Source organism: Miscanthus floridulus, chromosome 7 (genome assembly GCF_019320115.1).
Source record: "Miscanthus floridulus cultivar M001 chromosome 7, ASM1932011v1, whole genome shotgun sequence".
NCBI lineage: Eukaryota > Viridiplantae > Streptophyta > Magnoliopsida > Poales > Poaceae > Miscanthus > Miscanthus floridulus.
In genome coordinates, this window is record NC_089586.1 from 52750842 (window position 1) to 52822492 (window position 71651).

General features: G+C 46.5%; 2 protein-coding genes and 1 pseudogene across 4 annotated transcripts; all 3 read left to right on the forward strand.

Annotated features, from left to right (window-relative positions):
• Window positions 1-273: 273 nt before the first annotated feature.
• Window positions 274-24208, forward strand: LOC136466997 (phosphoglucan, water dikinase, chloroplastic-like; annotated as a pseudogene).
• A 5123-nt stretch (window positions 24209-29331) lies between these two features.
• On the forward strand, window positions 29332-33939 carry LOC136466998 (autophagy-related protein 101-like). Of its 2 annotated transcripts, none has more exons than XM_066465555.1 (7): window positions 29332-29581; window positions 29701-29737; window positions 30403-30488; window positions 32930-33025; window positions 33140-33299; window positions 33391-33544; window positions 33650-33939. In XM_066465555.1, exons 1-7 carry the CDS (start codon window positions 29549-29551, stop codon window positions 33651-33653), a joined length of 570 nt encoding a protein of 189 aa, XP_066321652.1. In that variant the 5' UTR covers window positions 29332-29548; the 3' UTR covers window positions 33654-33939. The 2 variants fall into 2 exon arrangements, with proteins under 2 accessions (XP_066321652.1, XP_066321651.1); XM_066465554.1 differs by having other exon boundaries at window positions 33680-33939.
• A 961-nt stretch (window positions 33940-34900) lies between these two features.
• On the forward strand, window positions 34901-58969 carry LOC136466999 (phosphoglucan, water dikinase, chloroplastic-like). Of its 2 annotated transcripts, none has more exons than XM_066465557.1 (19): window positions 34901-35292; window positions 35856-36507; window positions 36960-37046; window positions 37190-37321; window positions 39633-39758; window positions 39834-40012; window positions 41159-41243; window positions 47712-47879; window positions 47966-48018; window positions 48136-48341; window positions 48445-48563; window positions 52102-52172; window positions 52290-52407; window positions 53253-53339; window positions 53427-53513; window positions 53624-53700; window positions 56445-56598; window positions 56745-56877; window positions 57733-58969. In XM_066465557.1, the coding sequence occupies exons 1-19, from the start codon at window positions 35075-35077 to the stop codon at window positions 58632-58634; spliced, it is 3654 nt and encodes a 1217-aa protein (XP_066321654.1). In that variant the 5' UTR covers window positions 34901-35074; the 3' UTR covers window positions 58635-58969. The 2 variants fall into 2 exon arrangements, with proteins under 2 accessions (XP_066321654.1, XP_066321653.1); XM_066465556.1 differs by having other exon boundaries at window positions 34902-35292; window positions 56730-56877.
• The last annotated feature ends 12682 nt before the right edge of the window (window positions 58970-71651 follow it).

Here is a 71651-nt window from a genome sequence, read left to right on the forward strand (position 1 = left end):
TTCTAAAAGTAAATGGATTCTTGAACTCCTGCATAATTTGTTCTTCCATAAAAAAAATTATGATCTGTGATCTGTGGAGGCTGAAAATAGAAGAAGAGTTGAGGTTGTTGAAACATATGATTGTGTATTATGCTTACTCAAGATTTTTGCCGCTGGACACTCTTTGAGCGGGTTCCACGTTGCCCTGTGTCTGGTTCATCCCGAATCCGCGACACTTCCACCCCTAAAAAAGGCCACCGAAACCGCGTCCACACGTTCCGCTGCCATCACCGCCCTTCTCGCGCCGCGCCCCGCCCCGCCCCGCCCCGAGGCCACTGCCTCCTACTCTCTCAAAGTCGGCCCCCGTTGGGACAAGCGAGGCGACACCGTCGCTGCGAGGATTAGGAGGAAGACATGGCGTCGCTGCGACCGTTCGACCTCTCGCTGGCTGGCGGCAGAGGTGAACCGCGCGGCATGGCCGGCGCCGGAGCTCACCCGCCTGCGCCACCGCTCGCTGCCCCGCTTGCGTCCGCGCTCATCTTCCCCGTGCGCCCGCGAATCCCAGGGAGGACGACTCTGTCCGTCCAAAAAAGAGGGACCCTAGTCACGGCATCAACAACGCATATTCCCAGGTGGGACGGTCCTATCTCGTTCTTGCCTCTCAACCCAAACATCACAAAAGAGGGATCACCCCACCCCCATCCCACCAACCGAACACTACTAAAATAGTACTTGGAGTAAATTCCAAGTATTCAAACATCTGTAGTTAGATAACTTAATTGTAATGTCGCCAGAATATACTTATCGGAACTCATTTGATTTGATAAAAGTATTGTAATTCAATTCAATGCTGGTTCATTGTACATTTTGATCAGTTTTATATTTTTCAATTAATACAAATGACTCTAAATGAAATTCCATGTCTAGCTTTCCATTTACTACTTAATGTGATGTCTTCTGCCCATATGCATTGATGTATGACAAGTAGATCACCTTTTATGAACTAATCCATGGATCTTGTCACAGTTGTTTCTTTACAATATATTTTTCTTCTCTGGCCTATGATCATTATACAGCAGAAAAGATGAAGCAGTTACATGCAAATTCTGCTCTTACACACATGCAACTCTCTGAGTTCTGAAAGTCTGATTTCCAGCAGAGTTTGTTGGCTACACTCACTATTTTTATTCTACAGAACAAAGGAGAAAAAACAAATAGATCCTTCAAAGCAGGATATAGTGCGTCTTCATGTTTGTCTAGATCACCAGGTTATGTTTGGTGAGCATGTTGGCATTATTGGTTCGACAAAAGAGCTTGGCTCATGGAAGAGTCAGGTTGAGATGGATTGGACACCAAATGGTTGGGTCTGCCAGCTTGATCTCCCTGGAGAAACACTTCTGGAGTTCAAGTTTGTGATATTTTTCAATAAAGGCAAGGACAAAATATGGGAGGATGGTGACAACCGTGTAGTTAATTTGCCAAAAAATGGTTCATTTGATATGGCATGCCACTGGAATAAGACAAAAGAGCCTTTAGATCTTTTAGGAACATCAGAGATTAAGTTGTCTGGAGATACTGAGAAGGAGATAGATGAAGATGCTAAACTATCTGGAAATATTGCTCTAGAAGAGATGGGAAATATTGGTAATGCTGGGGATGGCGATCTAACACCAGAACTCGAGTCGAGCACACTTGGTGGCCTATGGCAAGGTAGTGATACAGTTTTTGTGCGGTCAAATGAGCATCGCAATAATGAGAGTGATAGGAAGTGGGACATGACTGGGCTTGATGCAGTATCGTTGAAATTGGTGGAGGGTGATAAAGCATCAAGAAACTGGTGGCGGAAGGTTAGTTGTATTAATTCCCTATTTTTTCTTGTGAAATTTCCATGTGGGTTCATTCTTTTGATCTTAACACCTGGCTGTTTACCTTTTGGTAGTAGTTGTTGTTAGATGTAATTCATAATAGTTGTTAACTGTGATAACTGGGATCTCTTGTGAAGCTATTATCTAGAAGTATAGTATTTATTGCCCAGATCTTTTTTTTTTTGAAGGGACTTAAAGCTAGTGTTATCATTTTTTTGGGTATTATCTAATATATACTGAAATTTCTAGGTAAGTCTGATTCCATTTGTAGAATTTGTAAAGCTTCCAATCGAGATTAATTTAAAGCTGAATGGACTTTCTTTACTAAGTAATGTAAAACCAGGGTATTGCTCAAACTTTTTGCACTTCTGGAGAAAGAAAACTAATTTTATCTACTGGACTATCTATGTGAATTCACTTTGCTATGTTTCTGCAGTTGGAGCTTGTCCGTGGTCTCTTGTCTGAATATGTTCATGGTCAGAGTCACTTGGAGGCTCTTACATATTCTGCTATATATCTAAAGGTCCCCCCTCTTGCACCTTACTGTGCTGTTAGTCAATAGGTGCCACAGATATTCAAATATTCCCCTTGAGCTTTGTTGTCTGGAGACAATGATATTGGTTAAATGGTTTTGGTAACATTCTCAATATCTTCTCTTGATCGCAGTGGATATATACTGGTCAAATACCATGCTTTGAGGATGGTGGTCACCATCGACCCAATAAACATGCTGAGATATCCAGGCAAATTTTTCATGAAATTGAAAGGATATACTATGGGGAAAACACATCAGCTCAGGTTGATTGCTTCATTCCTCATAGTAGTTGTGACATCAACATTGTCCTACAAGTATTTTATTTATATCACTACTTATTTCTATAAAAAAGAACGCCCCATGACTTTGCACTAAGAAGAAACCTCGGCGAAACTAGCTATGAAAACCCCAAATCCTGGCTTCACCGTACAGGGCCGCACTATAACCTGAGCCGGCGACCATTGTCGCTACCCCCGAGATAGTACTGCAACATTATCATAGGTTGGTGTCTTGCCACTATTTTTTTTGGGGAGCTTTTTTTTTATCTTTTTTTTTTCTCTCGAATACGCAAGAGAGCTGCGTATCATTGTATTAAGAGAGGAAAAAACGGTCCGGTACAATTATTCCCCCCTACTCCAGACCGAGCCGTAGGAGGGTCCTGAAACAAAGTTTTTCTAACCAATAAAAACACACACTCTGGGTGAGACCTGACCAACACTCTAACCGCCTACCTACCCTGTCGCTAGAGCTGGACCTAAGGCATCAAGCTTCCGTGCACCCGCAAGACACCACAAGTGGTGTTCATCGCTAAAGGCACGCAACGGGTTATTCATGTTGGGACTGGCACCCTCAAAAAATGCAGGCATTCCTGTGCTTCCAAATCAACCATGCACACATGACCACAAGTGAATGGAATCCTTTCCTCTTGTTCTTTGGGATGCGCTTACTTGCCTTTCTCCACCATTCTGCAAAATTCTGCTCGTTTAAGCTTGGCACCCCATGTTGGAGACCAAGTGGTGACAGGACCCGGAACCAAAACTCGCGTGCAAAGACACAAGAAGTCAGCAGGTGTTGGATGGTTTCATCCGCTTGATCACAAAGCGGGCATTGGTTGGGATGGGGCAAGTTCCGTTTCGCCAAACGGAGGAGGTGGCAGTGACCAGTGAGGATTTTCAATGGTGGGTGGTCGATCATCTCTTTGTCTTACTGTCTACATGTCATGCGCTGGTCTCGTTCCCTTCACGCCTTGGCGGAAAATCTCTCGTTCGCTGCTGACATTGAGTTGCGATGCATTCCCGCTCACGTCTAGGATCAAGACACGCGGAGGGTGGGTGGGTGGGTGGGTGCGGAAGGTGATGGTTAGGTCCTGGTCTTGTTTAGAACCACCCCCACCCTTTCCTTCTCGGTTAGGGTGGGTGGGTGTGGTGTTGTTTTGTTCCGCGAGCTGGGTTTCTTTCTAAATCCTTCTCATCTTGTATTCCTCTACCCCCTGCGTAGTTCGAGAAAAAAAAGTAGGTGACCAAAAGTTCAGAACTACCAAAACCAGGAAAACTATCCCCCAACAAACGTCCTAGCCTGCAACTCCTTGCGCATTTTTGCTTCAGCAGAACACAAGCTACATTCATTTGTGCCTGGCTACAACACCACAATGATATTCAGACTTGAGCTGTTAAAAACACAATCATTCTGATGTTTCCAGATTTCCCAGAACACGCTAATGATAACTGAATTAAGGCCTTCTCTGATCTCCTTCCACACTTCTTTGATTGCCTGGTACCACCATCTTGAGAATCTGCTGATAGAGGCCGGCGCAATGGAATTCAATCCCAATCTTTGGAAGATTCTGTACCATACCTGTCTGGCAAAGGCTGAATTGACTCTTCTGTTTGATCACACAGTGGGCAAGCAGCCAGATGGGGAAGTCCTCTCTTGGCAAGACGAGCGTCTGTCCAACAACGGTTGTTCATTGGAAGCCAAATGAATTTGCAGTGAGGAGGAGCCCATGACTTCCAGATTCTTCTCCAAGGAGCAAAGAAAGCATTTTCACTAGTTTTGCCGAATCTTTACTAGAATATATTGTAAGTTGGGAAAATATGTAGAATAGTAGATTGTATTAGAGCTCGAACAGGCTCAAATGTTCCATTGATGAATAGCAACCAGGATTACAGGGGATAATAGAAGCAGCGATAAAGAGAGAGAGAGAGAGTACAGAGGCGGTAGCCAGGGGTAGTTCCCAGGCAAACAGCCAGGGGAGAGACCAAGGCATCAGCTGACTGGTAATAAATATGCTAACAGATTGATATGTCGAGTACAAGGTACATGTATATATAGGCGTGGATAGGGGCGGCTTATGGATAGAACCATCCTCCGATATCCTTGCCGAATACAACTCAATATACAGCTGTGCCGGGCTTGGAGTCCAAGGCAACACAGCTAAATAGGATGGCGGCTGGGCTAGGGCTGCATGACCAGCCCAAGCCTATATTTGTCTAACATATATGCCTTAATGAAGACAAATATTATTCTATTTTGTAATTCTGACCATTTACATTTTGATTCATATTAATACAGGATTTGCTTGTGATACGCAAGATTCATCCTTGTTTACCTTCATTTAAATCAGAATTTACTGCCTCCGTTCCTCTAACACGAATTCGTGATATTGCTCATCGTAATGACATACCACATGATCTCAAGGTGATGATCACATTTCACAATTTGGGATAACTTCCTCTATGAAATTGTTGCTCAGTCATCTTCTATTATCAACAGCAAGAAATCAAGCATACTATACAAAACAAGCTTCATCGGAATGCTGGCCCTGAGGATCTTATTGCTACTGAAGCCATGCTTGCTAGGATTACTAAGACTCCTGGAGAGTACAATGAAGCTTTTGTTGAACAATTCAAGACGTTTTATAGTGAATTAAAAGATTTCTTTAATGCTGGCAGGTTGTCTAATTCCAAATTTGCCCACATTTTCTGCATTCAGAAATTTTCATTTCACTGTTTGCTATAATAAATTGCTCCTATTAAAGCTACTATTCTTTCAATCATGCTAATCCTGATATCCTATATCCTGCTTAAATTAGCCAGGTTGTCCTTGGTCTCTAGCCACGGTCCTGTGGCCCAGCCGCGCCTTCTGGCCGCGTGCAGCCCTCTTGCACCGCCTGTCTGTACATGCACCCTCACGTGACAAAGATAGTGACATCAGTTTTGAGTTTCTATTCATAACGACTTGTCACCAGAAGTACCAATACAGACATGCATTGGTGATGGTGATGAAGGCAAAAATATTGCACAGGTCATTGGAGTGGATCTGTGTTTTCGTAGAATAACTTGCCTAAAAGCCTAAAATTCTTGTACTAGAAATGGTTTATGTGCAAAACTGAGAAAGTTGAATCTAGAATAATTAAATACTAAGAGTAGTTAAGAGAATAAATCCACTGTATGCCACTAGAGAACTTCCTAACTGTGATTTCCATCAAATAACTCCATTTTCAGTCCATGCCAGCACGGTTTTCATTTTTTTTTCTTGAACACATAGGAGAGTTGCATATCACCATATTAAGCAGAAAAAAGGTAAGATCCCATACAACACACCCGCACACCCAACGCACAGGTCTTGACCCAAAGACCTAAGAAACTCCTTGAGCTGTGGCCAAGAAGTAAGAAATACCATGGGCACCGGCCAGACCCCAAAGGTGAATTTCCTCCCTAGCGAGCAGGAGTGCTTCAGCAATGTTGGGAAGATGGTTTTCAATTTGATTTTGATACTTTTCTCAGTCCATGATATCTGGCAATGACATGGAGTAAAGAAATTAGAATCTTATGGTATGGAATTAACTCTGACTTATTCCATGGAAAGTCATGAAACAAAGAAATATCCAATGGCAAATAATTAATGTCAATATAAATTACTGAATTCGCCCTTAAACCTTCAGACTAGAACGAAATAATTTTGTGAATCATATTTTATTCTCAACCATGCAGGCGAATAATATAAAAGAAGCTTTTATGCTGCATCATCTTTTCTTTGTACTCTGTGGTCAAATACTTCTTGAAATAATTATGTGATACTGTAATGTGGGCTTTGCAGCCTACTGGAGCAAGTGCAATCTATCGAGCAATCTTTGAATGAGTCTGGCTTAGAAGCTCTCTCATCCTTTCTGAAAACCAAAAAGGTTAGTTTTTTTTTTGTGAATTTGCTCTCCACTCCCTAATATAGACAAGTACAATAAGTTTGGAGTTGTTAATTTGTGCTACCATCACGTATTTGCTATTTCTATGTTTTGGCAACTCCATAGAAAACAGTAGCCTCATCTTTGCTGTGATGGGATAAGTCTTTGTGTTGGCTGGTCTTTGTGGGGCTGGTCTTTTGTGGGGCTGCAGCATATGGTCCTTGTGGCTGCATGGTGGTCTTGCTACTCAAGGACAGCATCAAGGACAACATACTTGACTGGCTAGGACAACACCTTAGCATCTAGGACAGCACCTTAGCATCTAGGACAACATCTTAGCATCTAGGACAGCATCTGTTTTAGCATTTTGGCATATGCTTGGCTGATTAGCAGCCTATAAATATGTATCCCCAACCCCTCAGGTTGGTATGACATTTGAAAATAAACTAGAAAATTGCACCAACTTCTAGTGTCATCCTCTCTCGATGAGAGTAAGAATTCTGCTACTACCAAGAGTAAGAATTCAACGACTAACAACTAGTATCAGAGCCGTACTATCCTGTAGCCTGAGCATCTCCTGCTCATCTCCTTTCCCAGCCGCGCAACAGCCCCAGCTGGGAGCAGCAGCAGGCTCCGGCCACTCCTGCTCACTCCTATCCCTCTGCGCAGCTCGTCTGAAGCAGCCCTCTCCCCACGCAGCAGCCCCATGGTAGCGCGTCATGTCCACAGGGCAGTCAGCGCTCGGTCGCCTCGAGCACGCGGCGTCGGCAGGAGGCCGAACTTGCCACGGCAGAGGAACGCGAGCGAGCGGCGGCAGAGACCGCTGCGGCGGCAAGCAGGGCGTCGAGGCTGGCAGCGGTGGGAGCTGGCAGCAGCCAGAGCGGAGGCGGAAGCAGCGGCGGCGGCGGCGGCGGATGCAGCGCGTGCGGCGGCAGCAGAGGTCGAGGCTCTGCGCGGTAGCATCAGCAGCTCCGTTTCTGCTGACGACAGCGCCGACGCGGACCTCGAGCTGCTGGGGAGGGAGGCAGCGCGAGCGCGGGCGGCGCAGTGGGCAGCCGCGTACGCCCACGAGCGCGGCGGTAGCCCAGACAGGCGCGGACGTGCCGGCGGCGCTCCTGGAGGAGGTGCGCACGGCGGTGACGCTCCTGGAGGAGGCGCGCACGGCAACGGTGGCGGATGGGTCGATGGAGAGCGCGGCCTTCACAGGTAGCGTGGCTCTCTCTCCCCGGATCGGTACCGTGGTTACCACGGGCTCCAGGCTGTTGTCAGGGACGTCGGCCCCGGCGGTGGGTGACCTACCCTCACTAAGACCAACTACGTCGAGTGGGCTGCGGTGATGAGGGTAAAGCTCCAGGTGCGGCACATGTGGGAGGCAGTCCGGTACGGCGACGTCGACTACGACCAGGATCGACGGGCGCTGGATGCCCTCATCGCTGCAGTCCCGTCCGAGATGCAGTTCTCGCTTACCAACAAGCGGACTGCCAAGGAGGCTTGGGACGCCATCGCTGCGGCACGCATCGGCAGCGACCGCGTCCGCAAGTCCACACTGCAGGCATTTCGCAAGGAGTGGGAGAACCTGGCCTTCAAGCCACGTGAGGACGTTGATGACTTTGCTCTCCGTCTCAACACTCTGTTGCAGAAGATGGTGCAGTTCGGCGATGACACCTACGGCGAGGAGAGGGCTGTCGAAAAGCTCTTCCGCTGTGTCCCCGAGAAGTACAAGCAGATGGCTCGCTCGATCGAGTCCATGCTGGATCTTTCCACGATGTCGATCGAGGAGGCGATAGGTCGCCTCAAGGTCATCGACAGCGATGAGCCACAGTCTCTCTCGGGGCCCATCACCACTAGCGGGAAGCTCCTTCTCACTCGGGAGCAGTGGGCTGCCTGCCAAGGTCACCGAAAGAAGGGGGAGCCTTCTTCCGCGACAGGCGGCCGCAAGCGTGGCAAGCCGCGCAATACGTGCAGAGACGCCCAGGCCGGGGCGCGAAGACGTGCCGAGGGTGATGCCCGCGGAGACGCCCAGGGCGGCGCCGCCGGCAAGCACAACCCGGCACGAGACGACACCTGCCGCAACTGCGGCCAGCTTGGCCATTGGGCCAAGGACTATCGACAAGCCACGACGCGGCCAGGCCCACATCGCACAGGCGGAGGAGAGCCGGCTCTGTTCATGGCACATGCAAGCATCGAGCTTCCTCCAGCGGCACCGGCCGCAGCGGCTCTCCACCTTGACGAGCCAAAAGCACACGCCCTCCTCGGCGACGGCTCCGGCAACGACAAGACTGACGGGTGGTGCCTCGACACCGACGCCACCCATCACATGACCGGTCGACGGGAGTTCTTCACCGAGCTTGACTCTAGCGTCCGAGGCTCCGTCAAGTTTGGGGATGCCTCCGGCGTGGAGATCAAGGGCGTTGGCTCCGTCATCTTCACCGCCGTGTCTGGTGAGCTTAGGCTGCTCACCGGAGTCTACTACATCCCTGCGTTGAGGAACTCCATCATCAGCTTGGGACAGCTGGAATGAGAACGGTTCGCGCGTGGTGGTTGAGGATGGAGTCATGAGGATTTGGGATCGCCGTCGCCGCCTTCTTGCCAAGGTATCCAGAAGCGCAAATCGACTCTACGTCCTTAACGTGTAGGTGGCACAACCCCTCTGTCTCGCTGCTCGTCGAGATGACGAGGCGTGGCAGTGGCACGAGCGCTTCGGGCACCTTCACTTCGAGGCCCTGAAGCGGCTCAGTGCCACGGAGATGGTGCGAGGCCTGCCGTGCCTCGACCATGTGGAGTAGCTCTGCGACGTCTGCGTGTTGACGAAGTAGAGGCGACTCCCCTTTCCCCAGCGGGCGAGCTTTCGAGCCAAGGAGAGGCTCGAGCTTGTGCACGGGGACTTGTGTGGCCCGGTGACACCGGCCACATCGGGAGGACGACGCTACTTCCTGCTGCTCGTCGACGACCTCTCCCACTACATGTGGGTGATGGTCCTCGGCAGCAAGGGAGAGGCTGCGGACGCCATCAGGCGCTCGCAGGCTGCTGCGGAGGCGGAGTGCGGCCGCAAGCTGCGCGTGCTGCGCACCGACAACGGCGGCTGAATTCACGGACGGCTGAATTTCGCGTCGTACTGCGCTGATGAGGGCATTCAGCGCCACTACTCTGCGCTGTACAACCCGCAGCAGAACGGCATCGTCGAGCGGCGCAACCAGACGGTTGTGGGGATGGCTCGGGCCCTTCTTCAAGCAGAGGGGGATGCCGGCTGTCTTCTGGGGAGAGGCGACGGTGTCGGCCGTCTACATCCTCAACCGCTCGCCTACCAAGGCGCTCGACTGGCAGGACTGCCGTACGAGGCTTGGCATGAGCGTCAAGCCGGCGGTCTCCCACTTGCGGGTCTTCGGATGCCTCGCGTTCGCCAAGGAGCTTGGCCACATCAGCAAGCTCGACGACAGGAGCACTCCAGGAGTGTTCATCGGCTACGCGGATGGGCTCGAAGGCCTACCGCATCCTCGACCCAAAGACAGCGTGTGCACACGGCGCGCGAACGTTGTGTTCAACGAAGGGCGAGGATGGGCGTGGGACAAGGCGGTGGACGACGGCTCGGCTCCGACGTACGACGACTTCACTGTCGAGTACGTTCACTTCGAGGGAGCTAGGGGAGTAGGTAGCTCTTCTTCGACGAGCGCGTCTACCCCAGTCCCCGAGCCTCCACCGACCCCGACGCCTACTACTCTGACAGCACCACGCTCTCCAGCCAGGACCTCGGCTGTGATGAGTTCTTCAGTCGGCTCCACCACAGCCGGCACCGCCACGCACTCCAGCACCGACAGGCACCTCTCCGGGCACGTCTACTCCAACACCAGCTCGTGTCGAGCACAGCCCGGTTGAGCTCGCTACTCCGCTCTCTCATGACAAGGAGCGCATCGACGCGTACCACGACGGCGAGCCGTTGCGGTACCATACGGTGGAGAACCTTCTCGGCGACCAGCCGGTGCCGGGACTGGTGCCTCACGACCTGGAGGCAGCAGTTGCACCTTGCATGTGACGACGGCGAGCCTCGGTCGTTTGCTGAGGCCGAGAAACACGCGGCATGGCACGCCGCGATGCAGTTGGAGATGGATGCGGTTGAGAAGAACCGCACCTGGGAGCTTGCTGACCTTCCTCGTGGTCACCGCGCGATCACCCTTAAGTGGGTGTACAAGCTGAAGAGGGATGAAACCGGCGCCATCGTCAAGCACAAGGCTCGCTTGGTGGCACGAGGTTTCGTGCAGCAGGAGGGGGTCGACTTCGACGACGCCTTTGCTCCCGTGGCACGGATGGAGTCTATGCGACTCCTTGCGCTAGCTGCCCAGGAGGGCTGGCGTGTTCATCACATGGACGTCAAGTCGGCGTTATTAACGGCGACTTGAAGGAGGAGGTCTACGTGAACCAGCCGCCGGGATTTGCGATCCCTGACAAGGAGGGCAAGGTGCTCCGCCTGCGCAAGGCCCTCTATAGCTTGCGGCAGGCACCGAGGGCGTGGAATGCCAAGCTGGATTCCACGCTAAAGGGGATGGGCTTCGAGCAAAGCCCGCACGAGGCGGCCATCTACCGACGGGGCAGTGGAGGAAATGCCCTGCTGGTGGGTGTCTACGTCGACGACTTGGTGATCACCGGCACCAAGGATGCGGAGGTGGCGGCATTCAAGGAAGAGATGAAGGCCACTTTCCATATGAGTGACCTGGGGCCTCTCTCCTTCTACCTGGGAATCGAGGTGCACCAGGATGACTCCGGGATCACGCTTCGACAGACTGCCTACGCCAAGCGCGTCATTGAGCTAGCTGGGCTCACCGACTGCAACCTAGCTCTCACTCCGATGGAGGAGAGGCTGAAGCTGAGCCACGACAGCACGACGGAGGAAGTGGACGCTACGCAGTACCGGCGTCTTGTGGGGAGCCTTCGCTACCTCGCCCACACACGGCCGGACTTGGCATTCTCCGTCGGCTACGTTAGTCGGTTCATGCAGCGACCGACGACGGAGCACCAGCAGGCTGTGAAGAGGATCATCCGCTACGTTGTGGGGACTCTCGACCACGGCGTCTACTACCCTAGGTGCCCTGGGGCGGCACACTTCGTCGGGTACAGCGACAGCGACCACGTCGGCGACATCGACACCAGCAAGAGCACGAGTGGGATCCTCTTCCTCCTCGGCAAGTGCCTCGTTAGCTGGCAGTCGGTCAAGCAGCAGGTGGTGGCCCTGTCCAGCTGCGAGGCCGAGTACATAGCGGCCTCCACCTCTTCGACTCAGGCGCTCTGGCTCGCTCGACTGCTTGGTGATCTCCTCGGCAGAGACACTAGAGCGGTGGAGCTCAGGATGGACAGCAAGTCCGCTCTAGCCCTGGCAAAGAACCGCGTTTTCCAATGAACGGAGTAAGCACATCCGGGTGAGGTACCTACTTCATCCGAGGCTGTTTGGAGGAAGGGAGCATCAAGGCAAGCTACATCAACACCAAGGATCAGCTTGCGGATCTGCTTACCAAGCCTCTTGGGAGGATCAAGTTCCTTGAGCTCTGCTCCAGGACCGGGATGTTTCAACTTTCCCACAAGACGACGCACAAGACTTAGGGGGAGAGTGATGGGATAAGTCTCTGTGTTGGCTAGTCTTTGTGGGGCTGGTCTTTTGTAGGGGCTGCAGCATATGGTCCTTATGGCTGCATTGGCTGCATGGTGGTCTTGCTGCTCAAGGACAGCATCAAGGATAATATCCTTGACTAGGCTAGGACAAGCACCTTAGCATCTAGGACAGCATCTTGATAAGCATATTAGCATCTAGGACAAGCATCTGTTTTAGCATCTTGGCATATGCTTGGACTGGCTAGCAGCCTATAAATATGTATCCCCAACCCTATCAGGTTGGTATGGACATTTGGAAATAAACCAGAAAATTTCCCCAACTCCTAGTGTCATCCTCTCTCGATGAGAGTAAGAATTCTGCTACTACCAAGAGTAAGAATTCAGCGACTAACATGCTGATGTACTTAAGTTCTGTTAGTATTCATGCCTTGCTGGGTTCGATGCTATGTCTAGTTGGATAATGTTATTGGCCCTGGTGTACGCCCTGCAACCCAGATTCAAGTCCCTTTAACTAACTTGAATTTGGGAGCCTATTCTTCTTAATATCTGACTAAGTTCCTCCTAGTGTGAGTTTTTCTAATAAGTAAACAGCTGTTACTGCTTATGTTTAACCAGTTTACTGAGTGATGGACCTGCGGCTCATCAGTGTAATGGCCATTTCATACGTGAATATGTGATTCTATTGATTTTCTCAGAATTTAGACCAACTGGAAGATGCAAAAGATTTGGATGAAAATGGTGGCGTTCAAGTTTTGCTGAAGACCTTGCTATCGTTATCTTATCTAAGATCAATTCTAATGAAGGGTCTGGAAAGTGGCCTTAGAAATGATGCTCCAGACAGTGCTATTGCAATGCGACAAAAGGTTATTTTGTCAAAACACAATTGAGAAAGTATGGGTTGAAATTGGATGCATGTATTTCAATTAAATTGATTGTTGAGGTTTTGCAGTGGCGTCTTTGTGAGATTGGGCTTGAGGATTATTCGTTTGTATTGTTAAGTAGGTAATGACATAGTTGAAATTAAATTTGTTTCTTTTTCAATTATGATGCTTCCATACATACTTTGTTTCTCATGGAAGCTAATGTGGTTTTATTTTCGTTGCTATGGTACCATAACAGATACATCAATGCTCTTGAAGCTTTAGGTGGATCAGCTTCACTTGCAGAGGATCTTCCTACAAATACAAGTCTATGGGATGATGCCCTTGATGCCCTTGTCATTGGCATAAATCAAGTTAGCTTTTCAGGTTGGAAACCAAATGAGTGTACTGCAATAGTGAATGAGCTTCTTTCTTGGAAGCAGAAAGGTCTATCTGAATTTGAAGGTACAATTTCTCCTTTAATATATGTCATGCATGAATGTGCATCCCTGCTTGTGTTCTCATTGTGGTGAGGAGTACCCTTCAACTACTGTTGTCATGTACATAGGCAGTGAGGATGGAAAGTGTATTTGGGCACTGAGACTCAAAGCCACTCTTGATAGATCACGAAGACTAACAGAAGAATACTCTGAAGCACTTCTTTCTATATTCCCTGAAAAAGTCAAGGTGAGTTTACTGAATGAAGAGTAGATGAGTCCTGTGATCATAAGTTTATCATATGCTATTCTGCGCTCCACCTATTTTTCCCCTTGAATATGTTATTAACCTTGGGGATCTGAGAAGTTTTTTTTAACACTTCAGTAGTAGTGGAGATGGCTGTTACTAACCTTGGAGATTTGAGAAGATGAGCACTCCAGTAGTGGAGATGACTATATATATAGGAGCCTCATGGACCATATAGGCCTATAGTAGATGGACCTTCATACACTTTAACACCCCGCTTCAAACTCAAGGTGGAAGTGGAGCATCTGAAGCATTGAGTTTGAGCAAGTGAAGCCGATGCTGCTCACGGGTTTGTGCTTTAGCGAAGAAATATGCCACTTGGTGAAGATCTCAACATATTGAGATGACGTTGGCACATGGAGAACGCGGGCACCACCAATGGGAACTCGCTCCCAAACAAAGTGAGATCGATCTCAATGTGTTTGGTGCTTTGATGCTGAACCGGGTTGGAGGACATGTAGACCACATTGATGTTGTAGACCAGGGTAGCACGGCAGGGCGGTGAGTGAAGCTCGCACAGAACAACATTAGCCACAACGCGGTACTCGGCTTCTGCATTGGACTGAGATACAGTGATCTGCTGTTTGGAGGGCTAGGACACAGGGTTGTCCCCGAGGAAGACCGCGTAGCCCGAGGTGGACCTGAGATGTAGAGTGCAGTGAATGTACCTCAAAACGCGCTTGAGAGCTGCATGATGAGATTTCCGAGGTCATGCATATGGAGACAGACTTGTTGAACAGCATAGGGGATATCCGGTCGTCGCTGACCGAGGCGCTATCCATGGCCGACAAGAATGTACCGGTTCTGTGAGAGAAACAAGCCGTCGGCATTGCGCTGAACTTGCATCCTAAGAAAGTGATGTAGCTCACCCAGGTCCTTCATCTAGAACTCCTGTTGCAAGGCATGGGTGGTGTGGCGAAGGAGAGCTGCTGATAATGCAGTGAGGACAATGTCGTCGACATAGAGAAGCAAGTAGATGACATCGTTTCCTCAGCGGAATACAAACAGCGACAAGTCTGACTTGGCTTCCACGAAGCCGAGTGAGAGCAGGTAGGCGGTGAATTGGCTTCAACACATAGCCTAGTATAAAAAGCAAACTAAACCCTAAACTAGATGTCTCTTGTAATATGAAATCCTGCTTGTTTAATTTATATTGTTTTGACACCATGGATTTGCTTTTACTCTCCAAATGTTGCATTTTGTGATGGGGGACCTGATGTGGCGTAGAGGAGTGCAATGTCTTGGCGGGGAAAATGTTAAGGAGCAGCGTGGTGGTACTAAGGCTTTCAACCCAATAACGAGGAGGGAGACTGGCCTGAAACAAGACGGAGTGGACGACATTGTTGAGGCTGTGAATGGGAAGGTGTACTAGGGCAACTTCCTCGAGGACAACTTCGTCGAGGACGTGGCAGGAGTACTTCTCGAGGATGAGAAGGATCTAATGGCTCCAACAGGTGCAATTGTCGGAGTCAGTGTCGAGGATGGCGGGGATGAGGTTGCGGATGTTCTACACGTTGACTGCCTGAGCGTGCAAATTGATGATGGCAACGACCTCATGGACCAACAGGGCATTGTGAAGGTGCTGGTGAGGGCCGTCCAGGGGTGGTTGACTTGAAGTCCTTGTCGGTTGCGATGGCCTGTTCGTGGGCTGCACGGGCTGAGGGTGCGCATGGCCGCTGTGACGGCCCTTTTGTGGGCCGCACGGTCGAGGGTGTTGCTGGCGCGCGCGACAGCCATGTCGCACGCCTGGGCGGCAGTGGAGGCTTCCCTCTCGGCAGCTTGGGCGTGAGCAAGGGAAGCAGTTCCTCTAGAGTTGGTGCTTCTTGGGCACGAGCATGGGATGCAGTTCGTCTGCAGTTGGTGCTTCTGCAGTTGGGTGACTGGCAGGTCAATCAGGGCCACCCTCCAGTCACACAACTGCAGGGGCACCAACTGGAGATCTCGTTCTTGAGCAAGGGCCGCCTCATGCGCGGCCTTGGCCTTGCGGTGGTGGGCGGCAGCACTATGCCTAGGGGTGTCCGCGTCAGTAGCAGTGTTCGCAACGGCGGCTGCTGCCGTAGCAGCCTTGGCCTCTGCATCAGCAGCTGCGGTTGCAGCGAGGTTGGCCTCCTCATCGTTCTCGGAAGGAAGGCGGCGCCGCAGCGGCGTTGGCCTCTGCATTGGTGGCTGCGGTTGCAGTGAGGTTGGCCTCATCGATCGCGAGACAGGTGGAGACTGCAGCAGCCAAGGGAAGAATAGGGGACTTCCGGATATGGTGGACGCAACATGAGGGGATCAAGCGTGGGAATTGTAGCGGGCGAGAGGCCAGCCCATGAAGAGGTGCAGCTGCGTGGGCGCGCTAGGGCAGTGGAAGGATTAGGGTTTAACATCAGTGTTATCCTAAATGCTAAACGCTAAACCGTAAACAGTCGGTCACTTACCGTTTAGCCATTATTCGGGCTAAACGGCCACTTAAATGGGCAAAACAGACGTTTAAACGGGATTAAACTGTCAATTAAATGGAAACGACGTACCAACATTTAGCATTTAAATGGTCTGTAAACGAGCTGAACGATCAGTTTAGGCGAACAATGTTTAACCTAGACTAGTGATACCATGAATGCAAAGGTATTGCACGGGAAAACAACAGATTGATTAGGGCTGTAGAGTACAGGCACATATATAGGCAAGGATGATCTAGGGTTGGTTTATAGAAGTATGGCCACCATCGGATATCATTGCCTATTATGTCTAATGATCAATCTATAGAAAACCATGACAGGCTCTAGGCCCAGATGCGTATTTGTCTAACAGTGACAGTGAGATAAACAAGGCTTCCCACAATATGACGATATCTAGAGGGATCCCCAAGTGGTGTTCCATCAGTAGGGAGAAGGTCCAAGTGAAGATCAATAGGTGTTGTAGTCGTTTGATTATCAGTAATGCCAGAACGGGCAATATGATCTTGGAATGAGAGAGATAGTATCCCTCAGCAGAATGCAACACCTCAATTCTGAGGAAATAACAGAGAGGCCCAAATCAGACATTTGAAATTGCTCACTGAGTTGCTTCCTCAGAAAATGTCCATTGCTTATTGCTTGACTGAGATAAAACATCATGATAATGTCCATTGCTTATTCCTCAGAAAGGGTTGTTCTATATGATCTTTGCTTATTTATTTGCATCATTTTTTTTTTGCTTCATTCATGGGTTAGGAAGCTAGGAAAGATCTGTAAATGTGGTTGGATTGCAAGTTACAAGAAGGTGGGAGCAGGACATATTTGTATGAGGTCCATGCTTAATCCAAAATAAAATTTGTTTCCTTATATGAGGAGTTGCTAAAAAATAAAGTACAAAAAATTAGAGACCAATTTCAACACTTTAAGCAAACATTTGTGCATGCTATGTTCAATAGAACATAAGCCAACATTTCCATTTATTCTCACACTTTAACTTTCTTGTGAATTGTGGGTAAATTTTCAGATTGATTGTCTACATATGTAGGTTCTTGGGAAAGCCCTTGGAATACCAGAGAACAGTGTGAGAACATACACTGAGGCTGAAATTCGTGCTGGGTAATGTTTTCTTTGGAGCAACAGAAGAGTACTGAGTGCTCCTGCACATCGTTTGGGCGATACTGATATTAATATCAATCTGATTGATGTGAATCTAACTATTTAGATTTGTTTTAGTGTTATTTTTCAGGTCTCGAAACTTTGCACTGTACTTTTAAAAGCAACTCGAGCAGTTCTTGGATCGTCTGTGTGGGATGTTCTTGTTCCTGGAGTGGCCCATGGAGCCTTGATACAGGTGTGGGCAACTTCCATTTGCTCCTTTTGCCCTGTTGTTGTGTTCTCACTGTAATCGATGTAAGTTTATTTCGTGAATCCCACACCATGACCACAAAAAAATTTGACAATTTGCTCTTTTTTTTTTTATCGAGATGTAATTTCGAACATGTTGCAGTATGAAAAGATCAAACATTTTATCATTCAAATGATCAGCTTATATACTGAACAATTGTCAGTCACATATGGTTTATGCACGACTTAAGCTTCATTGAATGATTAAAAAGAGCTAAAAGATAGATTTGATGATAATTCATATTTCATAATAAATCATCCATGTAAATTGTTGTAGAAAACTGAAGCATAGACCATAAGACAGGTTTCTGTCAGACCAGGATATTTGAGCTTAGCATTATTTCAGTTATGATTCATGAGTTGGGTTTGACCTTGGTTCATTAAAAATTCTGGCCTACCCTTGAGTCTTTAAAAATTAGACTGGTGGGAGGAGACATCTGCTGGGCATTTTAATTAAAACTGACCCTAGACTCTTACCCATCTAGAATGGCCACAAAGGTTGGTTTCACAATCGGCAATTACATCCTGTTGGTGGCAGCTATTTTAGGGTATAGAGTGTGAGCCAACGATGGGCCTTTATTAGCCCAGCCTGAAATTCGGTCACATGGGGAGTCGAATGTAGGACCTATGGTGCTACCTGTGAGCTCTTCTAACCAGTCAAGTTGCAGGCTCGTTCACCCCTTTAGTCTTTAAAACCATCCCAACCCATCCTTGCTTGCCATATTTAAGTTGAAAAATCATGTGTTTATTAGTTTATAGCATTATTTCTTTGGTTATAGTTCATTTTTTCAGGTTGAAAGAATAGCTCCTGGATCATTGCCATCATCCATCAAAGAACCTGTCGTGCTAGTTGTAAACAAGGCTGATGGAGATGAAGAGGTATCTATAAACAATTAAATCCTTGGTTTGTTGTTGTTGTCTTGACAACTTCCTGATATCGCAAAGGTTTGGCTCCTCATTTGACAGGTCAAAGCTGCTGGGGATAACATAGTGGGCGTTATTCTTCTACAAGAATTACCTCACCTATCACATCTTGGTGTTAGAGCTCGTCAAGTTAGTACCAAAAGCCTCATTTTATTTAATTATGGTTTCCCTTTTTAATGAATTCCACTGCACTTTTTCGAAAAAGAAAAAAAAAGAATGCTACTTACATATGTTTCCAGGAGAAAGTTGTATTTGTAACTTGTGAAGACGATGACACGATTACGAACACGAGGTTACTTGAGGGAAAATATGTCAGGTTAGGTTCTATTTTACTAACATTTCATTCCATTCTGATATGGACTGTGTTGCTCCCATGTCATGGAAAAAAGATTTTCTTATTTCTTAAATGAACAAATTTAATAATTACTGGTGTCTTACGCATCTTATATGATAATTAACTATCATAAAGAAAGTTAGAACATTTCACAATGTTGCCTGATCTCAAAATTGTATAATTCAGATGGAAAATCATATGGCGCCAGGGGGGCTGGCGCTCTCGTTCTAAAATACCATGTTGCAATGTTTCAAAAATCATCACAAAATCATGTATTTTAGCTATACTTATCTTTATTTGTGCTACGTACATGATTTTTGTGATGATTTTTGAAACATTGCAACATGGTAATTTAGCTAACGAGGGCGCCAGCCCCCCCTAGGCACCAAATCCGCACTCAATTCAGATTTGAGTTTTAAACTGTTAGTTGACTATTCTGTGGAGATTCAATTGTATATCGATATAGATTTAATTGATTTGTTTCATTTATTGCATAAGAATTATTTCTTTGTTATATTGGTAGCCTTAATGCTTCCTCTTATGGGTACTTTTGATATGGCACCAATTGTAATCCTGCGTGATTCTATTTGATCAATAATGAAATATATACACAAGCACCCGGGCCCTTTTGGCTGTGTGCAGCATTGCCCCTCATCTGTTCTCCCCCTCTCATTTCTACATGGTATCAGTTTGATCCTGCCCTTTTCTGTTAGCCTACTGATGGCAAGCGCTTGCTGTGGCTCCTCCCTCATGCCATGTTGACTCAGGCCAGCAGGTCAGCAGGGAACCGTATCAGGGACTAGTTCTTTGTGTTAGATATGCATATATCTAGGGGTCTAATTGTATATAGCTTTCTTGTAACTTAAGTCATACCTGACTATATATATAAAAGCCACCCAACCAAGGGGTGTAAGACATAATCTGCTGCTGATCTCCTTCTCTGATTCTGCATCAGGGGCAGGCACTCGGTCAGCTCCTGGTTGCTGTAGAGTGTAAGGCAATAGGCCACCTCTAGTACATGTAGTTGGTAGAAGGCTACATCAGCCATGTCTTGGTAGTGGGCTGATCTAAGCCAATGTACTAGTAGTACTAGGAGTAGATGGGGCTGTACTCAGCCATACTCTTGTGTACCATATAGTTGGTACAAAGGTAGCCGCTCACCGCCGACAAGCACTTGCAAGCATCATGGTGTCAGCGGGCCGATCCCTATCAAGGCGTGTAGGGAGGTGCCAAGATCAGGAAGTGTGTCACCTAGGTCATCCTCTTTGCCCTCCGCCAACTCCAAAAGGAAGACACCTTTGGCCGAGCACCTGTGCTCCAACGTATACTTCTCGTGGGCAGAAATAGCATTGCCCACTTTGACGCTTCTCGGCCATCTCCTCCGGGTTTAGGTAGCTGGAAGCTGTGCACGGGGCCCGTCGGGCTTGCCATAGGGCTGTCGTGGCCCCTGATGTCATCGTTAGTCGTGGGCGGCGCCCGTGGTCACGCTGCGGGTTTGGGCGTGCTGGAAGATGAGACACCGAACACTTCCTGTTGGTGACGTTCATAAGCACGTGCCAAACTCATCGCCGTTTGCAGGTTCGATGGCCACTGGAGCTTGACGTCGGAAGCTAGCAGCTGGTCTAGCTCGGTGGTGAAGAGGTCCACCTTGTGCTACGGAGTGAGGCCATCACAGTGGGACAGGAGGGCGAGGAAGCGCCGCTGGTAGTCCTCCATGGAGCCTGCACGTTGGAGGGCCTTGAGTTTGCGGAGGTTGTTTGAGCAGATCGGAGGGGCGAAACCGGAGGGTTCAAAGCGGAGGTTGATGAAGTCGACGAAGCGAGGTCAGGAAACGATCGCGAAGTCCTACTCCATCTGGTAGTACCAGTTCGTCGTGGCTCTGTCCAGGTGAAGTGACGCCATCCACTTTTCTTCCTCCAGTGTGCGGTGGCCACGAAAGTAGTTGTCGCACTTGTTTAGCCATGTGAGAGGATCAAACTCGCCATCGAAGGGGATTGCGGCGGAAGTCGCTGCCTGCCACCACCATCGCCCCCCCCCCCCCCTCCCCCCCCCCCCCCCCCCCCCCCGTGGCCACGGTCGCCATGGTGGAGGCTTCGGTGAAGTCGCCGGAGTCCTTGCCCAACTGGAACTTTTTGGTCCGGGCGACCCGCTTGTCCAGTTGTTGAGGGTGGTGAGCTGCCCCAAAATGCGATCCAGCTTGGCTGCCGTCTCAGCAGGATCAGGAACCGCCGGACATGGTGGTCGATGCCTTGTGAGTGGTCTCTGATACCAAATTGATATGGCGTGGAGTGCAAGAGTAGTAGGGATTGGGAGCAAGAGTGAAAGGGGATAGCGAGGCTGACGCCACCTTCGATGGAAACCCCACCCCGATACCGGGAGGTTTTTTGCCTTCTTCGATGATAATGTTTACAGCAACTAGAGTGCCCAGGTGCACTTCTTAACAAACTCGGTAACAATTCTCCTAAATATCCTCCCTGCAATCCCCCTTCCTAACCGACCCAGCCTCTGGTCAATCCTAGCCATGGCTTGGGCTCGGTGGACACCTAGGGCGTCGCCTATATTGGTGGCCCATGAATGTGTCCACAGCTTATTACATGCAGACAAGAACAGGTGGATGAGTCTGTCCTATTTTGAAGTTACAAATCTAAAAGTTCTTTTTTCTAATGAAGGGATGTGTGGAAGTAGAATTTTCAGTTGCATACTGAAGTAGTAAACCTGACTACTAATTAAGCACCACTTAGTGGTATTGAAGTAGTATGCTACTGCTATGCACCCTCTACGTGAATATGTTTGGTGAGTTTTGGTGTTCCTTTTTACAGGTTGGGTGCATCATCCAATAATGTTGATCTTTCAGTTGTTTCAAACAAAGATGAGTGTGCTGCCATGTCTTCAGAGTCATCCAGTGGAGGAAATCTATTTGCACAGCAATCCTCACTACTGCTGACTACAGACAAGAAGTTAAAATTGTCTGAGGTTAAGTTTCTTTTGCTTCAAATCATCTAATCAAAGCATGCCAATCCATCACATCTTGCTGACTACATGTTACAATGCATGTTTTTTACACTTGCTCCTACTTACTTTTTTTTTTCTTTTCCCTAACCCTAAGGGGCCTTCACTTCAGCAAAAGAGCTATACTTCAGGAGCGAATGGTATGTCTGGTGTGCTCGAGCTTTCAGAGGCATCAATTGAATCATCTGGTGCAAAAGCTGCTGCATGTGGAACTCTTTCGGTTCTTTCCTCAGTGTCAAATAAAGGTACCAATTTCAGTTGAGATATCCATCAAATTCATGTCGATTTGTGTTACCTACTTTGTTGTGAATCGATACCTTACAAGGTTCGCAAGATATCTCTGATGATAGGGAATCAAGGTAGTTATCATGCTCATTCGCAGAGCAAAATGTCATGTTTAGGAATGTTCTTGAATTTGACAAGTATCATTTATACAACCAGTCAATTTGCCTGGACGTTATTAGTATGTTGCTGCTTATTAACAGTGAAAAGTATTAAACAGGGCAGATAACTTGCATTCCACCAATCCATATTTGTAGAATATATACACCCATGGTATCATTCAAAGCAAGTAAATCTAGCTGATAATGCTGTAGATTCCTCCTTTAATAAATAACAAATGATTAAACATAGTGCTTAACCAAGGTGATCAAGAATAAGCCTAGTTTTCATGTAACAATAACAAAGAATGTTGTGATAGCTTTTTATCTGCTAGAATGGCAAAAATGATACTGTTAAGGTCGTTTCTGCTGGTCGTGTTTCTTGTAGATTGTGGTGCGAATCTAGCCTAGTTCCTGGGGTGTGGCTGTGTGTGTTTGTTCCTGTACTCGGGAAAGGGTCCTTCTAGACTCGTGTACTACCTTTTTTCTACCTTTAATGAAATGGTGCGCAGCTCTCCTTAGTAGTTCGAGAAAAAAGGTCGTTTCTGCTGCATGATAGTGTTTATGGATCCATAGACCTTGTACATTATGTACATTAAGAAAAAACTTATAGGAGTACAACAGAACTGCAAGCTTATAGTAGTATGGCCGAACTGCTATCTTGAAAGTCTTATGTTCCATTTCATATTATCTTTACATTTTTCATTGATTATTGGGCAGTTTACAATGACCAAGGAACTCCAGCAGCATTCAGAGTTCCTGCAGGTGCTTGTCATTCCCTTTGGATCCATGGAGGACGCCTTCAAGAAAAGTGGATCACTCAAATCCTACACTAACCTTCTAGAGAGGATCGAAACAGCTCAAATTGAAAATGGTGAACTTGATAGCCTATCCTCGGAGCTTCAAGCCACTGTTTCACTTCTTTCTCCATCGGAAGAAATCATTGAATCTTTGAAAAAAATATTTGATCAGAATGTTCGACTAATTGTCAGATCTACTGCTAATGTGGAGGATTTGGCTGGAATGTCTGCTGCTGGACTCTATGAATCAATTCCTAATGTCAGTCTCTCTGACCCTAGTTCCTTTGGAGCTGCGGTTGGACAGGTTTGGGCATCATTATACACAAGGAGAGCAATCCTTAGCCGTCGAGCGGCTGGTGTACCTCAGAGAGACGCAAAGATGGCGGTTCTTGTGCAAGAAATGCTGCAGCCAGACCTCTCCTTTGTGCTTCATACAATTAGCCCAGTTGACCATGATCCCAAGTTAGTAGAGGCTGAGGTTGCCCCTGGTCTTGGAGAAACCCTCGCTTCTGGAACCCGTGGCACTCCATGGAGACTCTCATGTCACAAGTTTGATGGCAAAGTCACAACTCTAGCTTTTGCGAATTTCAGTGAGGAGATGGTGGTGCTCAACTCTGGCCCTACTGATGGTGGAGTGATTCGTAGGACCGTAGATTACAGCAAGAAGCCGTTATCTGTTGATGCAACCTTTAGGGGGCAGTTTGGTCAGCGCCTTGCCGCCATTGGACAGTATCTGGAACAGAAGTTCGGAAGTGCCCAAGATGTGGAAGGTTGCCTGGTTGGCCAAGATATATTTATAGTTCAGAGCAGGCCACAACCATAATAAACAAAAAGTTCTGCTAAGATGAGTGTGGTTACCTGGTTAGCTGAATAAAAATGGATACTGGCTGAAGAAATTTAAGGACTCTGTAGCACGCATAGCAGTGATAGAGTCTTTTTAATATGTTACCTCAGGTAAAATAATAATTTGGCACAGGTTCAGCCATTCACTTGTATCGATTTTGTGAAAAACTTACTGTTACGACTTCTAATGACCTTTTGGATATACAATGAAAATCTACGGGATGTATAAGAGCATCTCCAGCAATACTATTCAAAATAGACCCCCTACTTGTATGTTTGGGTAGTCATCTATTTTGATACTATCTATTTTTTGCTTCCAACTAGCAATATTTACCTAAACTATGGCTCTCAAATTTATTTGAGAAAATTTCGTGTGTGCCATTGAATGATTCCATTAATTCCGGGCAAACCACTGAATCTTTGATCTGGACATGAGTGCCATTGAAATTGTTTTTTCGTTCCATGAGTGCCACTGCGCGTCTGTAGTGCAGCAAACAACAATTATCTCCAGGTTAAAAAGACACTTATGCCCCTCCTTCATAGATGTGCAGCAAAATTCACATTCTATGTGTGCCACTACATGAGTTATGTCGTATTTTGGCTGACATAAATACATGGACATAGAGTAATTAGCATCATAAACATGTGACCAGCAAGGATTTAGATTAATTAAAATAAAACCAGCAAGGTAATTAGCATACCTGAAACCTGAGCCGCCCCTACTTATCACCTCTCCAATTTCATCTAAACCTTCAAGCACATCCATATCCAAATTTTTGCTCCTCTCCTTTAGGTTTTTCACAATATGGGGTAATATCTTGCCTTCCATCTTTCGTGCAATTTTCCTCCTTTTATTCCACTTGACCATGAACTTTTGTCTGATCACGTCCATAAGATCATCTAAGTTCCGATCTTTTTCACTCTTGATCCAGTTGTTGAAGCTCTCAGCTAGATTGTTAGTGACATAATCTACCTTAGACAGAGTTGAAAACTGGCTTCTGGTCCACAATTTGGTGTGATTTTGCCTTAGATACTTCACTACAGCAGGTTTAGCTTCAGCCATTTCATGCCAATGCTTGTTAAAATAGTATGAATTCCAAGAATATGCAGCAGGCCACAAGTTCTTATCAAATACCTTTCCATGATACCTCTTTTTAAAGTTACTAACCAAATGCACCATGCACTCCCTATGCTCTACATTTGGAAAAACAGCAGCTACACCTGCCATGATTGCTTGACCTGCATCAGTACATATCGACAATCCTGGTGGTGTGCCTATAGCATTCTTGAGTTGCTGAAAAAACCAACTCCAATTCTCAGTGGTCTCTGAGTCAAACACTCTAAGTCCAACTGGATACATCCAGTTGTGCCCATCTACTGCACAAGCTACTGCTAGCTAACCCTTGAACTTACCGGTCAAAAATGTGCTATCAGCAGCCAAATAGGGCCTACATCCTCTAAGAAAACCATTGACACATGGTTTTAGTGCAAAAAATAGCCTTCTAAACCTGATCTTCTCCTCGATGGTGTAGTGATCTATGACGACTAAACTGCCAGGACATGCCTCTTCAACTGCTGCTTTGAATCTGTATAGGTTGTTGAAGCTAGTGTCCCAATCACCAAACATTGTTTCAGCGCCAACTCTTTACCATAAAAACCCTTTTATATGACACAACAACTTTATGTGTATCTTTGATCCTTCTCTATAGTTCCTTAGGTCCAATGCTAGCATCTTCCACTAACCAATCCTTAACCTTCTCACAAACCCAAAACTGAGTGGCTTGCGGCACGTTTCCTTTCCTCCTTTTACTCTCACAATTATGATCATCGGGGTTTTTCTTCACCTGTCAAACAAAACCAGCAATGTCGTTAGCATCATAAATATGTAAAAAATTGGAAAGGACTCGCGTTTACCTTAACTGTAACCTTGTCTTGCATTGTTGATGCATGGATCCTCCACGGACACCCTTCTGATTTGGATGAGCAATGTGCCCTAAACCTCCCTGGATCACTCTTCTCAGTGTTATATTCAAACTCATGCTTGATTGAATGCTGAGCAATAGCCAACTTAAACACATTCATGTTGGGATAAATGATGCCTACTACCATTGGTGGGTCATTAACATCATAAACAATTTCTGGTTCTTAGGTGTGGTGGGTCCTACTGCTCCTCATCATCAGATGAGGCATCATCAGTTCCATAGCCTGATTCAGAATCAGAGCTGGGCACATAGTCTCCTTTGGGCGTTGGCTGTGTAGGACATGCAGTCATGATCACCTCATCACTCATCAATCATCATCATCATCTCCAGCATGCTCATTTTGTGGGAAAGGATTCTCAAGTGCTGACCGGACGCTGGCTCCGGTTGGACCGGACACTGGCTGTAGGGTCCGATTAGTTTATTTGATCAAGGAGATTGTGTTTGGTGCGACCGGACGCTGAGTGGTTGAGTGACCGGACGCTGAGGGCCAGCGTCCGGTCGACTCCAGTAAGGTTCCAGAAGAGAAAATCTACGATTAGACGCGTCCGGTCAGTACTGACTGGACCCTGGGGGTTCAGCATCCGGTCGAGTACAGTAAGGTTCCAGTGAGGGTTAAATGCGACCGGACGCGTCCGGTCAGTGATGATTGGACGCTGCGAGCGTCCAGTCAACACTTAAACACTGGTGTGCGGGTTGAACTGACCGGAGCATCTGGTCAACATGACCAGAGCGTTTGGTCAACATGACCGTCTGGTCAACATGACCGTTCGGTCACCCCGCAGAGGCACATAATGATTCGTTTTTCAGCCCACGTTATAAATAGAAGCTCCACTCGTGCGTGGAGTTACTTTTGCTCATTCCAACAGCTGAGAAACACGTTTATGAGTGTCAAGAAGAGCAAGGTCCTAGTGAGGTGATTGAGATTTGAGAATCCAAGAGAGTAGCCTCATTAGTGAAGCAAGAGTAGCAAAGTGTGCATCCATCTTCTCATTAGGCTTCGCGTGGTCAAGTGAGAGTTCGTGCTTGTTACTCTTGGTGATTGCCATCACCTAGACGGCTTGGTGATGATTGGGAGCTTGGTGATCACCCGGCAGAGCTTGTGGGTGACTCAACTCAAGTTGTGAGTGGTTGTGGGTGATTCACCGCGACAGAGTGTCAAAGAATCAACCCATAGAGAGCACTTGATCCTTGTGCGGATCAAGGGGGAGCTACATCCTTGCGCGGGTGCTCCAACGAGGACTAGTGGGGAGTGGTGACTCTCTGATACCTCGGCAAAACATCGCCGTATTCCTCTCTCTCTATTTACTTTGAGCATTTACTTTGAGCAATTCAATACTTGTTTTTACATTCATAGAATTGCCATGCTAGAGTAAGTTTAGAACATAGGTTGCAAGTCCTTTGTGCGTTAGATTAATAGAAACACTTTTCTAGGCACAAGGGGTTAATTAGGCTAACCGTAGGATTTAATTATTGTAAGAAAATTTAGAATTAGCTCAATTCACCCCCTCTTGGGCATCTTGATCCTTTCAAGCGTGAAGGAGTAGTACTCAAGAACGAGCATATTCGGAAGAATATACCAACACTGTACAAACTTGTGAACAAACAACATTTACTATCACCAACCACCATACAAACATCTAACAACAGTAGACTACCAGAGAACATGCCAAGAATCTGTATCCAAGTTCTTTTTGGACAAAAGAACCCAGCAAGAGGCATGGGGGCTAAACTCAGTGAGTGCATTTTTTCCTTCAAAAAGAGCACATCACACAGAAGACTTCCTCAAGACAGTAGTTTTTCAAACAACATAAGATTCAAGACCTCCAACTTTTGTTCCAAATAGCAAGAGGCTCAGGGGGCTACACTCAGCGAGTGCACTTTTTCTTTCAAAAAGCGCACATCACTCAGAAGACTTCTTCAATACAGACCACTTTAAGGCCACATGACAAAAGAACCCGGTCATAGCTATATCCGAGCTCTTTTTAATAAAGAACCCGGGTATAAGCTTAGGAGCCCTTCGACGAAGAATTAGAGCAAATTAAAGAGAAGACCCTCCAGCTCCTTGTGCCAAACAGTAAGAGGCTCGGGGGCTACACCCAAATGGGAGTACTTTTTCTTCAAAAAGATACACACCACGCGAAGATCTCACGAAGCGCTACATGGTTTTGCTCAAGAAAGCACTTGGACGACACTTGTTCCTACTCGACAAGACCTAAAGGAACAAGACGAGGCTTCCAGAGTTCAACCATAAAGTGCTCGGGGGCTTATCGGTGCGGGACCTACGGGATACCGTGCAAGGAAGGGAGAAAGATCTAGTCTAACTAGGATTCCTCCCATGTAATCTTAGTAGTATTATTATTTTATAATTCTACTAGGGTTCTCTTATTATAAACCGACTATGATTCTGACCTCCTGACTATATAAAGGAGGGCAGGGTTCCTAGAGACGAGACTTTTACAGAACAACACAACACTTGACAATCAATCCAACGCAAAAGGCTAACGTCGACTGGACGTAGGGCTATTACTCGATCAACGATCGAGGGTCCGAACCAGGATAAATCGACTGTCTCTTGCGTTAACCGTCGAGTTCCGCATACGCTGAAGCCCGAACATACTGCCCCAGGTACCCCCGTGGCAGGCCATTGGTGGTTAAACATCGATATGGATCAAATGATGTTATTCTTATCATATATTTCTCGTTGTTGCAAACAATAACTTCTTATGTTTCATCTCGCATTGCTCCGTGTTGCAAAGTCATTTTTTTGGTCGGATCACTTGTGACATGCGAATCCTCCAAGCCACCATGGCACCCGCCGTTGAGAGCACAGGCCCCACCATCGAGTGCACAGGCCCCACCGTCATCAAACCATCCGCTGTCCGCCGGATCCTTTGCCGCGCTCTCTGACGGTTGCGCATCTCGAGCACGGGCGCGAGTCGCAAGGCGAGTCCCTTCGCCTCCGCGTCGTAGGCAACGTCCGCTGCCAATCTCGTCGGCTCAATGCTGGCATCGATGGGAAGAGAAGCAACCAGGGAGATGATAATGTTGTGTTTGTGAAACAAGAGGAGAGGAGATGATAAGACTCTGCTAGATCCATAGGAAGGAAGCAACGTACAGATAAGCATGGTGCGGTGCGAGATTTTTTATTCGCATATTAACGTTTCTGCAAGAATTTGTAATGTTCGATGCTAAGCGCCCGGATCAGACATCCGAGCGCTAGCAACTCCGAAACAAATTTGGTTTTATGTGAAGAAGAATCGAATTATGTCCGGATTCGTATTTGAAACCCCTATGGCCATTCACCCTATTCTTCAGCACTATCGGTACTTTTCAGAAAAAAACAGCGTTTTTATCTCGCATCAACGAACAGGGCAATTATCAGTTTTGAAAAAAAGTCCTTTCGAAAAAAAAAAGAACTCTTGGAAAAAGAAAAGAAAATACACCTCCGATGAACACATCTGAATGAAACTCTGAACTGATGCACGCCTCCTCGACTTCCTCTTTCGGCTCTCGCAACCCTCGACCTCTTCCGCAGTTCCGCTCCCCTCCCCCCTACTCCAACTACTGGAATCGCAGATCCATCCGGTTCTGACCGATTGCTTCACCTGCTGGTGAGAAAAGCCTGGCTTGCTTGGGTTGATTTTTCTGCCCCGATCCGCAGCGGCGAACGGAGATGAACTGCGAGACCTGTCAGCTGAAGGAGCTGGTCCGATACCGATCCTAAGCCCTGCCTCGGTTTCACTACAATTCTTTTTCTTGCTTTCTTGTCGCTTATTTTGACGAATTCTTTTTCTTTTATTTTTTTTCCTGGTGTTTGGGCCGCAGGAGCTGGAACCGACGGAGATCAGGGATGTGCTGCGATGTGAGTGCTCAGATCTTAGTTTTTCGCATCCCTTGTCATCTCTCTATCTTCGTTGAAAGGGGTCTTTTTATTACCCCCAACAAATTGCTCTCTATTGACACGACACGGAAACCCTAATGTACTGTATTCATTCACATGCTTCTTTGTTGTTATGGTTCCAATAATTTTTGGAATAGAGTAATTTCATGTTGCAGTTTTGAAATCATGATGATGGTTAACTAGTGAATTTCACCTAGGTTTCCCCCATGAGGAAACTTAAATGCTGTATGGATGTATGGCAGTGGAAGCTTAACAAAAATTGGGCTAACAGTGGAGTTACTCTCTGCAGCAGATCATATTATTATACCACACGACACTATGTTGTGTATTTTTCACTACTTTGTTGTGCTTATCTTGGTTCCAGAGTCCTTGCTGCTGTGAGTTCTTAACCTTCTTCTATGTGCTTGAGCTCCTTCCATTCTACAGATAGTTAACCTTTATACTCGCCCTGATTATTAGTAACTGCACTCATCACATAGATGACTTCATGAGATTTCTCTGGGGATCCTTATCTTTCTTAACTTCAGGTCCTTCTATTAGTAATAAGAAATTGGAGTATTTCTCTGTGTTCTTTTATACTACATAGCACCTGCTAATGGATACGGTAAATATGAACTATGCTGCAGGCATTTTGCACACCATATTCTTCCATAGAACCCTCAGCCTGGTTCGCCCCAAAGATGTTGACTGTGATTTCCTTGAGATCACTTATGTGAGTATTTCCCTGCATTAAGATCTGGGTTTGTTTCCATGGTCAAGGCACACGATGTTGTGCTTTAAGTAACTATATATTTGTATATTTACTACTTCCATTTGAAAATTGTTGATGCTTTCACTTATCACAGACTCCCAACTGCAATTTTCACCACTACTTATATTAATGGTTCTAAAGCCAGATTTTGGTTCAAGAGAAAATGTAACCTATATTTGTCAGTGACGTAACTTTTCCAAAGACCCAATAATTGGGTGTTCTAAAGTTAGTAAGTTACAAGAAGATGCGACATAGGATTATTTAAGAACATGTCTGGAACCCAAATCTGTGACTATAGTGTTTACTGGCATTTCACATATTATACGACTGTCTAGCGGTGGCAAGAATGCTTGTCTTCTCTTTCCTCGTATTATTATGGCCAATCAAATTGGTTCTGTCATTGTAATTCTTCACTTAGCTGTAGCCATGAGCCATGGTTCAGTATTACTGTTACTAATATTGAGATTAGACCTGGAAGTGGACTAGCATTCACATCCAATCAACCCAGTTCAAAAGGAATCCAACTAGTGAGGTATGCATCCAATCCAAACCGTTGTCATGCACAGAAAAATCTAGTCCAGTACCTCGTCAATCCAAATCCAATCCAATAATCGTCCAAATACTTGTGTCCCTGAGGTACTCACCGTTCCAGCAGCCGGTTCCAGCTTGCCGGCATCACTGACCTTGTTCGACATTGTTAGGGTAGAAGGAGTAGAAGCAAGAATTGGATCGAGAAAGGGAAGAACCCGGAAGAACATGAGGAGCAGGTGGAAGGAGGTCTGTTCTTAGAGGGGTTCAGAGTTTTGGTAATACAATTGCTACCTTTCTTGCTCACGCCTCTCCCCTTTTTCATCCGGCTCTGCCGGTGGCGTGTCCAAGCAGCGCAGCTGGCTCTAGCTCCTATGGATCATGCCCATTGTGGCTCGGATACGCGAACACTTGGATGTCTGGCCTGTTTGCTGGTTCTGGCCCGGCTCAGCTCACGTGACGACGTTGTCAGGTTCCCAGCAGTAGATGTTCCTGCTTCATCCCACGTCTCCTTCAGTATGGTCACCCTCCTGGCCTCCTGGGCTGTAACAGACATCTCCAGGGACGGAGGCAGAGAAGCAGTGGGACGCCATCATGGATGTGCTTGCCATGGTGCTCGCGCAGCCTAACCAGGTGGTGTTCCAGTCCCAGACGATCCTCGCTGCACCAGCGGAGGCCAACAGCACCCTGTGCCATGAGCAATGACGATTTAAGCCGGAGCGCGTCGACGCTGTACACGGCAAAGGCGGCCAAGGTACGCAGACGTGATCCGGCAAGCTGGAGAAGCATATCACCATTCACCACACACTTATTTGGCCGCAGTAGCAGGAACAGCCGGAGGAAGACGATGCCACGAGCAACTGCTGGAAGCTGGAGATGCCGCGGTGGAGGTGCTGCTGCCCATTTGGGAGAGGCACCGGGAGGAGAGGTCCAATGGATATTTGGATATCCGGCTCTTTCTATCCAAACCAATCCAAAGCGTTTGGATCTCATGGAAAGAATGTCCAGGCCCAAACAACATCCATCCAATTAAATCCAAAGTGGATTGAATCCATTTAGATTTTGGATGATCAAAATCCATTGTCAGGTCTAATTGAGATCTACTTTTCGGTAAACCAGAATCAAAAGGAGCTAACTGATTTTAATGTGTAGTTGTAAAATTTAGAATCAACAGAGACAAGTGATCAACAGATTAATATGTGCTGTGGGCCGCAACTCATGTTTTGTGTGTTAGAAATCCAAAGCTTACTCAAGCAGGCAGCGCTGCTCTCTCTTCCATGCCCTTTGGCACATGCTGGTCCATCCTCCATCGCCGCGGGCACAGAACCCTTGCGAAGGAAGAGAAGAGGCAGTAGATAGAAGAGTTCTCTAGAAGGAATGATGCATGACCGTGATTTACATCTTGGGAGGGAGAGAGCGCACGGGAGGGGGCATTGTGTGTACGCGGGTGGGTAAAAAATTATTCGGTGAAAAAAGACGATCTGGGGAGGGCGGAGGGAGCTGAATTGCACAGCAGGAACACATAAGACTCTCAATGGTCTGTAAGCGCGTTGATGGCCCACTGACAGATTAGTCTGCACCATTAGATTTAGAGATACCGATTGATCCGAGGGTTCTAATATAGAGTGGGTAAAAAACTTTTGGGTAAGATGTATTTTCAATTCATTCGCTCTTTTATATTATAGATAGATAGATACACTGTATAACGTTTCAGCAAGCGTTTCAGCAAGTTGCTTTCTCTGATCAGTATCCAACTTAACCACGATGACAGATGTATTGTCCAAATATGATTACCTTGCTTGTTGCAGTCTAATAACTTTCTTTAATTTGCATTTTCTTTGCCACTGCTTACTTCGATGTTTTCATGTGTTTAGGTACAATGTGGTCTACCGGAACTAGAAAAGGAAGTTGATGAAAAGATAGACCAGTTCACTGCTTGGGTGGAGAAACACCCAAATCGCAGAAGCCAGGTCTGAACTACAACAATTAACCATTTTGATATTATGCTGCAGTTTACTTCTGTTGCTGCTGAACTATGTCATCTTTCTTCTGATTAAGATTAGTGGCTGAACTGAATATCTCAGATATGCCTCTCCTTCTTCGACGAGAAACACAGACACCCAGGTTGGTTTGTCAACAAAACAGAGCGCATTTATTGGGAGCAATGGTTCATCAATTTGCATGTCATCAGCCCAAAAAGATACAGCAAGTCAAAGAGCTCCAAAGGGCTGACAAACATCGGAGGTAATTTGGCTAACTAAAGTTTCATGGCCTTCGTGAGGCTGTCATAAACATATTGAATGTAGCAGTAACATTTTGTGCAATATGCTCTTAGCGAATGCCCTGGAGGAGACCAGCACAAGGCGTGCTGCATTGGAGTCATCGATTAACGAGGTGTTATTCCAGATCATAAACTTCGCCAATGAGAAAAAGGACCACATTCCTGCCATCCCTGACAGAATTTTCAATCACGAGATCATGATCCCAAGGTGAGTCTTATATTTGATATTATCGGTCGGTCTGTGATAAGGCTCATCCTTAGTTAGCCCAAACATTTTTTTGTTAAGATTCTCTACATATATCTCGATCTCCAGGTGACCCCTTTTCCTTGGACGTGTTGACAGCTCGGATTCTGTATTTGGATGGAACACGGATGCCATTCGCAGAGTGCTGAATAGCGGGCACCCGTACTCACTTTAGCTGAAGACGACAGCACGCTATTCTGTGTACATAAGGGTGTACCCTGCTCATCTGGCTTAGGGAAAACCTAGTTCTTTATACATAATGGTGTACCCTGCTCATCTGGCTTGTAAATACTGTGTTGGGATCTTGCTCATCAGTCATATGTTCTTAAGTTTGATTAAGTTCATAAAAACAATATCAATATATTTATGCTTCCAAATATGTTTATTATATAAAAATATATTTCATGATTAAATTTAATGATACTTATTTGATATTATAAAATACTAGTATGTGTAAATAGATTTGACCAAACATAAAACTGTTCAACTTCTTGAAAAGTGATAGTTGTATTCTTTTTGTGTCGGAGGGAGTATCATTTATGGACTCACCATGGTCTGTATATTTTTGGTTCAACAAAATGTAGCAGACTGATCTACAGATTGAAGCTTCTTCCGATTGTATAAAGTTGATATGGAATCGGGTTTTCCAAGGTTCCTCGGTCTGTGCTGTCCTGGCATGATCCATTCATCCAGACATCTTGGAGGCCACTTGAGCTCCCTTTGATCTTGGAGGACACTTGAGCTCAGATTCGCTTAGCTGTGTTTAGGCTTAGGGTCCCTTTGTGGAAGGCAGGATTTTCATACAAATTATGCAGGAGTTCAAGAATCCATTTACTTTTAGAAAAAAATTGGTTGCAGGACATTGAAAGTGAAGTTGCTTTGTCAGACATTGAAAAAAAGTTGCTTTGTTGCTGGACACTAGTTTGAGACAAATTTGCTGGAAAACACCAAAAAGATTTTCAGAAATGCTATACAATACACATGTGTTTTAACAAAAAAAAACACATGGTTTTTTTTTATCTCTCTCCCTCTCTCTTTCTCGCCCGGCGCGGGTGGCGGCGGATCTGTGATTTGTCCTTCCATAAAAAAAAATTATGATCTGTGATCTGTGGAGGCTAGAGGTAGAAAAAGAGTGGAGGCTGTTGGATCTTAATTCTATGGTGCAAAAAAATTCATGTGTTGAATAGCATAAAACATATAGTTGTGTATTATGCGTACTCAAGATTTTTGCCGCTGGACACTCTTTGAGCGGGTTCCACGTTGCCCTGTGTCTGGTTCATCCCGAATCCGCAACACTTCCACCCCTAAAAAAGGCCACCGAAACCGCGTCCACACGTTCCGCTGCCATCACCGCCCTTCTCGCGCCGCGCCCCGCCCCGAGGCCACTGCCTCCTACTCTCTCTCTCTCTCTCTCTCTCTCTCTCTCTCTCTAAGTCGGCCCCCGTTGGGACAAGCGAGGCGACACCGTCGCTGCGAGGATTAGGAGGAAGACTGATGGCGTCGCTGCGACCGTTCGACCTCTCGCTGGCTGGCGGCAGAGGTGAACCGCGCGGCATGGCCGGCGCCGGAGCTCACCCGCCTGCGCCACCGCTCGCTGCCCCGCTTGCGTCCGCGCTCATCTTCCCCGTGCGCCCGCGAATCCCAGGGAGGACGACTCTGTCCGTCCAAAAAAGAGGGACCCGAGTCACGGCATCAACAACGCATATTCCCAGGTGGGATGGTCCTATCTCGTTCTTGCCTCTCAACCCAAACATCACAAAAGAGGGATCACCCCACCCCCATCCCACCAACCGAACACTACTAAAATAGTACTTTGAGTAAATTCCAAGTATTCAAACATCTGTAGTTAGATAACTTAATTGTAATGTCGCCAGAATATACTTATCGGAACTCATTTGATTTGATAAAAGTATTGTAATTCAATTCAATGCTGGTTCATTGTACATTTTGATCAGTTTTATATTTTTCAATTAATACAAATGACTCTAAATGAAATTCCATGTCTAGCTTTCCATTTACTACTGAATGTGATGTCTTCTGCCCATATGCATTGATGTATGACAAGTAGATCACCTTTTATGAACTAATCCATGGATCTTGTCACAGTTGTTTCTTTACAATATATTTTTCTTCTCTGGCCTATGATCATTATACAGCAGAAAAGATGAAGCAGTTACTTGCAAATTCTGCTCTTACACACATGCAACTCTCTGAGTTCTGAAAGTCTGATTTCCAGTAGAGTTTGTTGGCTACACTCACTATTTTTATTCTACAGAACAAAGGAGAAAAAACAAATAGATCCTTCAAAGCAGGATATAGTGCGTCTTCATGTTTGTCTAGATCACCAGGTTATGTTTGGTGAGCATGTTGGCATTATTGGTTCGACAAAAGAGCTTGGCTCATGGAAGAGTCAGGTTGAGATGGATTGGACACCAAATGGTTGGGTCTGCCAGCTTGATCTCCCTGGAGAAACACTTCTGGAGTTCAAGTTTGTGATATTTTTCAATAAAGGCAAGGACAAAATATGGGAGGATGGTGACAACCGTGTAGTTAATTTGCCAAAAAATGGTTCATTTGATATGGCATGCCACTGGAATAAGACAAAAGAGCCTTTAGATCTTTTAGGAACATCAGAGATCAAGTTGTCTGGAGATACTGAGAAGGAGATAGATGAAGATGCTAAACTATCTGGAAATATTGCTCTAGAAGAGATGGGAAATATTGGTAATGCTGGGGATGGCGATCTAACACCAGAACTCGAGTCGAGCACACTTGGTGGCCTATGGCAAGGTAGTGATACAGTTTTTGTGCGGTCAAATGAGCATCGCAATAATGAGAGTGATAGGAAGTGGGACATGACTGGGCTTGATGCAGTATCGTTGAAATTGGTGGAGGGTGATAAAGCATCAAGAAACTGGTGGCGGAAGGTTAGTTGTATTAATTCCCTATTTTTTCTTGTGAAATTTCCATGTGGGTTCATTCTTTTGATCTTAACACCTGGCTGTTTACCTTTTGGTAGTAGTTGTTGTTAGATGTAATTCATAATAGTTGTTAACTGTGATAACTGGGATCTCTTGTGAAGCTATTATCTAGAAGTATAGTGTTTATTGCCCAGATCTTTTTTTTTGAAGGGACTTAAAGCTAGTGTTATCATTTTTTTGGGTATTATCTAATATATACTGAAATTTCTAGGTAAGTCTGATCCCATCTGTAGAATTTGTAAAGCTTCCAATCGAGATTAATTTAAAGCTGAATGGACTTTCTTTACTAAGTAATGTAAAACCAGGGTATTGCTCAAACTTTTTGCACTTCTGGAGAAAGAAAACTAATTTTATCTACTGGACTATCTATGTGAATTCACTTTGCTATGTTTCTGCAGTTGGAGCTTGTCCGTGCTCTCTTGTCTGAATATGTTCATGGTCAGAGTCACTTGGAGGCTCTTACATATTCTGCTATATATCTAAAGGTCCCCCCTCTTGCACCTTACTGTGCTGTTAGTCAATAGGTGCCACAGATATTCAAATATTCCCCTTGAGTTTTGTTGTCTGGAGACAATGATATTGGTTAAATGGTTTTGGTAACATTCTCAATATCTTCTCTTGATCGCAGTGGATATATACTGGTCAAATACCATGCTTTGAGGATGGTGGTCACCATCGACCCAATAAACATGCTGAGATATCCAGGCAAATTTTTCATGAAATTGAAAGGATATACTATGGGGAAAACACATCAGCTCAGGTTGATTGCTTCATTCCTCATAGTAGTTGTGACATAAACATTGTCCTACAAGTATTTTATTTATATCACTACTTATTTCTATAAAAAAGAACGCCCCATGACTTTGCACTAAGAAGAAACCTCGGCGAAACTAGCTATGAAAACCCCAAATCCTGGCTTCACCGTACAGGGCCGCACTATAACCTGAGCCGGCGACCATTGTCGCTACCCCGAGATAGTACTGCAACATTATCATAGGTTGGTGTCTTGCCACTATTTTTTTTGGGGAGCTTTTTTTTTTATCTTTTTTTTTTCTCTCGAATACGCAGGAGAGCTGCGTATCATTGTATTAAGAGAGGAAAAAACGGTCCGGTACAATTATTCCCCCCTACTCCGGACCGAGCCGTAGGAGGGTCCTGAAACAAAGTTTTTCTAACCAATAAAAACACACACTCTGGGTGAGACCTGACCAACACTCTAACCGCCTACCTACCCTGTCGCTAGAGCTGGACCTAAGGCATCAAGCTTCCGTGCACCCGCAAGACACCACAAGTGGTGTTCATCGCTAAAGGCACGCAACGGGTTATTCATGTTGGGACTGGCACCCTCAAAAAATGCAGGCATTCCTGTGCTTCCAAATCAACCATGCACACATGACCACAAGTGAATGGAATCCTTTCCTCTTGTTCTTTGGGGATGCGCTTACTTGCCTTTCTCCACCATTCTGCAAAATTCTGCTCGTTATAGCTTGGCACCCCATGTTGGAGACCAAGTGGTGACAGGACCCGGAACCAAAACTCGCGTGCAAAGACACAAGAAGTCAGCAGGTGTTGGATGGTTTCATCCGCTTGATCACAAAGCGGGCATTGGTTGGGATGGGGCAAGTTCCGTTTCGCCAAACGGAGGAGGTGGCAGTGACCAGTGAGGATTTTCAATGGTGGGCTGGTCGATCATCTCTTTGTCTTACTGTCTACACGTCATGCGCTGGTCTCGTTCCCTTCACGCCTTGGCGGAAAATCTCTCGTTCGCTGCTGACATTGAGTTGCGATGCATTCCCGCTCACGTCTAGGATCAAGACACGCGGAGGGTGGGTGGGTGGGTGGGTGCGGAAGGTGATGGTTAGGTCCTGGTCTTGTTTAGAACCACCCCCACCCTTTCCTTCTCGGTTAGGGTGGGTGGGTGTGGTGTTGTTTTGTTCCGCGAGCTGGGTTTCTTTCTAAATCCTTCTCATCTTGTATTCCTGTACCTCCTGCGTAGTTCGAGAAAAAAAAGTAGGTGACCAGAAGTTCAGAACTACCAAAACCAGGAAAACTATCCCGCAACAAATGTCCTAGCCTGCAACTCCTTGTGCATTTTTGCTTCAGCAGAACACAAGCTACATTCATTTGTGCCTGGCTACAACACCACAATGATATTCAGACTTGAGCTGTTAAAAACACAATCATTCTGATGTTTCCAGATTTCCCAGAACACGCCTAATGATAACTGAATTAAGGCCTTCTCTGATCTCCTTCCACACTTCTTTGATTGCCTGGTACCACCATCTTGAGAATCTGCTGATAGAGGCCGGCGCAATGGAATTCAATCCCAATCTTTGGAAGATTCTGTACCATACCTGTCTGGCAAAGGCTGAATTGACTCTTCTGTTTGATCACACAGTGGGCAAGCAGCCAGATGGGGAAGTCCTCTCTTGGCAAGACGAGCGTCTGTCCAACAACGGTTGTTCATTGGAAGCCAAATGAACTTGCAGTGAGGAGGAGCCCATGACTTCCAGATTCTTCTCCAAGGAGCAAAGAAAGCATTTTCACTAGTTTTGCCGAATCTTTACTAGAATATATTGTAAGTTGGGAAAATATGTAGAATAGTAGATTGTATTAGAGCTCGAACAGGCTCAAATGTTCCATTGATGAATAGCAACCAGGATTACAGGGGATAATAGAAGCAGCGATAAAGAGAGAGAGAGAGAGTACAGAGGCGGTAGCCAGGGGTAGTTCCCAGGCAAACAGCCAGGGGAGAGACCAAGGCATCAGCTGACTGGTAATAAATATGCTAACAGATTGATATGTCGAGTACAAGGTACATGTATATATAGGCGTGGATAGGGGCGGCTTATGGATAGAACCATCCTCCGATATCCTTGCCGAATACAACTCAATATACAGCTGTGCCGGGCTTGGAGTCCAAGGCAACACAGCTAAATAGGATGGCGGCTGGGCTAGGGCTGCATGACCAGCCCAAGCCTATATTTGTCTAACATATATGCCTTAATGAAGACAAATATTATTCTATTTTGTAATTCTGACCATTTACATTTTGATTCATATTAATACAGGATTTGCTTGTGATACGCAAGATTCATCCTTGTTTACCTTCATTTAAATCAGAATTTACTGCCTCCGTTCCTCTAACACGAATTCGTGATATTGCTCATCGTAATGACATACCACATGATCTCAAGGTGATGATCACATTTCACAATTTGGGATAACTTCCTCTATGAAATTGTTGCTCAGTCATCTTCTATTATCAACAGCAAGAAATCAAGCATACTATACAAAACAAGCTTCATCGGAATGCTGGCCCTGAGGATCTTATTGCTACTGAAGCCATGCTTGCTAGGATTACTAAGACTCCTGGAGAGTACAATGAAGCTTTTGTTGAACAATTCAAGACGTTTTATAGTGAATTAAAAGATTTCTTTAATGCTGGCAGGTTGTCTAATTCCAAATTTGCCCACATTTTCTGCATTCAGAAATTTTCATTTCACTGTTTGCTATAATAAATTGCTCCTATTAAAGCTACTATTCTTTCAATCATGCTAATCCTGATATCCTATATCCTGCTTAAATTAGCCAGGTTGTCCTTGGTCTCTAGCCACGGTCCTGTGGCCCAGCCGCGCCTTCTGGCCGCGTGCAGCCCTCTTGCACCGCTGTCTGTACATGCACCCTCACGTGACAAAGATAGTGACATCAGTTTTGAGTTTCTATTCATAACGACTTGTCACCAGAAGTACCAATACAGACATGCATTGGTGATGGTGATGAAGGCAAAAATATTGCACAGGTCATTGGAGTGGATCTGTGTTTTCGTAGAATAACTTGCCTAAAAGCCTAAAATTCTTGTACTAGAAATGGTTTATGTGCAAAACTGAGAAAGTTGAATCTAGAATAATTAAATACTAAGAGTAGTTAAGAGAATAAATCCACTGTATGCCACTAGAGAACTTCCTAACTGTGATTTCCATCAAATAACTCCATTTTCAGTCCATGCCAGCACGGTTTTCATTTTTTTTTCTTGAACACATAGGAGAGTTGCATATCACCATATTAAGCAGAAAAAAGGTAAGATCCCATACAACACACCCGCACACCCAACGCACAGGTCTTGACCCAAAGACCTAAGAAACTCCTTGAGCTGTGGCCAAGAAGTAAGAAATACCATGGGCACCGGCCAGACCCCAAAGGTGAATTTCCTCCCTAGCGAGCAGGAGTGCTTCAGCAATGTTGGGAAGATGGTTTTCAATTTGATTTTGATACTTTTCTCAGTCCATGATATCTGGCAATGACATGGAGTAAAGAAATTAGAATCTTATGGTATGGAATTAACTCTGACTTATTCCATGGAAAGTCATGAAACAAAGAAATATCCAATGGCAAATAATTAATGTCAATATAAATTACTGAATTCGCCCTTAAACCTTCAGACTAGAACGAAATAATTTTGTGAATCATATTTTATTCTCAACCATGCAGGCGAATAATATAAAAGAAGCTTTTATGCTGCATCATCTTTTCTTTGTACTCTGTGGTCAAATACTTCTTGAAATAATTATGTGATACTGTAATGTGGGCTTTGCAGCCTACTGGAGCAAGTGCAATCTATCGAGCAATCTTTGAATGAGTCTGGCTTAGAAGCTCTCTCATCCTTTCTGAAAACCAAAAAGGTTAGTTTTTTTTTTTGTGAATTTGCTCTCCACTCCCTAATATAGACAAGTACAATAAGTTTGGAGTTGTTAATTTGTGCTACCATCACGTATTTGCTATTTCTATGTTTTGGCAACTCCATAGAAAACAGTAGCCTCATCTTTGCTGTGATGGGATAAGTCTTTGTGTTGGCTGGTCTTTGTGGGGCTGGTCTTTTGTGGGGCTGCAGCATATGGTCCTTGTGGCTGCATGGTGGTCTTGCTACTCAAGGACAGCATCAAGGACAACATACTTGACTGGCTAGGACAACACCTTAGCATCTAGGACAGCACCTTAGCATCTAGGACAACATCTTAGCATCTAGGACAGCATCTGTTTTAGCATTTTGGCATATGCTTGGCTGATTAGCAGCCTATAAATATGTATCCCCAACCCCTCAGGTTGGTATGACATTTGAAAATAAACTAGAAAATTGCACCAACTTCTAGTGTCATCCTCTCTCGATGAGAGTAAGAATTCTGCTACTACCAAGAGTAAGAATTCAACGACTAACAACTAGTATCAGAGCCGTACTATCCTGTAGCCTGAGCATCTCCTGCTCATCTCCTTTCCCAGCCGCGCAACAGCCCCAGCTGGGAGCAGCAGCAGCTCCGGCCACTCCTGCTCACTCCTATCCCTCTGCGCAGCTCGTCTGAAGCAGCCCTCTCCCCACGCAGCAGCCCCATGGTAGCGCGTCATGTCCACAGGGCAGTCAGCGCTCGGTCGCCTCGAGCACGCGGCGTCGGCAGGAGGCCGAACTTGCCACGGCAGAGGAACGCGAGCGAGCGGCGGCAGAGACCGCTGCGGCGGCAGCAAGGGCGTCGAGGCTGGCAGCGGTGGAGCTGGCAGCAGCCAGAGCGGAGGCGGAAGCAGCGGCGGCGGCGGCGGCGGATGCAGCGCGTGCGGCGGCAGCAGAGGTCGAGGCTCTGCGCGGTAGCATCAGCAGCTCCGTTTCTGCTGACGACAGCGCCGACGCGGACCTCGAGCTGCTGGGGAGGGAGGCAGCGCGAGCGCGGGCAGCGCAGTGGGCAGCCGCGCACGCCCACGAGCGCGGCGGCAGCCCAGACAGGCGCGGACGCGCCGGCGGCGCTCCTGGAGGAGGCGCGCACGGCGGTGGCGCTCCTGGAGGTGGCGCGCACGGCAACGGTGGCGGATGGATCGATAGAGAGCGCGGCCTTCACAGGCAGCGTGGCTCTCTCTCCCCCGGATCAGTACTGTGGTTACCACGGGCTCCAGGCTGTTGTCAGGGACGTCGGCCCCGGCGGTGGGTGACCTACCCTCACTAAGACCAACTATGTCGAGTGGGCTGCGGTGATGAGGGTAAAGCTCCAGGTGCGGTACATGTGGGAGGCAGTCCATTACGGCGACGTCGACTACGACCAGGATCGACGGGCGCTGGATGCCCTCATCGCTGCAGTCCCGTCCGAGATGCAGTTCTCGCTTACCAACAAGCGGACTGCTAAGGAGGCTTAGGACGTCATCGCTGCGGCACGCATCGGCAGCGACCTCCCCGCAAGTCCACACTGCAGGCACTTCGCAAGGAGTGGGAGAACCTGGCCTTCAAGCCAGGTGAGGACGTTGATGACTTTGCTCTCCGTCTCAACACTCTGTTGCAGAAGATGGTACAGTTCGGCGATGACACCTACGGCGAGGAGAGAGGTGTCGAAAAGCTCTTCCGCTGTGTCCCCGAGAAGTACAAGCAGATGGCTCGCTCGATCGAGTCCCTGCTGGATCTCTCCACGATGTCGATCAAGGAGGCGATAGGTCGCTTTAAGGTCGTCGACAGCGATGAGCCACAGTCTCTCTCGGGGCCCATCACCACTAGCGGGAAGCTCCTTTTCACTCGGGAGCAGTGGGCTGCCTGCCAAGGTGACCGGAAGAAGGGGGAGCCTTCTTCCGCGACAGGCGGCCGCAAGCGTGGCAAGCTGCGTAAGGCGCGCAGAGACGCCCAGGCCGGGGCGTGAGGACGTGCCGAGGGTGATGCCCGCGGAGATGCCCAGGGCGGCGCCGCCGGCAAGCACAAGCCGGCACGAGACGACACTTGCCGCAACTGCGGTCAGCTTGGCCATTGGGCCAAGGACTATCGACAACCACGACGTGGCCAGGCCCATGTCGCACAGGCGGAGGAGGAGCCGGCTCTGTTCATGGCACATGCAAGCATCGAGCTACCTTCAGCGGCACCGGCCGCAGCGGCTCTCCTCCACCTTGACGAGCCAAAAGCACACGCACTCCTCGGCGACGGCTCCGGCAACGACAAGACTGACGGGTGGTGCCTCGACACCGATGCCACCCATCACATGACCGGTCGACGGGAGTTCTTCACCGAGCTTAACTCTAGCGTCTGAGGCTCCGTCAAGTTTGGGGATGCCTCCGGCGTGGAGATCAAGGGCGTCGGCTCCGTCATCTTCACCGCCGTGTCTGGTGAGCACAGGCTGCTCACCGGAGTCTACTACATCCCCGCGTTGAGGAACTCCATCATCAGCTTGGGACAGCTGGATGAGAACGGTTCGCGCGTGGTGGTTGAGGATGGAGTCATGAGGATTTGGGATCGCCGTCGCCGCCTTCTTGCCAAGGTATCTAGCACTGTTCGCCTAAACGGTCGTTTAACCCGTTTAAATACCGTGTAAACGCTACACGGTGGTGCGCCGTTTCCGTTTAATCACCCGTTTACCCCGTTTAATTGGCCGTTTAGCCCGTTTAATGGGACGTTTTGCCCGAATAATGGCTAAACGGTAGGTGACCGACTGTTTACTGTTTAACGTTTAGGAAAACACTGGTATCCAGAAGCGCAAATCGACTCTACGTCCTTAACGTGCAGGTGGCACAACCCCTCTGTCTCGCTGCTTGTCGGGATGACGAGGCGTGGCAGTGGCACGAGCGCTTCGGGCACCTTCACTTCGAGGCCCTGAAGCGGCTCAGTGCCACGGAGATGGTGCGAGGCCTGCCGTGCCTCGACCATGTGGAGCAGCTCTGCGACGTCTGCGTGTTGACGAAGCAGAGGCGACTCCCCTTTCCCCAGCGGGCGAGCTTTCGAGCCAAGGAGAGGCTTGAGCTTGTGCACGGGGACTTGTGTGGCCCGGTGACACCGGCCACACCGGGAGGACGACGCTACTTCCTGCTGCTCGTCGACGACCTCTCCCACTACATGTGGGTGATGGTCCTCGGCAGCAAGGGAGAGGCTACGGACGCCATCAGGCGCTCGCAGGCTGCTGCGGAGGCGGAGTGCGGCCGCAAGCTGCGCGTGCTGCGCACCGACAACGGCGGTGAATTCACGGCGGCTGAATTTGCGTCGTACTGCGCTGATGAGGGCATTCAGCGCCACTACTCTGCGCTGTACAACCCGCAACAGAACGGCATCGTCGAGCGGCGCAACCAGACGGTTGTGGGGATGGCTCGGGCCCTTCTCAAGCAGAGGGGGATGCCGGCTGTCTTCTGGGGAGAGGCGGCGGTGTCGGCCGTCTACATCCTCAACCGCTCGCCTACCAAGGCGCTCGACGGCAGGATGCCGTACGAGGCTTGGCATGGGCGTAAGCCGGCGGTCTCCCACTTGCGGGTCTTCGGCTGCCTCGCGTTCGCCAAGGAGCTTAGCCACATCAGCAAGCTCGACGACAGGAGCACTCCAGGAGTGTTCATCGGCTACGCGATGGGCTCGAAGGCCTACTGCATCCTCGACCTATAGACATAGCGTGTTCGCACGGCGCGCAACGTTGTGTTCAACGAAGGGCGAGGATGGGCGTGGGACAAGGCGGTGGACGACGGCTCGGCTTCGACGTACGACGACTTCACTGTCAAGTACGTTCACTTCGAGGGAGCTAGGGGAGTAGGCAGCTCTTCTTCGACGAGCGCGTCTACCCCAGTCCCCGAGCCTCCACCGACCCCGGCGCCTGCTATTCCGACAGCACCACGCTCTCCAGCCAGGACCTCGGCTGCGATGAGTTCTTCATCGGCTCCACACAGCTGGCACCGCCACGCACTCCAGCACCGACAGGCACCTCTCCGGGCACGTCTACTCCAACACCAGCTCGTGTCGAGCACAGCCCGGTTGAGCTCGCTACTCCACTCTCTCATGACGAGGAGCGCATCGACGCGTACCACGACGGCGAGTCGTTGCGGTACCGTACGGTGGAGAACCTTCTCGGCGACCAGCCGGTGCCGGGACTGGTGCCTCACGACCTGGAGGCACAGTTGCACCTTGCGTGTGACGACGGCGAGCCTCGGTCGTTTGCTGAGGCAAGAAACACGCGGCATGGCACGCCGCGATGCAGTTGGAGATGGATGCGGTTGAGAAGAACCGCACCTGGGAGCTTGCTGACCTTCCTCGTGGTCACCGCGCGATCACCCTTAAGTGGGTGTACAAGCTGAAGAGGGATGAAACCGGCGCCATCGTCAAGCACAAGGCTCGCTTGGTGGCACGAGGTTTCGTGCAGCAGGAGGGGGTCGACTTCGACGCCGCCTTTGCTCCCGTGGCACGGATGGAGTCCATCCGACTCCTTGCGCTAGCTGCCCAGGAGGGCTGGCGTGTTCATCACATGGACGTCAAGTCGGCGTTCCTTAACGGCGACTTGAAGGAGGAGGTCTACGTGCACCAGCCGTCGGGATTTGCGATCCCCGGCAAGGAGGGCAAGGTGCTCCGCCTACGCAAGGCCCTCTATAGCTTGCGGCAGGCACCGAGGGCGTGGAATGCCAAGCTGGATTCCACGCTAAAGGGGATGTGCTTCGAGCAAAGCCCGCACGAGACGACCATCTACCGACGGGGCAGTGGAGGAAATGCCCTGCTGGTGGGTGTCTACGTCGACGACTTGGTGATCACCGGCACCAAGGATGCGGAGGTGGCGGCATTCAAGGAAGAGATGAAGGCCACTTTCTAGATGAGTGACCTGGGGCCTCTCTTCTTCTACCTGGGAATCGAGGTGCACCAGGATGACTCCGGGATCACGCTTCGACAGACCGCCTACGCCAAGCTCGTCGTTGAGCTAGCTGGGCTCACCGACTGTAACTCAGCTCTCACTCCGATGGAGGAGAGGCTGAAGCTGAGCCGCAACAGCACGACGGAGGAAGTACGCAGTACCGGCTTCTTGTGGGGAGCCTTCGCTACCTCGCCCACACACGGCCGGACTTGGCATTCTCCGTCGGCTACGTTAGTCGGTTCATGCAGCGACCGACGACGGAGCACCAGCAGGCTGTGAAGAGGATCATCCGCTACGTTGCGGGGACTCTCGACCACGGCCTCTACTACCCTAGGTGCCCTGGGGCGACACACCGTCGGGTACAGCGACAGCAACCACGCCGACGACATCGACACCAGCAAGAGCACGAGCGGGATCCTCTTCCTCCTCGGCAAGTGTCTCGTTAGCTGGCAGTCGGTCAAGCAGCAGGTGGTGGCCCTGTCCAGCTGCGAGGCCGAGTACATAGCGGCCTCCACCTCTTCGACTTAGGCGCTCTGGCTCGCTCGACTACTTGGTGATCTTCTCGGCAGAGACACTAGAGCGGTGGAGCTCAGGATGGACAGCAAGTCCGCTCTGGCCCTGGCAAAGAACCCCGTTTTCCATGAACGGAGTAAGCACATCCGGGTGAGGTACTACTTCATCCGAGGCTGTTTGGAGGAAGGGAGCATCAAGGCAAGCTACATCAACACCAAGGACCAGCTTGCGGATCTGCTTACCAAGCCTCTTGGGAGGATCAAGTTCCTTGAGCTTTGCTCCAGGACCGGGATGTTTCAACTTTCCCACAAGACGACGCACAAGACTTAGGGGGAGAATGAGGGGATACGTCTCTGTGTTGGCTAGTCTTTGTGGGGCTGGTCTTTTGTAGGGCTGCAGCATATGGTCCTTATGGCTGCATTGGCTGCATGGTGGTCTTGCTGCTCAAGGACAGCATCAAGGACAATATCCTTGACTAGCTAGGACAACACCTTAGCATCTAGGACAGCATCTTGATAACATCTTAGCATCTAGGACAGCATCTGTTTTAGCATCTTGGCATATGCTTGACTGGCTAGCAGCCTATAAATATGTATCCCCAACCTATCAGGTTGGTATGGCATTTGGAAATAAACCAGAAAATTGCCCCAACTCCTAGTGTCATCCTCTCTCGATGAGAGTAAGAATTCTGTTACTACCAAGAGTAAGAATTCAGCGACTAACATGCTGATGTACTTAAGTTCTGTTAGTATTCATGCCTTGCTGGGTTCGATGCTATGTCTAGTTGGATAATGTTATTGGCCCTGGTGTACGCCCTGCAACCCAGATTCAAATCCCTTTAAACTTAAACTTGAATTTGGGAGCCTATTCTTCTTAATATCTGACTAAGTTCCTCCTAGTGTGAGTTTTTCTAATAAGTAAACAGCTGTTACTGCTTATGTTTAACCAGTTTACTGAGTGATGGACCTGCGGCTCACCAGTGTAATGGCCATTTCATACGTGAATATGTGATTCTATTGATTTTCTCAGAATTTAGACCAACTGGAAGATGCAAAAGATTTGGATGAAAATGGTGGCGTTCAAGTTTTGCTGAAGACCTTGCTATCGTTATCTTATCTAAGATCAATTCTAATGAAGGGTCTGGAAAGTGGCCTTAGAAATGATGCTCCAGACAGTGCTATTGCAATGCGACAAAAGGTTATTTTGTCAAAACACAATTGAGAAAGTATGGGTTGAAATTGGATGCATGTATTTCAATTAAATTGATTGTTGAGGTTTTGCAGTGGCGTCTTTGTGAGATTGGGCTTGAGGATTATTCGTTTGTATTGTTAAGTAGGTAATGACATAGTTGAAATTAAATTTGTTTCTTTTTCAATTATGATGCTTCCATACATACTTTGTTTCTCATGGAAGCTAATGTGGTTTTATTTTCGTTGCTATGGTACCATAACAGATACATCAATGCTCTTGAAGCTTTAGGTGGATCAGCTTCACTTGCAGAGGATCTTCCTACAAATACAAGTCTATGGGATGATGCCCTTGATGCCCTTGTCATTGGCATAAATCAAGTTAGCTTTTCAGGTTGGAAACCAAATGAGTGTACTGCAATAGTGAATGAGCTTCTTTCTTGGAAGCAGAAAGGTCTATCTGAATTTGAAGGTACAATTTCTCCTTTAATATATGTCATGCATGAATGTGCATCCCTGCTTATGTTCTCATTGTGGTGAGGAGTACCCTTCAACTACTGTTGTCATGTACATAGGCAGTGAGGATGGAAAGTATATTTGGGCACTGAGACTCAAAGCCACTCTTGATAGATCACGAAGACTAACAGAAGAATACTCTGAAGCACTTCTTTCTATATTCCCTGAAAAAGTCAAGGTGAGTTTACTGAATGAAGAGTAGATGAGTCCTGTGATCATAAGTTTATCATATGCTATTCTGCGCTCCACCTATTTTTCCCCTTGAATATGTTATTAACCTTGGGGATCTGAGAAGTTTTTTTTAACACTTCAGTAGTAGTGGAGATGGCTGTTACTAACCTTGGAGATTTGAGAAGATGAGCACTCCAGTAGTGGAGATGACTATATATATAGGAGCCTCATGGACCATATAGGCCTATAGTAGATGGACCTTCATACACTTTAACACCCCGCTTCAAACTCAAGGTGGAAGTGGAGCATCTGAAGCATTGAGTTTGAGCAAGTGAAGCCGATGCTGCTCACGGGTTTGTGCTTTAGCAAAGAAATCTGCCACTTGGTGAAGATCTCAACATATTGAGATGACGTTGGCACATGGAGAACGCGGGCACCACCAATGGGAACTCGCTCCCAAACAAAGTGAGATCGATCTCAATGTGTTTGGTGCTTTGATGCTGAACCGGGTTGGAGGACATGTAGCCCACATTGATGTTGTAGACCAGGGTAGCACGGCAGGGCGGTGAGTGAAGCTCGCACAGAACAACATTAGCCACAACGCGGTACTCGGCTTCTGCATTGGACTAAGATACAGTGATCTGCTGTTTGGAGGGCTAGGACACAGGGTTGTCCCCGAGGAAGACCGCATAGCCCGAGGTGGACCTGAGATGTAGAGTGCAGTGAATGTACCTCAAAACGCGCTTGAGAGCTGCATGATGCGATTTCCGAGGTCATGCATATGGAGACAGACTTGTTGAACAGCATAGGGGATATCCGGTCGTCGCTGACCGAGGCGCTATCCATGGCCAACAAGAATGTACCGGTTCTGCGAGAGAAACAAGCCGTCGGCATTGCGCTGAACTTGCATCCTAAGAAAGTGATGTAGCTCACCCAGGTCCTTCATCTAGAACTCCTGTTGCAAGGCATGGGTGGTGTGGCGAAGGAGAGCTGCTGATAATGCAGTGAGGACAATGTCGTCGACATAGAGAAGCAAGTAGATGACATCGTTTCCTCAGCGGAATACAAACAGCGACAAGTCTGACTTGGCTTCCACGAAGCCGAGTGAGAGCAGGTAGGCGGTGAATTGGCTTCAACACATAGCCTAGTATAAAAAGCAAACTAAACCCTAAACTAGATGTCTCTTGTAATATGAAATCCTGCTTGTTTAATTTATATTGTTTTGACACCATGGATTTGCTTTTACTCTCCAAATGTTGCATTTTGTGATGGGGGACCTGATGTGGCGTAGAGGAGTGCAATGTCTTGGCGGGGAAAATGTTAAGGAGCAGCGTGGTGGTACTAAGGCTTTCAACCCAATAACGAGGAGGGAGACTGGCCTGAAACAAGACGGAGTGGACGACATTGTTGAGGCTGTGAATGGGAAGGTGTACTAGGGCAACTTCCTCGAGGACAACTTTGTCGAGGACGTGGCAGGAGTACTTCTCGAGGATGAGAAGGATCTAATGGCTCCAACAGGTGCAATTGTCGGAGTCAGTGTCGAGGATGGCGTGGATGAGGTTGCGGATGTTCTACACGTTGACTGCCTGAGCGTGCAAATTGATGATGGCAACGACCTCATGGACCAACAGGGCATTGTGAAGGTGCTGGTGAGGGCCGTCCAGGGGTGGTTGACTTGAAGTCCTTGTCGGTTGCGATGGCCTGTTCGTGGGCTGCACGGGTGAGGGTGCGCATGGCCGCTGTGACGGCCCTTTTGTGGGCCGCACGGTCGAGGGTGTTGCTGGTGCGCGTGACAGCCATGTCGCACGCCTGGGCGGCAGTGGAGGCTTCCCGCTCGGCAGCTTGGGCGTGAGCAAGGGAAGCAGTTCCTCTAGAGTTGGTGCTTCTTGGGCACGAGCAAGGGATGCAGTTCGTCTGCAGTTGGTGCTTCTGCAGTTGGGTGACTGGCAGGTCAATCAGGGCCACCCTCCAGTCACACAACTGCAGGGGCACCAACTGGAGATCTCGTTCTTGAGCAAGGGCCGCCTCATGCACGGCCTTGGCCTTGCGGTGGTGGGCGGCAGCACTATGCCTAGGGGTGTCCACGTCAGTAGCAGTGTTCGCAACGGCGGCTGCTGCCGTAGCAGCCTTGGCCTCCGCATCAGCAGCTGCGGTTGCAGCGAGGTTGGCCTCCTCATCGTTCTCGGAAGGAAGGCGGCGCCGCAGCAGCGTTGGCCTCTGCATCGGTGGCTGCGGTTGCAGTGAGGTTGGCCTCATCGATCGCGAGACAGGTGGAGACTGCAGCAGCCAAGGGAAGAATAGGGGACTTCCGGATATGGTGGACGCAACATGAGGGGATCAAGCGTGGGAATTGTAGCGGGCGAGAGGCCAGCCCATGAAGAGGTGCAGCTGCGTGGGCGCGCTAGGACAGTGGAAGGATTAGGGTTTAACATCAGTGTTATCCTAAATGCTAAACGCTAAACCGTAAACAGTCGGTCACTTACCGTTTAGCCATTATTCGGGCTAAACGGCCACTTAAATGGGCAAAACAGACGTTTAAACGGGATTAAACTGTCAATTAAATGGAAACGACGTACCAACATTTAGCATTTAAATGGTCTGTAAACGAGCTGAACGATCATTTAGGCGAACAATGTTTAACCTAGACTAGTGATACCATGAATGCAAAGGTATTGCACGGGAAAACAACAAATTGATTAGGGCTGTAGAGTACAGGCACATATATAGGCAAGGATGATCTAGGGTTGGTTTATAGAAGTATGGCCACCATCGGATATCATTGCCTATTATGTCTAATGATCAATCTATAGAAAACCATGACAGGCTCTAGGCCCAGATGCGTATTTGTCTAACAGTGACAGTGAGATAAACAAGGCTTCCCACAATATGACGATATCTGGAGGGATCCCCAAGTGGTGTTCCATCAGTAGGGAGAAGGTCCAAGTGAAGATCAATAGGTGTTGTAGTCGTTTGATCATCAGTAATGCCAGAACGGGCAATATGATCTTGGAATGAGAGAGATAGTATCCCTCAGCAGAATGCAACACCTCAATTCTGAGGAAATAACAGAGAGGCCCAAATCAGACATTTGAAATTGCTCACTGAGTTGCTTCCTCAGAAAATGTCCATTGCTTATTGCTTGACTGAGATAAAACATCATGATAATGTCCATTGCTTATTCCTCAGAAAGGGTTGTTCTATATGATCTTTGCTTATTTATTTGCATCATTTTTTTTTTGCTTCATTCATGGGTTAGGAAGCTAGGAAAGATCTGTAAATGTGGTTGGATTGCAAGTTACAAGAAGGTGGGAGCAGGACATATTTGTATGAGGTTCATGCTTAATCCAAAATAAAATTTGTTTCCTTATATGAGGAGTTGCTAAAAAATAAAGTACAAAAAATTAGAGACCAATTTCAACACTTTAAGCAAACATTTGTGCATGCTATGTTCAATAGAACATAAGCCAACATTTCCATTTATTCTCACACTTTAACTTTCTTGTGAATTGTGGGTAAATTTTCAGATTGATTGTCTACATATGTAGGTTCTTGGGAAAGCCCTTGGAATACCAGAGAACAGTGTGAGAACATACACTGAGGCTGAAATTCGTGCTGGGTAATGTTTTCTTTGGAGCAACGGAAGAGTACTGAGTGCTCCTGCACATCGTTTGGGCGATACTGATATTAACATCAATCTGATTGATGTGAATCTAACTATTTAGATTTGTTTTAGTGTTATTTTTCAGGTCTCGAAACTTTGCACTGTACTTTTAAAAGCAACTCGAGCAGTTCTTGGATCATCTGTGTGGGATGTTCTTGTTCCTGGAGTGGCCCATGGAGCCTTGATACAGGTGTGGGCAACTTCCATTTGCTCCTTTTGCCCTGTTGTTGTGTTCTCACTGTAATCGATGTAAGTTTATTTCGTGAATCCCACACCATGACCACAAAAAAATTTGACAATTTGCTCTTCTTTTTTTTATCGAGATGTAATTTGAACATGTTGCAGTATGAAAAGATCAAACATTTTATCATTCAAATGATCAGCTTATATACTGAACAATTGTCAGTCACATATGGTTTATGCACGACTTAAGCTTCATTGAATGATTAAAAAGAGCTAAAAGATAGATTTGATGATAATTCATATTTCATAATAAATCATCCATGTAAATTGTTGTAGAAAACTGAAGCATAGACCATAAGACAGGTTTCTGTCAGACCAGGATATTTGAGCTTAGCATTATTTCAGTTATGATTCATGAGTTGGGTTTGACCTTGGTTCATTAAAAATTCTGGCCTACCCTTGAGTCTTTAAAAATTTAGACTGGTGGGAGGAGACATCTGCTGGGCATTTTAATTAAAACTGACCCTAGACTCTTACCCATCTAGAATGGCCACAAAGGTTGGTTTCACAATCGGCAATTACATCCTGTTGGTGGCAGCTATTTTAGGGTATAGAGTGTGAGCCAACGATGGGCCTTTATTAGCCCAGCCTGAAATTCGGTCACATGGGGAGTCGAATGTAGGACCTATGGTGCTACCTGTGAGCTCTTCTAACCAGTCAAGTTGCAGGCTCGTTCACCCCTTTAGTCTTTAAAACCATCCCAACCCATCCTTGCTTGCCATATTTAAGTTGAAAAATCATGTGTTTATTAGTTTATAGCATTATTTCTTTGGTTATAGTTCATTTTTTCAGGTTGAAAGAATAGCTCCTGGATCATTGCCATCATCCATCAAAGAACCTGTCGTGCTAGTTGTAAACAAGGCTGATGGAGATGAAGAGGTATCTATAAACAATTAAATCCTTGGTTTGTTGTTGTTGTCTTGACAACTTCCTGATATCTCAAAGGTTTGGCTCCTCATTTGACAGGTCAAAGCTGCTGGGGATAACATAGTGGGCGTTATACTTCTACAAGAATTACCTCACCTATCACATCTTGGTGTTAGAGCTCGTCAAGTTAGTACCAAAAGCCTCATTTTATTTAATTATGGTTTCCCTTTTTAATGAATTCCACTGCACTTTTTCGAAAAAGAAAAAAAAAGAATGCTACTTACATATATTTCCAGGAGAAAGTTGTATTTGTAACTTGTGAAGACGATGACACGATTACGAACACGAGGTTACTTGAGGGAAAATATGTCAGGTTAGGTTCTATTTTACTAACATTTCATTCCATTCTGATATGGACTGTGTTGCTCCCATGTCATGGAAAAAAGATTTTCTTATTTCTTAAATGAACAAATTTAATAATTACTGGTGTCTTACGCATCTTATATGATAATTAACTATCATAAAGAAAGTTAGAACATTTCACAATGTTGCCTGATCTCAAAATTGTATAATTCAGATGGAAAATCATATGGCGCCAGAGGGGCTGGCGCTCTCGTTCTAAAATACCATGTTGCAATGTTTCAAAAATCATCACAAAATCATGTATTTTAGCTATACTTATCTTTATTTGTGCTACGTACATGATTTTTGTGATGATTTTTGAAACATTGCAACATGGTAATTTAGCTAACGAGGGCGCCAGCCCCCCCTAGGCACCAAATCCGCACTCAATTCAGATTTGAGTTTTAAACTGTTAGTTGACTATTCTGTGGAGATTCAATTGTATATCGATATAGATTTAATTGATTTGTTTCATTTATTGCATAAGAATTATTTCTTTGTTATATTGGTAGCCTTAATGCTTCCTCTTATGGGTACTTTTGATATGGCACCAATTGTAATCCTGCGTGATTCTATTTGATCAATAATGAAATATATACACAAGCACCCGGGCTCTTTTGGCTGTGTGCAGCATTGCCCCTCATCTGTTCTCCACCTCTCATTTCTACATGGTATCAGTTTGATCCTGCCCTTTTCTGTTAGCCTACTGATGGCAAGCGCTTGCTGTGGCTCCTCCCTCATGCCATGTTGACTCAGGCCAGCAGGTCAGCAGGGAACCGTATCAGGGACTAGTTCTTTGTGTTAGATATGCATATGTCTAGGGGTCTAATTGTATATAGCTTTCTTGTAACTTAAGTCATACCTGACTATATATATAAAAGCCACCCAACCAAGGGGTGTAAGACATAATCTGCTGCTGATCTCCTTCTCTGATTCTGCATCAGGGGCAGACACTCGGTCAGCTCCTGGTTGCTGTAGAGTGTAAGGCAATAGGCCACCTCTAGTACATGTAGTTGGTAGAAGGCTACATCAGCCATGTCTTGGTAGTGGGCTGATCTAAGCCAATGTACTAGTAGTACTAGGAGTAGATGGGGCTGTACTCAGCCATACTCTTGTGTACCATATAGTTGGTACAAAGGTAGCCGCTCACCGCCGACAAGCACTTGCAGCATCATGGTGTCAGCGGCGCCGATCCCTATCAAGGCGTGTAGGGAGGTGCCAAGATCAGGAAGTGTGTCACCTAGGTCATCCTCTTTGCCCTCCGCCAACTCCAAAAGGAAGACACCTTTGGCCGAGCACCTGTGCTCCAACGTATACTTCTCGTGGGCAGAAATAGCATTGCCCACTTTGACGCTTCTCGGCCATCTCCTCCGGGTTTAGGTAGTGGAAGTGTGCACGGGGCCCGTCGGGCTTGCCATAGGGCTGTCGTGGCCCCTGATGTCATCGTTAGTCGTGGGCGGCGCCCGTGGTCACGCTGCGGGTTTGGGCGTGCTGGAAGATGAGACACCGAACACTTCCTGTTGGTGACGTTCATAAGCACGTGCCAAACTCATCGCCGTTTGCAGGTTCGATGGCCACTGGAGCTTGACGTCGGAAGCTAGCAGCTGGTCTAGCTCGGTGGTGAAGAGGTCCACCTTGTGCTACGGAGTGAGGCCATCACAGTGGGACAGGAGGGCGAGGAAGCGCCACTGGTAGTCCTCCATGGAGCCTGCACGTTGGAGGGCCTTGAGTTTGCGGAGGTTGTTTGAGCAGATCGGAGGGGCGAAACCGGAGGGTCAAAGCGGAGGTTGATGAAGTCGACGAAGCGAGGTCAGGAAACGATCGCGAAGTCCTACTCCATCTGGTAGTACCAGTTCGCCGTGGCTCTGTCCAGGTGAAGTGACGCCATCCACTTTTCTTCCTCCAGTGTGCGGTGGCCACGAAAGTAGTTGTCGCACTTGTTGAGCCATGTGAGCGGATCAAACTCGCCATCGAAGGGGATTGCGGCGGAAGTCGCTGCCTGCCACCACCATCCCCCAACTGGAACTTTTTGGTCCGGGCGACCCGCTTGTCCAGTTGTTGAGGGTGGTGAGCTGCCCCAAAATGCGATCCAGCTTGGCTGCCGTCTCAGCAGGATCTGGAACCGCCGGACATGGTGGTCGATGCCTTGTGAGTGGTCTCTGATACCAAATTGATATGGCGTGGAGTGCAAGAGTAGTAGGGATTGGGAGCAAGAGTGAAAGGGGATAGCGAGGCTGACGCCACCTTCGATGGAAACCCCACCCCGATACAGGGAGGTTTTTTGCCTTCTTCGATGATAATGTTTACAGCAACTAGAGTGCCCAGGTGCACTTCTTAACAAACTCGGTAACAATTCTCCTAAATATCCTCCCTGCAACCCCCTTCCTAACCGACCCAGCCTCTGGTCAATCCTAGCCATGGCTTGGGCTCGGTGGACACCTAGGGCGTCGCCTATATTGGTGGCCCATGATTGTGTCCACAGCTTATTACATGCAGACAAGAACAGGTGGATGAGTCTGTCCTATTTTGAAGTTACAAATCTAAAAGTTCTTTTTTCTAATGAAGGGATGTGTGGAAGTAGAATTTTCAGTTGCATACTGAAGTAGTAAACCTGACTACTAATTAAGCACCACTTAGTGGTATTGAAGTAGTATGCTACTGCTATGCACCCTCTACGTGAATATGTTTGGTGAGTTTTGGTGTTCCTTTTTACAGGTTGGGTGCATCATCCAATAATGTTGATCTTTCAGTTGTTTCAAACAAAGATGAGTGTGCTGCCATGTCTTCAGAGTCATCCAGTGGAGGAAATCTATTTGCACAGCAATCCTCACTACTGCTGACTACAGACAAGAAGTTAAAATTGTCTGAGGTTAAGTTTCTTTTGCTTCAAATCATCTAATCAAAGCATGCCAATCCATCACATCTTGCTGACTACATGTTACAATGCATGTTTTTACACTTGCTCCTACTTACTTTTTTTTTCTTTTCCCTAACCCTAAGGGGCCTTCACTTCAGCAAAAGAGCTATACTTCAGGAGCGAATGGTATGTCTGGTGTGCTCGAGCTTTCAGAGGCATCAATTGAATCATCTGGTGCAAAAGCTGCTGCATGTGGAACTCTTTCAGTTCTTTCCTCAGTGTCAAATAAAGGTACCAATTTCAGTTGAGATATCCATCAAATTCATGTCGATTTGTGTTACCTACTTTGTTGTGAATCGATACCTTACAAGGTTCGCAAGATATCTCTGATGATAGGGAACCAAGGTAGTTATCATGCTCATTCGCAGAGCAAAATGTCATGTTTAGGAATGTTCTTGAATTTGACAAGTATCATTTATACAACCAGTCAATTTGCCTGGACGTTATTAGTATGTTGCTGCTTATTAACAGTGAAAAGTATTAAACAGGGCAGATAACTTGCATTCCACCAATCCATATTTGTAGAATATATACACCCATGGTATCATTCAAAGCAAGTAAATCTAGCTGATAATGCTGTAGATTCCTCCTTTAATAAATAACAAATGATTAAACATAGTGCTTAACCAAGGTGATCAAGAATAAGCCTAGTTTTCATGTAACAATGACAAAGAATGTTGTGATAGCTTTTTATCTGCTAGAATGGCAAAAATGATACTGTTAAGGTCGTTTCTGCTGGTCGTGTTTCTTGTAGATTGTGGTGCGAATCTAGCCTAGTTCCTGGGGTGTGGTGTGTGTGTTTGTTCCTGTACTCGGGAAAGGGTCCTTCTAGACTCGTGTACTACCTTTTTTCTACCTTTAATGAAATGGTGCGCAGCTCTCCTTAGTAGTTCGAGAAAAAAAGGTCGTTTCTGCTGCATGATAGTGTTTATGGATCCATAGACCTTGTACATTATGTACATTAAGAAAAAACTTATAGGAGTACAACAGAACTGCAAGCTTATAGTAGTATGGCCGAACTGCTATCTTGAAAGTCTTATGTTCCATTTCATATTATCTTTACATTTTTCATTGATTATTGGGCAGTTTACAATGACCAAGGAACTCCAGCAGCATTCAGAGTTCCTGCAGGTGCTGTCATTCCCTTTGGATCCATGGAGGACGCCTTCAAGAAAAGTGGATCACTCAAATCCTACACTAACCTTCTAGAGAGGATCGAAACAGCTCAAATTGAAAATGGTGAACTTGATAGCCTATCCTCGGAGCTTCAAGCCACTGTTTCACTTCTTTCTCCATCAGAAGAAATCATTGAATCTTTGAAAAAAATATTTGATCAGAATGTTCGACTAATTGTCAGATCTACTGCTAATGTGGAGGATTTGGCTGGAATGTCTGCTGCTGGACTCTATGAATCAATTCCTAATGTCAGTCTCTCTGACCCTAGTTCCTTTGGAGCTGCGGTTGGACAGGTTTGGGCATCATTATACACAAGGAGAGCAATCCTTAGCCGTCGAGCGGCTGGTGTACCTCAGAGAGACGCAAAGATGGCGGTTCTTGTGCAAGAAATGCTGCAGCCAGACCTCTCCTTTGTGCTTCATACAATTAGCCCAGTTGACCATGATCCCAAGTTAGTAGAGGCTGAGGTTGCCCCTGGTCTTGGAGAAACCCTCGCTTCTGGAACCCGTGGCACTCCATGGAGACTCTCATGTCACAAGTTTGATGGCAAAGTCACAACTCTAGCTTTTGCGAATTTCAGTGAGGAGATGGTGGTGCTCAACTCTGGCCCTACTGATGGTGGAGTGATTCGTAGGACCGTAGATTACAGCAAGAAGCCGTTATCTGTTGATGCAACCTTTAGGGGGCAGTTTGGTCAGCGCCTTGCCGCCATTGGACAGTATCTGGAACAGAAGTTCGGAAGTGCCCAAGATGTGGAAGGTTGCCTGGTTGGCCAAGATATATTTATAGTTCAGAGCAGGCCACAACCATAATAAACAAAAAGTTCTGCTAAGATGAGTGTGGTTACCTGGTTAGCTGAATAAAAATGGATACTGGCTGAAGAAATTTAAGGACTCTGTAGCACGCATAGCAGTGATAGAGTCTTTTTAATATGTTACCTCAGGTAAAATAATAATTTGGCACAGGTTCAGCCATTCACTTGTATCGATTTTGTGAAAAACTTACTGTTACGACTTCTAATGACCTTTTGGATATACAATGAAAATCTACGGGATGTATAAGAGCATCTCCAGCAATACTATTCAAAATAGACCCCCTACTTGTATGTTTGGGTAGTCATCTATTTTGATACTATCTATTTTTTGCTTCCAACTAGCAATATTTACCTAAACTATGGCTCTCAAATTTATTTGAGAAAATTTCGTGTGTGCCATTGAATGATTCCATAATTCCGGGCAAACCACTGAATCTTTGATCTGGACATGAGTGCCATTGAAATTGTTTTTTCGTTCCATGAGTGCCACTGCCGTCTGTAGTGCAGCAAACAACAATTATCTCCAGGTTAAAAAGACACTTATGCCCCTCCTTCATAGATGTGCAGCAAAATTCACATTCTATGTGTGCCACTACATGAGTTATGTCGTATTTTGGCTGACATAAATACATGGACATAGAGTAATTAGCATCATAAACATGTGACCAGCAAGGATTTAGATTAATTAAAATAAAACCAGCAAGGTAATTAGCATACCTGAAACCTGAGCCGCCCCTACTTATCACCTCTCCAATTTCATCTAAACCTTCAAGCACATCCATATCCAAATTTTTGCTCCTCTCCTTTAGGTTTTTCACAATATGGGGTAATATCTTGCCTTCCATCTTTCGTGCAATTTTCCTCCTTTTATTCCACTTGACCATGAACTTTTGTCTGATCACGTCCATAAGATCATCTAAGTTCCGATCTTTTTCACTCTTGATCCAGTTGTTGAAGCTCTCAGCTAGATTGTTAGTGACATAATCTACCTTAGACAGAGTTGAAAACTGGCTTCTGGTCCACAATTTGGTGTGATTTTGCCTTAGATACTTCACTACAGCAGGTTTAGCTTCAGCCATTTCATGCCAATGCTTGTTAAAATAGTATGAATTCCAAGAATATGCAGCAGGCCACAAGTTCTTATCAAATACCTTTCCATGATACCTCTTTTTAAAGTTACTAACCAAATGCACCATGCACTCCCTATGCTCTACATTTGGAAAAACAGCAGCTACACCTGCCATGATTGCTTGACCTGCATCAGTACATATCGACAATCCTGGTGGTGTGCCTATAGCATTCTTGAGTTGCTGAAAAAACCAACTCCAATTCTCAGTGGTCTCTGAGTCAAACACTCTAAGTCCAACTGGATACATCCAGTTGTGCCCATCTACTGCACAAGCTACTGCTAGCTAACCCTTGAACTTACCGGTCAAAAATGTGCTATCAGCAGCCAAATAGGGCCTACATCCTCTAAGAAAACCATTGACACATGGTTTTAGTGCAAAAAATAGCCTTCTAAACCTGATCTTCTCCTCGATGGTGTAGTGATCTATGACGACTAAACTGCCAGGACATGCCTCTTCAACTGCTGCTTTGAATCTGTATAGGTTGTTGAAGCTAGTGTCCCAATCACCAAACAATTGTTTCAGCGCCAACTCTTTACCATAAAAACCCTTTTATATGACACAACAACTTTATGTGTATCTTTGATCCTTCTCTATAGTTCCTTAGGTCCAATGCTAGCATCTTCCACTAACCAATCCTTAACCTTCTCACAAACCCAAAACTGAGTGGCTTGCGGCACGTTTCCTTTCCTCCTTTTACTCTCACAATTATGATCATCGGGGTTTTTCTTCACCTGTCAAACAAAACCAGCAATGTCGTTAGCATCATAAATATGTAAAAAAATTGGAAAGGACTCGCGTTTACCTTAACTGTAACCTTGTCTTGCATTGTTGATGCATGGATCCTCCACGGACACCCTTCTGATTTGGATGAGCAATGTGCCCTAAACCTCCCTGGATCACTCTTCTCAGTGTTATATTCAAACTCATGCTTGATTGAATGCTGAGCAATAGCCAACTTAAACACATTCATGTTGGGATAAATGATGCCTACTACCATTGGTGGGTCATTAACATCATAAACAATTTCTGGTTCTATAGGCTGTGGTGGGTCCTACTGCTCCTCATCAGATGAGGCATCATCAGTTCCATAGCCTGATTCAGAATCAGAGCTGGGCACATAGTCTCCTTTGGGCGTTGGCTGTGTAGGACATGCAGTTTCATGATCACCCTCATCATCATCATCATCATCATCATCTCCAGCATGCTCATTTTGTGGGAAAGGATTCACAAGATATGTGTCCAATGTGTCATTAGTTGTTTCTGTAGGTTGGGTACCATGGGAATCAGATTTTGTAGGTTGGGTGCCTTGTGTGATAGCTTTGAGAGGAGGGTTTTGTGGCAAAGAAGGTGTACAAGGCACAACATCAGAAATAACAACATTGGATATGTTCCAATCAGGAGGAGGAACATGTGGCTTCCTAGTATCAAAGTAGCCAATGGACATGCGGATGACTTTAGAGCTCTCATGCTTAGCAAACATTGCAAGCAGTTCCTTGTCTGTTCTGATTTCTACATGGGATTCATCGGCAAGGTTGAACAGTTTGACAACATCATCGTAGCCTTTAGAGTATGAATGCAAGATATCATCAACGAAGTCCTCGAAATTAGTATAGTCACTGTCTACAACCTTGCTGGTACTATACTAGCCACCCTCCACTCTAGTATTGTTACCAAACAATTTTATATCAAGGAAGAAACTTGTTTTTGGATCCATCCTACAGATGAACGCGGTATCAAATCGGAAGCTATCTAGGGTTCAACACAACAAGAAACCGAGATAGAACACAATTACTTACCCATCAGGAAGCCACTCTAGGCGACATGGCTCTCGTTCCGGTGGCGCCATGCCGCCCACCACGGTCCGGGATACTCTGGAAGGCATAAATGTTTAGAAGCATAGCTCGTATCCAATAGGTCCGGGCTACTGTATTGTTTTTTTTATTATTGTGGTATATTGGTATATATAAGTTGGTAATTTAGAAGCAAGATGTTTGCCCGCATAAATTCACTATCCTACAGTGTACAGTAAAACCCAAATTCATCAAATTAACTAGCAGGTAACCCCACGCCAAGCGCGGGCAACAGAGCATGTCGTGTCCAATAGATGTATGTAGAGTGGCAAAGGTGGCATAACCCGGTAGACCACCTGACAAAGCTACTGGTTCCTATGTGGCCGGTTTTTTTTCTCTTTGTAAGCGGCATTTTATCGAGCACCTAAAATGCACAGCACATGAAGGGCTAGGCACACCTGCAACGCACAGCACACCAAGGGCACAGAAAATACAGAAAATGGGTCTTCATGCTTGCTGTCCATAGGAAGGACAAACAATGCCAAGAAGTCACAGTCACCGGCGGAGAGGAGAAGAAAGGGTACTCACTGCGAACCGTGGCAACCGAGACAAGGCCGGCGCAATGGCTTCTCCTCCGTGGCTGACTGTGGCGCCGCCGCTGCCTGCGTAGGCTGCAGGGGACTGGAATGGGGAGGGCGCCGGCGACGGGCTAAATCGGCTCGGCCACCTGTGCCGGCGTGGGGCGCACCGGGTCGTGGACGGGCAAGCGAGGTTTTGGCAGGGACGCAGGACGACGCGGGAGGCAGGTCGCGCTGGCTCCCCCGTGGGCGCGCGCCGGCGGGCAGTGCACGGGCGTGCGCGGCGGCGGCGGAGGCGCCCGCGGGGAGGGAGCGGAGGCCGCGTGGATGGGTTGAGCGGAGGCCGTGTGGACGGGATTTCCTCTTTTTTTTCCTTTTTTTGGGGGGAGTCGATGTTTCCAGAGTCTGTACGGTGAGCTGTGGGATAGGTACGGGTTTTGCTGTAGCAGGAGGGAGCAGATGGAGAGGATCGTGGATCCTGCGGTCAGGAAGAAGCGATGATGTGGCTGCAGGGGACTCAGGATATTGACTACGCCAAGTTCACCCAAAGGGCAGGGGTAAAATTGGGATTTTTGAAAAAATTAAGAGACTCCACACTAGTTGACGGTGGAGAAACCTAACGGTCTTGACGGTAGTGGCACTCATGGAACGTAAAATTAATTTTAATGGCACTCATGTCCAAATCAAAGATCCAGTGGTTTGCCCGGAATTGTGGAATCATTCAATGGCACACACGGAATTTTCTCAATTTATTTTAGCAGTCAATGACATGTGGGACCTATATGTCATCCTCTTCCTTCAAACAGATCGGATACAGTCCAATATCATTGATATTATATTTGTTTTTATATTTCTATTCAGATTCGGATTCGAATACAACAACTATGTGGAATATGATGCGAATGGACATCGGTATCATAAATACGTGATTTGAGTATTTAGATACGATCATGGATGTTGAATATTCAGACTTAAATACAAACTCCTAAATCGATTCAAACTCAAATACGGTCAGAAAATAACCATACCATTGGCACCCCCACTTGTTACCATCGCAAACTTGGCCATCTAGAGCGGGCTGCCGCAGCGGGAGGGGTTGCCGGAGGAGTGCCACCCCTTCGCGCGCGTGCGCGGGGGGGGGGGGGGGGGGGGGGGGGGGGGGGGGGGGGGGGTTGTTCATCGGTGAGAGGGATCTGGTGTGGACATGGCTGGATGTGGCGTGGAGGCGGCGACGGCGTGGTGGAGGCAGGGAAGAAGGTCGGCAGCAGGCTCCATGCGTGCAGTGGCGTGGAGGCGGGGACGAAGGCCGGGGGTGGGCTCCCTGTGAGTGTCGGTGTTGGACGAGACTGAGCACGAGACCACGCGTGGGGTGAAAACAACAAAGGGAAATTTTTGGGTAGCCACATGTTAGCGCAACAGGAATGGATACTGGGAGGGGGGATTTAGGGGGTAAACAAACTTGAGAGGCCTAGTAGATCTAGTAGTTAGTTTGCTAGAGTGTGTTTTCTAGTCTCCACTACCAAAAATATGATAGGTAGTCTGTTTGCGTAGTTTGTTGGAGATACTCTAATGCAATTTCTAGTGATTAGATGACCGCATCAGCTTATAGTCGTGTAAACGGGCGCCCATGGAAAACCACTTCAATTTAATGAAATCATACTTTGGTATGTAATTCGTTGACCGCAAGCTTTATCAATTTGGAAGTTAAAAACTCAGGTTTACGTATTCACATTGAATCCACAAAATTTGAATCTGAAATGGAGTTGTGGAAGTAGCATTGCTAAAATAATTGATTTTGAATGTGGCTTTGTAATGATGAAATATGATTCATATAGAAAATATAGTTGTTGAATTCTTTAAAATGGAATCAACTCATATATAGATATCAGTGAATCATATGTTATACAGTTTAACTAGAACATTAGGCGCCCGAATATCAGTGAATCATATGTTATACAGTTTAACTAGAACATTAGGCGCCCTATCTTGACTATTTGGCCAAATTTATAGATACTGAAGTATTTAACCAAATTTATAACAATAATTTTCTCATTTCATAAATAACAATAGTTTTCTTGTTTCATACAGAACAAAATTAAGAAAAATCTTTTTGCATGTAATACACTAAGATCTTTTAACAATAAAAGAAAATTAAACCATGAATGTCATCGGACATCTTCGAGAACTCTATTACATCAGGCAGGACTATAAAGGATCATTGTACAATCTCAGAGTTCAATTTATGGTGGTGAAATTTGAAAAATAAAACATCTATCTAAGTAGGAAGTATACATGCAACCATAATGAACTTCAAAAGAGTTTGTGCTGAACTTGGTCCAAAACAAAAAGACTCATAGAATCTCTTATTAATGTGCAGTTAACATCAATTTATATACTCCTAAACCACTCGATGGCGGCTGGGCAGAGGAGACTGCATCTGTGCACCTGCTTCACAACTCAAGAGAAAATTTAATCTTATCCAAACTTGAAAAAAAATATCTTACAAGCTGCCTAGAAAAATAGCTTTTCTGCAAGCTAGTTCAAAATTAATGGTAACAAGACCACTGAAATGATATACATGTTGTACAGAGTTATAGGCTGGGTAGCTAATTTTTCCAACATAATGAATGCTAATGATCCAGGGTATAATTGCAGTGAGCATGTAATCACTAATCATAAAATTAGAAATACAAGCAGCAGGACAAAAATGGTATCAGTCACTAAAATATTGCAAAAAAAAAGCAAATCTTATAACACTATGATATATACTCTACCGAATAGAAGGTATACACCTATTGCTGTTGTAAGCTAGCATTGGCCCAATTAAAGTGACAACCATTGATTAAAGAATAAGTATGTGCTGACAAAGTCTCAATCAATGGAATTTCAAAACGTAAATTCCGAGCAAATAAACAAATTTACATAAGAATGTGGCATATGCAAGCTAAACATGCATTTGAGAAGTACCAAAGCAAATTGAGAAGGCCATTACCAATCACCATGCTTTGGCTGTTTCATCATGAAAGCTTCCAAATAATTTGGCCCAGTATATAAAAAAGGTGAATTGAGATTCAGTCTGCTGAGTATGGTAAGATTCAAAAGGAGATAAAACATTGTAAAGAGATATTTACCTTTGCGCTAGCAATATGGCCTTGTTATACTTCTGTTATAGTGAGAGACAAAATTAGCAACTCATAGTTAAATAGTGGGTACAGATAAGCAAAATTACAAAGCACTGAAAAGGAGGCTCTTACTATCTTAGCCCCTACAGGCACATGCACTACAAATTCTAGATGTAAAGCTACCTCTTCTCTGCATATAACCCTCTATGAAGCCAAACATAAGATAGAAATCGCAATTTTTCCCACTTACCAAGCTCCTGGATGAGAATCTGTGAGCAGACCTGCCGGTGATAAGCCTTCTTTCCCTGAAAATGCACATGATTTTGATAGTTCTATAAGCACTGTGATAGCATATTTCTCATTACTAATCCATAAACGCACCACGGATTAAAAGTGCTGAGTAAAATCAATTTCCCATCATTTTAGAAACTAAACTCAAGATGCCACACATCAATCAAAAAATAGGTGACCAACTGTTTCCTGCTCATTACCGAATATAAGCAGGTGAGGTCACTCATAGTTCTTTTAAGCAGTCTATGGTTAGATAGTAACAATAGTAAAATGTATCAGGATTTGGAAGTCTTACAAAACAAACACGAGTCGCAAATGAATAGACTAAAATCTATGGCAGTTCTTGCTGATTATTGATACTGAAATCTAAAAAACTAAACATTGGGCGCATAGTGGCATATATAGAGAAGGACATCAGTGTTGACTCAAGTTGCTTAGGGCCAATCAACTCCTAATAGCTCCACGACCTCTATAATTAAAAGGGCAATTACCAATTGGTTCGCACAAACATCAGTCCTGAATACTACTCTAGAAGAACCAGCGATGAGCCGCGGATGCTCCGAATGCTACGATGCTTCCAGAATCGAGTGGTTTTTAACTAACCCTGATTTTTTAAGTGCTAAAATTTGTGTTACATGAATCTTCACCTTTGAATTTTAATGGACTAATGTTTACATTTCTGAATTTCAAGTTTAAAACAATATCTTACTCCAATTCTTGCTATATAGCATCTCACAAGGTTCAAATTATTTGCATCCACAAAGTTTTAGGTTAATACTAGAATAATTTTTATCTTAACAAACTACTAAAAGAGAGTACTGAGATATAAACTAGGAACTTGCACAAAATCGATAGAGCAACAATTCATTATTTTTTATAACAAGGGATTTGACCAATCCTTGTGTACAAAGCTGGGAATCATTTTTTAGTTATTTCTTTTTTAAATATGTAAGTGAACTAAAGGAAAAAAACTTAAATAGTTTGGCGTGGTAAAACAAAATGGGTAGCAAGAATAACTCGATTCACTGGCAATGGAAAGGTGGTCCGTGACACGTATCGTTTTTATGACGAGGGATTCGACCAATCATTGTGTACAAAGTTGGGAATAACTTTTTTAGTTCTCTTTTTAAATATGTAAGTGAACTAAAGGAAAAAAAACGTAAATAGTCTGGCTTGGTAGAACAGCATGGGTCGTACGAGTAACTCAAATAATTGTAGGATTCACGAGCAATGGAAAGGCAGCGTTTGGTTGCTGTAATCTATCCATACATGCATCGTTTCATCTTGGATAGGTGCCTGGGGCCCACCCAGCGGCGGATCCAAAGGGGGGCTGGGGGGTTTCAGCCCCTCTAATGGCTTGATTTCAAGCCTAATCACTGTAGCAAAAGCTTGATTTCACCATTAAATCTTCATGCAAATCAACATCTCTATTGTTTTAGCCCCCCTTATCCCGCATCGTGCATCCGCCAGCCCACCTGTACTACCGTTTGCTTGCTGGATTGAATGAATCCATCCATGACCGAACGATCCGAAGCCACCGAATATTCTCGATCGATGCTGTATCCTCCTGTGCGGCAAAAATCACCGACTGACGCCATCCAAGACGCCGGACGAAGCGTCTCGCTCTTCTTTCCGCCTCGCCAAGCTCGAGCGCGCGTCGCTCGGTGGCTGCTGTCAGACTACCAGACGGTTCGTGGCCGACGCGTGGGAGCAGGTGGCGGAGGGCCAGCTCCTAGCTGCACGCACACAGGAACGAATGCGTCTAGTACCTAACAGCGAGTGTACTTTTGTTACATGCATTCGATCATATGGCACTATGAGAAGGCATTTTTTTAGAAACGAGAAGGCATTATTGTAGGAGCATATTAATATAATGTAAATTAATGGTGATTTCTCTTTCTTAAATCGATCTATTATTTTTAGGATTAAGTCAACTTTTAGCCCATCAACTACTGTGTTGGTCTAATTTTAATCCTTAACTACAAAATTGTCTAGTACCGGTACCCCAACTGTCAAAACAATTCACTTTTAACACCTGGACGGGGGCAAGGCTGTTTTGACCGACGTTGAGTGGTTTTGACCACGCCAGCGACCGCCACGTAGGACGCTGGTCTGCATCTCAGCGACATGTGGGGCCCGCGCGTCACCCACTCATTCCCTCACTCTCCTTCCTCCCGCTCCAGCAACATTCGGACAATGCAGTCGAGTCGTCGTCGCTGCCACCGGACAAGCAGGCTGCTGCGCCATGGCCGACAAGCGCAACTGCTGCACTGATGCGAGGCGGATGGGGTGATCGGGCCACCGGGGCCATAGGCGCCGACGGGGACGAGACAGTGAGGCGCAGCTCCAGTCGAGCCGTCGTCTCGTGCGTGTGCGCTGCTCAGCCACCGGACGAGCAGGCGGCTGCGCCATAGCTGGCGAGCGCAGCTGCTGCACTGCTGCTAGATGGGTGAGCACGCGCCCATTGCTTTGCGCCCGCACCATAGGTAGTCGCCCTTCCCCTCCAGCCAGCGCGCCCACCCGATGCGGAGCTGCGTCTCGGCGGCCTTACCAGAGGCGGGCTTCAGAAGCAGCGCTTCCTCGATACCGGCGATGGATGAGATCTTGACCCACAGTTCCAGATCCACCAGCTCGTCGTCTGATCTGAAGGCCACGTCGGTTATCCGGCGCGGGGAGTCGAGGCGCGGCAGCCCAGCAGGCAAGGATTCGGTGGAGGCGGAACGGCAGGCGAGCGACGCCGGCGACTTGGTCCCAGATGAGGGGCGTGGCGGCCCCCACCGTAGAGGCGTAGGCGGAGTCGGCCACGTCGGCGCCCGCGGCATCCTCGTCCAACACGTCGAGCTCATCGATGCGGTCGTCGTCGGGGTTAGCGAGAGAATCGCCCTCGATGGCGGCGACGGTGGTCGAGCGCGGAGGCCACGTCCTCGTCCTCCTCGTCGGCGAGGAGAGCGGAGGAGTTGTTGGAGTCGGCGGCGGGCGTGGAAGAGTGGGAGCGGGAGGCGGATGTCGGGAAGCGGGAGGAGGACGAGGAGGAGAGGCGCGAGTGGAGGATGACTAAGCCGCAGCGGCGTAGATCTTGGTGGAGCTAGACGACACACGAGCTGGGCGGTGGATTCCACGGCCCTCCCCCACCTCGTAGCAGTGCAGCAGCTGCGCTCGCCGGCCATGGTACAGCAGCCTGCTTGTCCGGTGTCGGCGAGGACGACTCGACTGCACTGTTCGAATGCTGCTGGAGCTGGAGGAAGGAGGGGAGGGAATGAGTGGATGACGCGCGGACCCCATATGTCACTGAGATGCAGGCCAGCGTCCTACGTGGCGGTCAATGCCAGCATGGTATGGTCAAACCCATTCCACGCCAAACAAAATAGCCTCTTCCGCGTCCAGGTGCTAAAAGTGAACGGTTTTGACAGTTAGGGTACCAACACTAGATAGTTTTATAGTTGGGGGATAAAATCAGACGAACACAATAGTTGAGGGGCAAAAAATGGACTTAATCTTTATTTTTAAATTATTGTTGCATTTGTAATAGACTAATAGTAAATTTATACAAATATGTCTTATAACTAAAAAAATCTTAGATGGACCAGTACAATTAACCAAAACAAATCTTGTACTAACTCATACCATTCCACCATACACGTAACCAAACAATCAAACCATACCATCTCATACAGAATTGTCTCATCCATCCTTAGTCCATCTAGGATAATCCATCCCATCCACCTCTATGCACCTAACCAAACACTACCTAACTGACTCTCACTTAGTTTGATATGAAGCATTGGACCGGGTAATAACCCATTTGTCTGAAATACAATACTATTTGCCTCTTAGCTTTCACACGTTGTAAGGATCTAAGTGGCCAATGGAGGATGAATAGCCTATTATAAATTTTTCTACAAATATATAGCACTAGAGCAAAGTGGTTAGATTAAAACACAACCCTAATAGTTACTACTTTGCCTAGCCTAGTTCACCTAATACAAGCCTCCTACACAAGTCTCGTCGCAAGTTACCACTATTAGACAAGCAAAGAGGCTAGCAACTAAACAAGCTACTCCTAGCTGAGTTAAGCAAGTAAAGCAACTAACTAGCTACTCTACTCAACTGCAACTACAACTAGAAACCTACAACAACTAGCAACAGCTACACAGGCAATTGAACTAGTGTAAGTGCAATCTAGCCCTAATATGGGTTTTGGTGATAATGACCACATAATTAGAGGAAATGATATTTTTTCGAGTTGACAAGTAGGTGAAAAAGTAAGGACGATGCTAAGTAAAGTAGTGGAGCCCCCAATTACAAAAGATTGTGGTGTTGGACTCAACGATGGTTTAAATTTGTTTTATATTTTGAAGTTGAGTATATGAACCACCATGCTATCAAGGGGATGCAAATACACAAGCTTTAATGTGTAACCAAGTGTCAACTCAAAACCACCATACATAAATTCTCACACAAAAAACAAAGCTAGCCAAAGCCTAACTCCTACCTTCAACTATCGGGCTTGGGCAGAAGTGCCACATATTATCTAGCACTGCCGCATCGCGACACTACCCACAATATGCGGCACTGTCGTGACTTAAAGGTCAGTTGGGGGGAGGATGTATTTATACCTCTTCATTCTTCCTCCTCCCAACGGCTAGCTCATTCATTCACTCCTAACAACCAGCAGACAAGCTCCTCTCTAGCCATTAAAGGCTCCCAACCTCTCCCCATTGATTCCTTGACAGATTGGTCTCCAAAATTGACAAGAGAGCTTGCCAAAACGAGTTCTAACTCCTAGAGCACTTGGTTCATATTCAAGCCGGTGTGTTGCATTTGTTACTCTTGGAGCAAAAGCTCCTAGCTGGCTAGGCTTCGTCCATCAAAGCACTACAACATCTTGTATGTGCTCTGGGAAGTTTGTAACTCTCCCAACATCTAGTAAGAACTCTCAACCAAGATACTTGTTATCTTGACTTGAGAAGAGGATAGGGTTCGATGAAACCGAAGCCTTTTTGGCTTCCTCAACAACGTGGAGTAGGCAAGCCTTGTTAGCGAGCTGAACCACATGATAAATCCTTTGTCTTTGTCTAGGGTTTGCTCCCTATCAATAGGGTATATACAACCTCAGGAACATCTTTAATTTACTCGATCTAGTATATTTTTCATTCATCGTATTTTGAAAGGTGTTCTCAAGGTGCTCTGATACACAGCAGTACCAGTGACGCGTCTTTTACTAACTGCTGCATTGAGTTAAATTTTAAACATGCATATTCACCCCCTGTAAGGATCTATGCTAATCCTAGAGGGGGATGAATAGTCCTATTTAAAACAAATCTCAATCTTGCTATTAGTAACCTGTGCGGCACTGCCACTCCACCTGATAAGCTCGAAATCACAATTCACAATCTACCCAAGGAAATTTAGGTTGAGTAATTTACTGAGCCTCATGGGGTACTGTAGAGCCTATTTCACCACTTGAATGTAGTCGAAAGCTTACGCACAAGTAGATCGAGACCAAACCCTAGAATCACCAACAAACAAGTATAATACAATACAAAGCAAGAACACAAGAGAGACAAGGTGTTTATCCTGTGGTTCAGATCGCCACCAAGGCTTACCTACCTCCATGTTGTTGAGAAAGCCACAAAGGTTTGGGTTTCGCAATCCCTATCCTCTTTCCCAACTCAAGAGAGCAAGTCTCTTGATTTGAGAGGTTCTTACTAGAAGAGTGGGTGATTACAAACGTCCTGGAGCTGCCACATAAGTTGGAAGCTTCGACGGGTGACATCTAGCTAGTTAGGAGCCTTGCTCTAGGAGTGTTGACGATCACTAACATCAATTATAAACCATCCACATAACCTGTATTTATACTTAATTCCATCACCAAACATAGGTATAGGGGTTTAAACTAATAAATTCCATGAGTTTTGGTGAATCTGTGTTTTCAGCAGGGTTTATCTAGAAAACCATCAAGGGGACCTATTCGTCAAAGAAAATTATAGAATTCCACCACGCAAACAGCGTGGGAAGATTCTAGAAGACTCTAGGAGGCTCTCACCGAAGCAGACCCTGAGGGGCTACCATGTGGGGCCAGCTGGCCCCACCTGTAGGCCGCC

Excerpts from the sequence above, each read along its gene's own strand:
- LOC136466998 (XM_066465554.1), top strand. The coding sequence starts at position 29,549 with ATGAACTGCGAGACCTGTCAGCTGAAGGAGCTG. Across the intron at positions 29,582-29,700 it reads CCTGTCAGCTGAAGGAGCTG|GAGCTGGAACCGACGGAGAT; the intron begins GTCCGATACCGA and ends TTTGGGCCGCAG. Across the intron at positions 33,545-33,679 it reads CACGAGATCATGATCCCAAG|CTCGGATTCTGTATTTGGAT; the intron begins GTGAGTCTTATA and ends ACGTGTTGACAG.
- LOC136466999 (XM_066465556.1), top strand. The coding sequence starts at position 35,075 with ATGGCGTCGCTGCGACCGTTCGACCTCTCGCTGGCTGGCGGCAGAGGT. Across the intron at positions 35,293-35,855 it reads TCAACAACGCATATTCCCAG|AACAAAGGAGAAAAAACAAA; the intron begins GTGGGATGGTCC and ends TTTATTCTACAG. Across the intron at positions 36,508-36,959 it reads CAAGAAACTGGTGGCGGAAG|TTGGAGCTTGTCCGTGCTCT; the intron begins GTTAGTTGTATT and ends ATGTTTCTGCAG.